Source organism: Notamacropus eugenii, chromosome 4, assembly GCF_028372415.1.
Source record: "Notamacropus eugenii isolate mMacEug1 chromosome 4, mMacEug1.pri_v2, whole genome shotgun sequence".
Lineage (NCBI taxonomy): Eukaryota > Metazoa > Chordata > Mammalia > Diprotodontia > Macropodidae > Notamacropus > Notamacropus eugenii.
In genome coordinates, this window is record NC_092875.1 from 224,054,981 (window position 1) to 224,127,069 (window position 72,089).

The following is a 72,089-nucleotide window of genomic DNA, read 5'->3' on the forward strand; positions in this document are numbered from 1 at the left end:
TGAGCATCGCAAGTTCATACTTCTCTCTCAACAGAGTCTCCTACCATCTTGATTCTTTGTTCTTTGTCACTCCTTTTACTACTAACACATTAAATCTGGCAGACAATCTACCAGTGACCAATAGACAACTTTCTCTAACCTATATACTAATTTCAAACACTCCTTCTCTCTTTTTTTTCACATAATCAATGAAAAAACAATTTTAAAGAGCCAGTAATTAAGTGAAAATGACTGTACTAGGTTCTAGACAGAAAAAGAAAAATGGTAAGCAGCTTCTGCTACCAAGACACATGTATAGCTGGAGAGACTCTCCCCACACACATATAAACATTTTATTCATGCACATATAGGTTTGGAGCCACATAATCACTTATTCAAAGATTTATTTGCTACTAAATGAAACAATTGAAAAGGGTTGTTGAAACTGATCAAATCTTACCTTAAATTCCTTGAACAAAGGAGCCTTCATTGTAATTGCTATAATGAGAGGTCATAAATTATCTCCATGGAAATTTGTTTGTATCTCTCTCATGACATGTTCACATTCTTCCTGCTATAGATTTCTCACTGATAGTCCCACTGTATTCTGCTCTAGAGTGTGGCATTATTAAGGCCCCAAATTTGAAGAAAAACACTCAAAGGAGGGTGCCAGCACAATGAATTTCATGGAATTCTTCATGAAGGAACTAGATATGTTTCCTCTTGAAAAAACAAAACTTAAGGGAGACAAGAGAGGTTTCTTCATGGATTTTAAGGATTATTATAAGGATTTAGACTGGATTTGACCTGGGATGGCAGAATTAGCAGTAGTAATTGGAAATGACACAGGGCAAATTTAGACTTTCAGTATAGTAAAACATCTTCCTAACAATCAAAACCATTCAAAAGTGGTATGGAATCCTCAGACCTAGCAGGTTCCCCAGCCCTAGAAAGCATAGCATGGAGTAGTGGAGAGAGCAATAAACTTGAAGTCAGCAAGATTTGACTTTAAAAAAGAACCAGGCATATCAACTGATGCTGTTTTTAGACATCTGAAACTTAATAAAGCTTGATAGTTTTCTGATTTCATATTTCATGATATTTTTTCCATATCTATTATAAATACCACTTTACGTTCCAACAAATTTTCAAATAAAAAAATAAGTAAAACATGCTATTTCATCTATTAGGACCAGATATGTCATGTCAATTGGTCCTTGGAGGAATTCTTAAATTCTTGAATTTTTCTCCATAAAATCTCAGATACCTAATAACTATACGACATGGGACAATTTATTTAGCTTTTCTATGACAAAATTACTTTATATGCAAAATTAGGGGCTATATTCAATATCATCTAAGGTCCCTCCCTATTCTAAATCTGTGATCCTATGTAGTTTTATAAGTTTTTAAGCACAGACTGGGCACCCACTTATATGGATATTTTAGGAAGGATTCTTACTCAGTTATAATTCTGCTAGATGACTGCTGAAGTTCTTTCCAATTCTGAGATTTAATAAATCTATAATTTGCATATATCTTTCCTTGATATTATATATTGAATTCTGTGAGTTCAGGAATTTTTTTTTTTTTTACTTCTCCCATAGCACCTGGCATAATACCTCATGTGTATCTAGTTAGTTCTCAATAAATATTTGTCAAATGATTTAACAAGCATACACAAAGCAGCAGATAAAAACTCCTCCATAACATAAAGAAGGAATAGGAGAAATGAATGGAAAACATTACTCTCAAGACTGAATAATTACTTCTGCTCCTGTAGTGGCATTTTCCTCTCTTCACTTCCTTCAAATTGCATTGTTTTTTTTTCAGTAAAGAAAAAAAAAAGATAGCTTTTATTCTGACCATGATCCACCCACTCTACACCCTGTAACAGAAAAAAAAAAAATTCTTCCATTGTTCCATGGGGAGCACTTAGTATTCATCATAGTAGACAATAATTCATCATATTACAATGAACTATAATTATACATTCTGTCTTTTTTCATTATCATTTTGTCTATTTCTCCATTCAATTTTTTCACTATAGCACTGATAGTTCTTGCAGAGCTTCGCTTTTCTATTTTTATTCCCATTAACATATGTGTATAGTTAGTTGACTTGCAATGATGCTATATTCAATGAGAGTGGTATGAAGGTATAAAAATGTGGCAATGTAAAGTAACTGCAAAAGTTAGGGCTGACTGCTTCAGACTGCACCTCAGGTTCAAGACTGGAAGAAAATGAGGAACTTACATGCCCAGCCAGTGGTTAATCAATGGATGGCTTAGTTTTGTCAGGAGAATGGCATTCAGAGCAGAGAAAAGATACAAAATCTTGGATGTGGCAGTTATTTCATTGAATTCAGTTTCATGGACTTTGTTTTGCATTTGTCTGATGGTCAAACTAGAGAAACTGGATGGAACTTCTAATGTTGAGTTTTTTCTGCCAAAGTAACAAGGAAACTTTCCCAATGGCCTAAGTCTTAGTCAGCTGCTGAATCAATCAAGGCTCAAGGATAATTTTCTTACCTTTTAAAGAAACTATGTAGGAGGAGCCAAGATGGCAGAGTAGAAAGATACACAGATGATTAACTCCTACCCCACAGCCCATAAAATACCTGTAAAGAAGAACTCCCAACAAATTCTGGAGCAGCAGAAGCCACAGAACAACAGAGTGGAGGAGATTTCTGTTCCAGAGAGACCTGAAAAACTGATGTGAAAGGTCTGTCATGCACCAGACCCAGAGCAGAGCCCAGCCCTGTCTTGGCCACACAGCAGCAAAAGGAGCAGATCCCAGCAGGCTTCAGGGACAGAATCTCCAGCAGCAGCACAGGTCCCTCAACGTACAGGCACCAAAGGTCAGTGAGAGGGTCTTTTTGGCTGGTGGAGAGGGAAGTGGGGTGTCCCCATAACTCAGGCCCCCTTGGGAGGCAGCAGCAGAGGCAGCAGTGGACAAGGGCTCCCCAAGCAGGCAGGAGCCCAGATCCACTGTTGAAGGTCTCTGCATAAACCCCCTGAGGGAACTGAGCCCACGTGGCGGCCCTGCCCCTACCTGAGCACCTGAACTTAATTTCACACTGAATAGCAGCCCCACCCCCTCGGAAAGCCCTGAGGCTGGGAAGCAGCATTTGAATTTCAGCCCCTAAGTGCTAGCTGGGCAGAACTGGAGGCAAGATGGATGTGGAGAGGAAACTCAGAAGTCAAGTAACTGGCTGGGAAAATGCCCAGAAAAGGAAGAAAAAAACATAAGACCATAAAAGGCTACTTCCTTGGGGAACAGGTGTCTTCCCCCATCCCTTCAGATGAGGAAGAAAAAGGCATACTGCCAGAGGAAGTCAAGGGTCCCCCCTCCAAAGAGGACTTAAACTTGGCTCAGGAAATAGAAGACCTTAAAAAACAAGTTAGCAACTTACTAAAAGAGAACCAAAAAACGCTGAGGAAAATAGCAGCTTTAAAAAGAGGCTAACTCAATTGGAAAAAGAGGTCCAAAAAGCCAACGAGGAGAAGGAGGTTTTAAAAAGCAGAATTAGCCAAATGGAGGAGAAGGTTCAAAAGCTCACTGAACAAAAAAAATTTGTGAAAGAGAGAATTGAGTCCAGGGAAAAGAATGACTATGAGTTAAACCAAGTGCCAGGCCTAGAGGCCTGTGTGGGCTACCCGAGTCTTCTTACCTCACCTCTGAGGTCTTCGGTTGGCCAAAACCGGATGCTCATATGAGAGAAAGGATGTTCCAGAGTTGAACAAGGGTTGAGCTTTATTTCAGGGTCTCGGTTACAAGTGCAGGGGGGTCTTCCTTAGGAGGAAGAGGGGGAGATTTCCTAAGGAGGCTAAGATCTTAAGGGATTGGAAGTAGAAGTACAAGCGGGGAGAGAGGGGGAGGGGAGAGAGGAAAGAAGAGAAGCGGAGCCTACTGTCCTCTTGGCTCCTCACGTGCTAAGAGAGCTTTCAGGCTTCCTCAATCCTACTTAACCTTCAGCCACACAGTTTGCATCTGAATACCGTGCTGTTAGATAACAATAGTGTGCCCAGATCCGGGACGACCTCGAGGGCAGGGAGACTCCACCCATCACGTATCTCCTAGGGAGAGGCGGAAATACCCGAGCTACCCGAGCTAGCTCAGTCTGACCTTCTCGAATCCCCGCTGTTCATGGAGGGCCTCGTAAGACTCTAAGATTTAGAAGTCCCACTTTTACCCACCCAAGACCGTCCACACGGATTTGAACTTACAATCCCAACAACCAAGAAGTTAATAAACAAAACCAAAAATTTAAAAAAATAAGATGATGTGAAAGAACTCATTGGAAAAACAGCTGACCTGGAAAATAGATCCAGGAGAAATAATTTAAAAATTATTGGGCTACCTGAAAGCCATGATCAAAAAAAGAGCCTAGACACTATCTTCCATGAAATTATCAAGAAAAACTGCCCTGATGATAGAATCAGAGGGCAAAAGAGATATTAAAAAAAATTCATCAATCTCCCCCGGAAAGAAACCCGATCAGAGAAACTCCTAGGAATATTGTGGCCAAATTCCAGAGTTCCCAGATGGAGAAAATACTGCAAGCAGCTAGAAAGAAACAATTTGAGTACTGTAGAAATACAATCAGGATAACACAGGATCTGGCAGCTTCAACATTAAGGGATTGAAGGGCTTGGAGTAAGATATTTCAGAAGTCAAAGGAACTGGGATTGAAGCCAAGAATCACCTACCCAGCATATGTGAATATAACACTTCAAGGGAAAAATTGGACATTCAGTGATAGAGAAAAATTTGAAGACTTCATGGCCAGGAAAAGACCAGATCTGTATTTAGAAATTTGACTTCCCAAGACAAGAATCAAGAGAAACATGAAAAGGTAAACAGGAAAAAGAAAAAAGAAAAAAAGAAAAATCATAAAAGACTCTCTAAAGCTGAACTATTTACATTACTACATGGAAAGAAAATATTTTTAACTCTTGAATCTTTTCTCAGTATTTGGGTAGTTGGAGAGATTGTACACACACACTCACACACATACACATAGATAGATAGAGAGTACAGGGTGTGTTACATCAAAAGAGATGATATCCACATACACACACAAAAATAAAATAAAATAAAATAAAAATCAAGGGGTGAGAAAGGGAGTAATGTAACAGGGCAGGTTATAACTCATAAAAGAGATAAGAAAAATCTTATTCAATCGAGGAGATAAGGGAGAAGGGGAGGGGGGGAATAAAGCTATTCTCCCCACATGTGGCTGAAGGAAGGAATAACATGCTCACTAAATTTGACATGAAAATTTATATCACACAACAGGAAAGTAGGAGAGGAGGCAACAAGTGGAATGAAGGGAATGTTAGAAGGGAGGGCAAATGGGAGAAGGGAGTTACTAGAAATAAACAATTTCGAGAAGAGACAAGGTCAATCATGGGGGAGGGGGAAATAAGGGGGATAGGATAGGTCGGAGGGCAATATAATTAGTATTACACAACATGATTATTATGGAAGTCTTTTGCAAAACAATATATGTTTAGTTTGTATTGAATTGCTTTGCTTCTTAGTGGAGCTGGGGAGGGAGAGGGGAGGGAGACAAGTTGGAATTCAAAGTAGTAGAAATGAATGTTAAGAATTTTTACTGCATATAATCAGGAAATAAGAATTACAGGGATAGGGGTATGGAAATTTATCTTGCCCTGCAAGAAAAGAAGGAAGGTGGGGATAGGACAGGGGTGGGGTGTGATGAAGGGGAAGGTACATTGAGGGAAGGAGTAACCAGAATGCAAATTATTAGGAAGTGAGGGGAGGGGGGTAATGGGGAGAAAAATTGGTCACATTACAAAATGAGGTAAAAGCAATTAGTTATTAAAACAATAGACAATTAATTACTGAGAATAAATCAATGACATCTTTAGTTTGTAGAAAAGAATTTCAGTCTAACTTTCCAAGAGGAAGGTAACCTCTGATAAAATTTGGCATTGATGGAAAAGTCAGGGTTTTAATGATAAATTTGATTTTATGATTACCATTTAATCAGGAACTAGAACATGTATAGAAAGACATGTAAGCCACTTAAGACTTGCCTAAAAGATGTTCCTTAGCCAAAGTGAAACTATAATCATATTTTAAACCTGGTTATAGGAACTTGCCATTTTTAGATGATGTGAGACTACTAAATGACTGTTCTTCTGAGTCTAACTCCAGGTATGGGAAGCAAGAAAGGCGATCTGAGCCTCCATTACATGATGCTAGTATGCTCATGAGATGCTAGTATGAACTGCATAGGTGATCTCAAGGGAAGACTGGGAGAGCAGCTGTTCAGCATGGGCTGAGGTGGGACTCTCTGGACTCAATTTCCCCAATGACACCTGGTAGACTTTAAGCCTGACTGAATACAAGTGGGCAATCTGCTCTTACCTGGAATAGACATGAAGTTGGGGAGATATTGTTTCCCTGCAATGTCCCTACTCTTGGTGGCAATTCCCTATAGTCAAAAGGTTTGTAAGCTTAATACCAGATCTATTCCATTATAGATTATGGGTAGAGGAACATCCAAGGCTGCCTATCATTAAGCTATTAGGCATAGGACATTAGACCAACAACATGAAGTTAGGGTCTTTTTATTCTTAGTAATACTGAGGAGACAATTAGATCAAGAGATTGTAAAGTGGGCAACATAAATATTATTTGTGCCTCAGCTGGCTTATGTTTAAAAAAAATTATTTTGTGGTCCATATTGTAAATGCTTTAAAAAGATGTATCACCTGACCAAAAGTTTGAATTGCTTTATCTGTTATAAACTGTGTTAAAAATAAAATAAAATAAAATAAGACAGAAAGAAAATATATAGGTCAAACCCATATGGAAGGGTGTGTCACCAAGGCAATACTCACAGCTCTGGAAGTGTCTTATTCTCAGTCACAAAGTATAATAGACTCTTGTGATGGCAATCAAATTAGGATCTTTTGCTGTTTTCGTTTTACTAAAAGTGCCTCTGATTGAATAACGTGATTAAAGAAGATCTTTCCCGCGCATTGATGGGCCTGCCCATTGCAGGAAGCTTGTTTAGGGGAGTTGTTTTGTAGGAATGTTCCAAGTAATTTTTCTTTTTTCTATTGAGGCACTGGGTCAGAAGGTTATGCCCTGTGGTTCTAAAAAGTGTATAAATAATCTAAGGGTGAGATTTTACTTTGCGGCATCATTTTAGAAGAAACTTTGAGTGCCAGATGAGGATACTGGGAAGCCACTTTAAGGAGCTCCCCAGCTTTGAAAACCTAGATGTCAGTGCTTCCCTCTCTGGTAATTATGGTCAGACAGTTGGGGTGCAAGTGTCTTTTGAATTCAGGCAGACCTTTGATTTTTCTGGATTTTCTTTGAAGTAACTGAATGATACATGTCTTGGTTAAATGAATGATACATGTGCTTGATTAAAGTGATTGCTAACCCCTTGAAAATTGCTTTCCTTTTAGGAATGCAGATCTAAGAACCTGTGACAGCAGACCCCCTGTGTATGTTGGAGTACTTACTGATACAACTCTCCATATAGAAGGAAGAAGAAAAACATTTATTCAGACACCAGAAAGCCAAATCTGTCATAGTCACCAAGAAGTCAATACACATTAGACTTCCCACCTCTGGCCCCTGCTGGGGCCTTCCCACAAACAAACAAAAAGCCACAAGCTTAGGTGTTTGCTTGTCTCTCTCTTTCTGCCCTAACTACTATCACTCACTTCCTTTCAGTTCTGCTCTAGTTCCACTCTTCCTGTTCCACCATTCTTGCTCTATTCCTTCACCAAACTCCTCCCTCCACAGACTCATTTGACTCAAACTTCCCTGTGACCTGGTCAGGTTAAATGGGCCTATTAATGAAAGGGAAACATCTTCTCATTTAAATTACCATTACATATGGCCCCAAGGTCTTTCATATGCATTACATAGGTCGGTGGAGCAACTGCTATCAACAGACTTTTATCAAGGATAACAGAAAATAAACATATAAAACAATATATTAGGCTACTGGTGTCAGCAGAACTTTATAACAATATAACAGGGATCACACAAAATGAGCACATAAAACAATATCTTAGGGTGGGGCTTAAATGCAAGCACTCCATCATCCCCCCTTGAAGAAATGGGGCCCAAAATCTTGGGACAAGGGGCAAAGATTTCTTCTTCCATAGCTACTGCTGAGATTAGACATAGAACTATCCCTATGCCAACAGGTCCTATTTGAGGGATCAGTTTCTCAGCTGGCATCCAGAACTTGGTTGGTGCCAGGTCTAGGGGTGAAACATCACAGTCATGGACAAGGGGTGACATCTGTCTCAAGCAATCAGGCATCTGCAGGTGGAGAGTATTAAGCCTGCAGAAAACAAATTTAACAAACAAGTTTAACAGACAAAAAGAAACAAGGAGACAATGACCAGAGGCAGGGTAGATATGTGGTCAGTCATGCTTCTAGAGTCCATAAACCCACTACCATAGCCTCATTCATGCTATAATATGTGAGTTAAGGGTACAATTTGGTAATTATCTTCCCCTGAATAAACAAGTTATGTAATTATCTTTTCCACATGCTGTAATTTCTGCAGCCCTTGGAACATCATTTGGCTTCAGTTTTACCCATACTTTAGCACCTAATTTCATTCTATCAATAAAACCCAATCCTTCAGTTCCTCTGCCAGTTGTTATGGAAGGAAGGTCAGTTTTCTCAAGGGGCATTGTTTCTCAAAGAATACTAATCACATGAACTATTCTATCATTTTTACAAAACTGTGTGGGTTCTTCACCTACATTTTAGAATGTCACAATAATTTCTCCTTGATAATTAGAATCTATGACTCCAAAACATGTATTTCTCGAGCTGCTAATCCAGATTTGGGTAATATCCATACAAGATGATTTTTGAGGGATTCTCATACATATTCCAGTAGATATTTTTCTTATTTCTTTTCTATCTATCCTAAAGTCCTCTAAACAATGCAAGTCATATCCTGCCAGACCAGGCTTCCCAGGATATAGTGCTGGAACATCTGGTCTCATAGCCCAATACTCAATATTTGTGATCTTATGTGTTTGTTGTTTTCTAATTTGCAGTTTGGGGATCATCATGCTGGCTAGAGGTATTCTTCCTCTCAGTGGTCTATTATTCAAACTACATAATACAATAAACAAATTTTCTCTTTCCAATGTTGATAAGAATTATTAAAACTTAACTTCCTTAACTGTTCTTTCAATAAGCTATTCATTCTTTCAATTAATCCAGATGCTTGCAGATGATATGGAATATGAAATATCCATTCTATGTTGCTTAATACACAATATCTGTCCATTTCATTACTTTTGAAATGTGACCCTTTTGTCATTTTGGATCTGCATTAGGGTTCCATAATATAGACTTATGGTTTCTAGAGTTTCACAGATGTTTTTATGGGTCACATTCTTAGAGAGGCAAGTCACTAGTATACTTGAATGGATGTCAACACAAGTACATATAAATTTTCATCCTTTATCTTGGGGTAGAGGTCCAATATAATTGATTTGCCAGATTTAGGCTGGTATCTTTCCCTTTGCTATTTCTGCAGTTACTACTCAAGGAATAGTTTTTTCCTTTAACAACTGTCATATATAACATTCCTCTGCTACTTGTTTTAACGATGAATGAAAGATACTAATACCTGGATATTGTGTCCACTGGTGTGTGGCCTGGAGCCCTAAATCACTGGTTATTTGATGGACCCACTTTGCTAGTATCAGATCATCAGTTGATTTCAGAGTAAAGACAATATATTGAACAGCAATCTTTGCTAGTCAATCAGCATGTGCATTGTACTCATGTTCTGGCATGGCGAGAGCCACATGAGCACCGACATAATACTAGTGTGGCAAATTAGTAACCAAAGACATGTTCCATATATCTTCCCATAATTCTTTGCCCCAGACTTATTTGCCATGAATTACCCAATTTTGGTTTTTCCACATGGGCATGCATGTAGCTAACCCATTACCTACTACCCATGAATCAGTGAATATATGACACTGTCCTCCTCTTACTGTTTTGATAACTTGATGTGCTGCCATAAGTTCAGCTTATTGACTACTTACACCTATTCCAGTACTTTCCAAAGTCTGCTTAGTACCTGAGTTATAGGCTACTGCTTTCCAAAGCCTTTTGTGAACCAAATATTTAACTGTCCATTCAGTAAACCATGCATGTCTCTTTTGTTCTTCAGTTTATCCATCATATCCCTCATCCCATTTTACCAAGACTATACAAACTGTTGCTTTGATTCAGGTTGGTGTATCATTACCCTCAGTATCTATGTTTGCTATATATTCACGTAAAGCAGAAACTCAACTTTTGCCTATTTTAGATCTATCTTGAATATACCATTTCCATTTAATTATGCTAAAATCTTGAATACATCCAATTCTGTCAGAAACTTAGTTCTTCATTACTCAGGTCATAATCAGGATTCCAGGACATAATATTATCTCATGGCCCAAAGTCAGTTGTTCAGCCTCTTCCAAAGTCCAATATGAAGCTAAAAACTGCTCTTCAAAAAGGGTACATTGAAATCCAGTTGAAGGGGGCTTCCTAGCCCAAAATCCTAAGGGAACATTTCGGCTTTATTGTTTTTGCTAAAAACTTTAGTTTGCATATTCATCCTGTACAGTCTCTTGTAATTCCACTCTGCCACTTTGCATAGGCTATAAATGTAGCACCAGTTGTATAGAGAACTTTGCTTCTTCAAAAGTTTTACTCTGCTTAAGTTCCCAAACAAATTCATAATTTTTCCTGGTAATTTTATATAAGGATTTCAAAATTTCTAATAAATGTACTAGTACTAGTACTAAATGTACTAGGTCACACCTGTGATATCTCTAATATCCAAATAATGCTATAAACTTTTGGGCCTGTTTCTTATTAATGGGGTTGGGAAAATCCTGAATATTTTGTAGGGCTTCCAGGAGAATCTCTCCCAGTCCCTTATCCACTGTATGCCCAAAAATTTTATGGTCTGAGCTGGCCCTTGAATCTTTTCAGGATTAATTTCCCACCATTTGCTTTTCATATGCTCAATTAAAAGTATCAAATTCTTCTCCACTTCTTTTATATTTTTTCTATGTATCATAATATCATCTATGTAGTGGGTAAGCTGTGCACCAGGTAGCTCTAATTCTTCTAAATGTTAAGCAACAATCCTATGACAAATAGTGTAGATATCCTTGTAGTAAGTGTGTAAAAGTACAGCCCTGCTAAGTGGAAGGATATTAGTTCCATTATTTTCAGTCTTTAGGGATAGTAAAGAAAGCATTGACTAAATCAATAACTGTGTACAAAGTCCCATCATATTTCTGGATTCTTTCTATTAAGGTAATAGTTTCTGAAACTGGAGCATACAAGGAGGAGTGACCTTATTCAATTGTTGATAATCTACTGTCATCTTCCATGTCCCACCTGACTTTCACAGTGACCAGACAGGAATATTCCATTCAGTGGTTGTAGGGAATATAACCTCAACTCCTGCCTCAACATATTCCTTTATAGTATTGGTAACTTCATCTTGCCCACCTGGTGCATGATACTGCTTTAAAGTAATTACTTAAGAAGATTCAGGTAAAGTGATTGGGTACATTTTTATTTTACCCACTAAAACTGTATTAATTTCTAACTTCCTTACTGCAAATTGGCATTTCCCTTGAGGTAAATTTAGAGTCATACCTCTCAATACATCTATTCCAATTTGTTATACAGGAATGGGCACAATTAGCACAGTATATTCTTTCTTCGGCAATTGTCCAAATTTCATCTTTAGTTTGACTTGTCTGGCAAATATGTCATCCCTTCCCAGTCCTTTGATAGTGATAGTAGTTCCAAGTTTAAACTTACAAGGGTTTCCACATATAAAGGAGGCCTCTGCCTCGGTATCTATTAATGTCCTAGTTACATTATTTGATCCATTTCTTCCAATATATTGTTAAGTTGATACGGGGTCTGTAGTCTGTGGTTTTCTTTCTTTTTTTTTTCCCTTAAATTTATTTATTTATTTTTGGTTTTCAACATTCATTTCCATAAGATTATGAGTTTCGAATTTTTTCCTCATCTCTCCCCTCTCCCTACCCAAAACACCTTGCATTCTGATTACTTCTTCCACCATTTACCCTCCCTTCTATCACACCCTCCCTTCCCTTATCCTCCTCTTCTCTCTTTTCTTGTAGGGCAAGATAGATTTCTATACATCATTACCTGTATTTCTTATTTCCCAGTTACATGCAAAAACAGTTCTCAACATTCATTCCTAAAGCTTTGAGTTCCAACCTCTCTCCCATCCTCCCTCCCACTCATCCCCACTGAGAAGGAAAGCAATTCAATATAGGCTAAATATGGATAGTTTTGGTAAAGACTTCCATAATAGTCATGTTGTGAAAGACTGACTATATTTCACTCCATCCTATCCTGCCCCCCATTTATTCTAAATTTTCTTTTGACCTTATCCTTCCCCAAAAATAATTACTTATAATTGCCCCCTGCTTTCATTTGCCTTCACTTCTATCATCCCCCCAATACTCCACTTGTCCCCTTCTCCCCTACTTTCTTGCAGTATAGAATAGATTTTTCATATTAAATTGAGTGTGTACGTTATTGCCTCCTTAAGCCAAATGTGATGGAAGTAAGGTTCACTTTTTGCCTATCACCTCTCCCTTTTTCCCTCCATTGAGAAAAGCTTTTTCTTGCCTTTTTTATGAGAGGTAATTTGCCCCATTCTCTTTCTCTTCCCAATACATTCCTCTCTCACCACTTAATTTAACTTTTTTAGATATCATCCCGTCCTATTCAACTCACCCTGTGCCCTCTGTCTATACACATATGTGTGTGTGTGTGTGCGTGTAAACAGATCAACTTCAGTAAGACCCTCATGATTTCTCTTTCCTGTTTACCTTTTCATGCTTCTCTTGATTCTTGTATTTGAAAGTCAAATTTTCTATTCAGCTCTTGTCTTTTCATTAAGAATGCTTTCAAGTCTATTATTTCACTGAATGATAATTTTTTTCTGAAAAAGTATACTCAGTTTTTCTGGGTAGGTAATTCTTGGTTTTAATCCTAGTTCCTGTGACTTCTGGAATATCCTACATCCTTTGATGTAGAAGCAGCCATATCCTGTGTCACCCTGATTGTATTTCTACAATACTCTAATTGTTTTTTTCTGACTGCTTGCAATATTTTCTACTTGACCTGAGAACTCTGGAATTTGGCTCCAATATTCCTAGTAGTGTTATCTTTTTGGATCTTTTTAAAGAGGTAATCAGTGAATTATTTCAATATGTATTTTACATATTCTTGTTCCAGAACATCAGGGTGGTTTTCCTTGATAATTTAATGAAAGTTCACATCTAGGCCCTTTTCTGGATCATGGCTTTCAGGTAGCCCCATAGTTTTTTAATTGTCTCTCCTGGATTTATTTTCCAGGTCAGTTGCTTTTTCAATAAGATATTTCACATTGTCTTCTATTTTTTCATTCTTTTGGTTTTGTTTTGTAATTTCTTGGCTTCTCATAAAGTCGTTAGCTTCTATCTGCTCCATTCTAATGTCTAAAGAACTATTTTCTTCAGTGAGCTTTTGAAACTAGTTTTCCATTTGGCTAATTCTGCTTTTTAAAGCATTCTTCTTATTGTTTTTTTGGGACTCTTTTGCATTTGCATTAGTCTACTTTCAAAGGAGCTTTTTTTCTTCGACATTTTTTGGGTCTCCTTTAGCAAACTGTTGATTCACTTTTCATGATTTTCTTGCATTGCTCTCATTGCTCTTCCCAATTTTTTCTCCACCTGTCTTACTTGATTTCAAAATCCTTTTTGAGCTTTTCCATGGCCTGAGACCATTGCATATTAATTTTTCAGGTTTTGGATGCAGAAGTCTTAACTTTTATATCTTCTTCTGATGGTATGCATTGCTTCTCTTCATCTGAAAGGATGGAAGAAAATACCTGCTCACCAAGAAAGTAACCTTTTTGTCATATTCTTTTTCCCTTTTGGGGGCATTTTCCAAGCCATTTACTTGACTTTTGAGTTCTTTGTCAAGAGGAGGGTATACTCTTGGGACTTGTAAGTTCTCAGCTCCTCCAAGGTGACAAAATCAAGGGAGAGGAGTTATTACTCTCCTGACTTGCACTCTGGTCTGGGAGCAACTACAAGCACACTATTCTGTGAGTAAAATTCCTTCTCCAAAGCCTCAGCTAGCTTCACCAGCCAGCACTCCTCCTCTTCCCAGGGCTACCAATCAGTGCCAAGATCCCGATGATAGGCTCAATTCCCTCAGGGTCTTCAGGCCAGGGCTCCAGCAATGGAAGCAGCTGCTGCCTGGAACTGGGGCTAGACTGCTGGTTCCCTTCTCACCCAAGTGAAAGAAATTTCTCATTGATCTTTGAAGTTGTCTTGGCATTTGTGAGCTCAAGAATCTGGGACCTACAGCTGCTGGTGGTGGCGCCTTGAAGCCCTCTCCAGTTCTGTCCTTGCCGCAGCATGGCCAATGCTGGACTGAACTCTGCTCCGCACCTGGTGCAACAGACTTTCCTGTCAGCCTTCCTGGATACCTTGGGCTGGTAATCTCACTCTGTCATTTTGTGCTTTCTGTTGCTCTAGAATTTGTTTAGAGTCATTTTTTACAGGTATTTTGTGGGCTGTGGGAAAAGAACTTCTAGAGGTGCATCTTTCTACTCTATCATCTTGATTCTGCCCCCCTCCTATGTTTTTCTTTGAGCTGGAGTTTGGTCAATTTTCTATTCTCCTTGAAGCTATGACAAACTTGGGTACAAGTGTTCAGGAGGATCTGTAAGGGTAGTTCATACTTCTCTATTTTGTCTAGTTTCAAGCCCCTTTTCTTGGTATATTTTGTACAGTTCATCATTTGGAATACCATCTATGCTTCCAAATTCTACCCCTGATCTCAGTAGAATAGTAATAAATTCTTTTCTGGTCAATCTGTTCTGACTTTGAATATGCTGGCTATTACTCTTCTCCCTTGAGAAAGTTTGTCTTTTCCCTAGTTCCCTAACTCACTTAATTGCAAAATCTTTGCCAGAACCTCTGAAAGAGGATGTCCTATTTCCCCAATTATTAGAGTCAAAACTAAATTTTTGTAAGCAGGAGGAGTCATCTTCACTATTATATTCCTATGGTAAACTGCTTAGGGGGTATCACAGTATGCATTTGCATTTCCAATCATTATGGCAGTCTTCATTACTTCCTCCTTTAACTTTTTTATATAGTCTATCAATGAATATCCAGGTCTATCTCCACTAACTGACAGAGAATCAGTAGAATACTGCTTACTGCAGCTTTCTTCAGCCAAAGCTAAATGATTAGTAGTATTGTTACCTCCTTGCATATTGTAATCTCTAAAGGTTTGCTGTGCAAAAGGATTCTGATTGATACATATAAATTTCAAGCAATCCATGCCATCTATCAATACTCCTCCAGCTCCTTCATCACTGATTCTCACCATCCAAGATATTAATGATTCTCCCATCGTTTGGATGAATCAACTCAAAGTGTCTGTGATTTTCTGCTGAGTAAAATCCTCAATTTTCTCCCTAAACCCTGGGCTCCCTGCTTGGTTCTTTTGTTTTCACCTTAGTATGGGGCAATCTTTGACCTTAGAAGTCTTTCCCTACAATATTGTTTCATTTACCAACTCTGACTTAGTTACATTTTCTCCCCTTGCATTCTCCTGGCAGTCATCATCATGGCATCTAGGCTGGGTCTGTACAAAGATTGTATGTACATTTCTTTTGCCAGCCTACTGCTTCTTATTAGCTAAATTAACAGCCTTTTCTTACACCTGACCCCCCCCCCCCAATTTGCTCTTTTAAAGGAGAGCCCAAGCACTGAGAATTTCCATGCAAACTAACTCTTTTCTTTTTCCTTCAGAAGTTCATCTCTGTTTTCAAACATAATAAGATTATCTGTTAATAAAATTCAGACTCTCTTACATATCCCTGCCAGCTCCTTCCCTGGTTTTATTGGTATTCCTTGAAAATACCTTTCCAAGTCTCTAGGTTCCCCTTTCTGTAACCTTACTTCCCAGTTTTTACAGGTTCTAGTGTTTTTAGCCCATTCCCTTGCTAAGGAGGAATATAGTAAATCCTCCCATCCTGAGATATTTGTTTCTTCCTCTAAATCCTTTCTGCTCCAAATAGAGTTTTTATACCCTACAGTCCTATTTGTGATGCCAAATGTATCACCAGGACAATATTCACAGCACTGGTGGTGACTATGAATATGCTAGCATAGTTCTCAACCACAACAGAAGGCAGAAGAATATCATTTGTTTGGACACCAGAAAACCAAATCCCCAAACCAGAAAGACAGATTCATCATAATAGCCAAGAGGTCTTTACACATTAGTACTGCAGAAGACAAAGCTATTTCCAAGCCTCCCTCCCCTTCCTACCCCTGCTGGGGACTTCCCACAAACAAACACTCTTGAGCCTAGTTGTCTGCTTGCCTGTGTCCTCTCTCTGGCTATCCTAACTGCTCTCACTCACTTCCTCTCAGTTCTGCTCTAGCTCCACTCTTCCTGTGCCATCTTTCCTGTTTCACCCCTTCAGCAAGCTCCTCCCTCTACCAGCTCATGTGACTCAGGCTTCCATGTGACCTGAGCAGGTCCCATGGGCCTATTAATGAATGGGAAGGATCTTCTCATTTAAATTACCATTAAAGAGCAGACCTTGGTTGATATTTCCACTACTTCAATAACAACAAAATGAACATACAGGGAAGTTTCCTTGGGCCAATGCACAAAAGCTATCATAAGTGTTATTGAATGTCTTTATTCAAGGAATAGAGGAGCAATCTAGCCCTTTAGCCTCATCACCTCCTTCTACGTAATATTTATTTTGCATAGATTGTTAGTATGTTACATTGACCAGCATTATCCAAAATACAAAGGTAACTGATAAAGTCTTTTCCCTTGGATCCTGAGTCTGTCACCTTCAGTCACATGGCTGGATATATAATTACCAGGAGCCAAATCTTTTCTCGCACAGTTGTCATTGTTTTGTTGTTATTGTTGTTGATCCTTCCTTTTCAAGAGGACCAATGATATCACAAGGGTAATGTCTTAACTTGGCCATGAATTAAATTTCAGTGAGGTAGAGTTGCACAAAGTCATCATAGTCTTAGGTTCAAAGTGCAATAGAAAAGTTCCTTAAAAGAGAAAAAATAGTTAATCTGTGAGAACACATATTAAAAGGGGAGAATGGGCTCCATCATATTGAAACATATAAATTCATATTTCTTGGGCATTTTGTGGAAAAAAGAGGTTTAAGACTGTTTAAGACTTAGAGAAATTTCATGTCTTTTCCAATGAATAAAGAAAGTGAGATTTAAGAAAGAATTTATTTGAATGGTTGGAAGAATCAGACACCAAATTGATAAACTACAAAATAGGTCATATATAACTTCATCTTTTCCCAGTATGTTAATGGCCATAGGTCTGTCTGTCTGCTCCTTTTAAACTCTGTTACACCAGTAGCACTGTGGAGCCAGCCAGCTAAAAATAATTTAAAGAGATCTGGAAGGCAAGGCTTAATTCATATAGTTACATGCAAAAGCATCCTCCAGTTTTCAAGATTTTGAGTGTGAAAAATTGTCTCATTATCTTTAAGAAATTCAAGGTTTTCTTATTCTCATAGTATCTGGATACATTAATTCACTCTTGGGCAATGTCTCTTAGCCTTTGAAAACTCTGGTTCTCTGGTCCCAACTCATGATTTTTTATTAACTGAGATAATTCACGTAAAACACTTTGATTTGGTACTTCCTTTTCCTTCTTCAGCAACATCACTATCATCATCATCATCTACATTTCCTCTGGGTCCATTGCTAAATGACCTGAATTCTGAGTACTCAGGAAACTGCTAAACTATAGGATTAACTAGGTTCTTCTGTGTCCTCCCTAGAAGAACTTTTCATCTGGATTTTTTCCCTGATGCATAGCTGGAGAAATTTTAGTGTGTATCTGAAAGCTCCCATCCTGTATCCTACTCAATGGCAGGGCAGAGAAATCAAGACAGGTCCTTTTTAAATCCACACAACTTTTTGTTGTCCTATGTCTCTTAAAACTATTGTATCACATGGAAAGGCAGGGGTAACAAACACTTTCATTACTTCACTCATTGAAAGTTAGCATGGCAGTCTCGTTTGTTAGATGAAGACATAGTTCAGAATATCAAATGGCCATATTAAAACTGAGCATTCATGAGAATGTCTGGATAGACTGAGGAGGGTATAGAAAAGTAAACAGAAATATTTAGAATTAGTAATAAGTCCTTGAGTTCAGCACCTAAAAGCAAATGGACTTTAGGAATGTAAATGAGTATCCTTATCTAGAGTCTTCATGATAGATTTATTCAGAGGTGTTTGGCATCTATATGGCCTAGACTGGTGCATTTGAAAAGCACTCCAACTCTCATTCTCCTCCTCAAATGAAAACAGTGCTTCCCCTAACTATAGAGGTCATTTGAACATATAGATGTCCCTAGATGAGGCTACTTGTACTGGAATTGTCATTTGTGGTATTTCAGTTGTTAGAGACTAGGACAGAAAAATTGGGTTGAAAGTCACATATATACACTGTATCATTGTCTCCTTGGTATATCAGGGGGTAATTTATATTGTATGTTGTCAATATACCCTATAAGTAGATTTTGGGCACGTGGAGCTAGGTTTCTGTTCCTTTGGATCGTGAACTGGGCTAAGTAAATTCATTAAAGCAGTTACCTTCTAAAAACAAAGAAACAGTGAAGGAATTACTCTTAGGGAAACTTCTTAGGGAAGTCCCTTAAAGCTAGAGTTCTGAAACTGGAGTGCCTAAAATTTTGTGATAGATAGATAAAATAGATAACTAAATTGATGATAGATAAATTTTTGATATAATTATTTTCCTTTGAAAAATATTATTTATATTATGTATTTTAAAACATTATTCTGAGAAAGGGTTCATAAGCTTCACCAGAGTGCCAAAGGGGTCCATCACACACATACACATACATACACACTCACACAGACAAAGAACCCTTTTGTTAAATATATATTAACAACTTCAGCTACTATCTTTAGGCACTTAGACTGCTACTGATGTGGGTACATTTCAGCAGTAATGGCAAACATTACATTCAGTCAGCAACATAATGCCAGCATAATCAATTAATGTCATTTCAAATAAGCAAATATAAATTTTTATTCAGTGCTCTTTCTTAAGTAGCAATTATTGGATTTGTTGACTTATATATCAGAGAAAGCTTTGTAAAGACACTTTAAGCAATCTCTTCATAATCTTTTTTCCCAGTCTTTGGTAGATAATCAATATTATCTAATAAGAATTTGCCAAATCACACTCATAAGGTAAAACTTTAAGCTGTCTCTCCTCCCTCCTTTCAGTATTGAATAACATTGAGGGAAAGGTCAGCCTTTTAAATCAGCATGTTCCAGCCTTACAATTGACAATACTGACAAGTTGTTTGTTGCTGATTCAAAAGAATGTGGGTCACTTAGCTCCCAATCCTTTACAGAAATATCAACATCCAAGAGTGTGTGTTGACCTTCAGTCTAATATATTGTCTTATTAGGTCTGCTCTAGATTTTCACACACAGATGGGAGAAAGGAAAAAACAACTCCCATTGCTCATTATCTTGGGAAACAAGGTAAAAAGAAAGCTATTTTATTCATCACCTTTGCCCATGTGTCAAAAATGAGATCTTTTCTCTTAATTCCCAGTGAGAACAATACCACAAGGGTAACCTTTTTCTGATGGTTTCATCATTTTCTTTTTTGCTCCTAATGCCATTGCTATTTAAGAGCAATAAGCTGCTGTTTCCACACCTTTTATTGCTCCTTATAATGACCCAAAAGACTTACTCAGCTACAGCTCCTTCTATCTTAACTGCAAACAGAAGTAAGCTATCAACTTACAGTAATTGGATTTGGTGCCATAGAAAATAATCAATATTTCTAGAAATGTGGCTACAGGAAAAGGTATGATGAACTAAAGACAGATTTTAAAGATGAGGAGGAGTGATGTGGAACTTACATGACTTTTAAAAATTATGCAAGACCTGATTAGCCTCTCATTGGGAAGAAATGAGCTGTTACCTTAACAGGTATACCTATTACCTTAAACGATGCTTTAGGCATCCTTTTGAGTCCTCACATATGTCTGGATCTGAGTTCAAGCAGGAAAGAGTCAATAAAAGCAAACATCAATATACCTATTATAAAACTCTGATGTGACAACCTGGAGTGCTCTCACTCCTCACCTCTACCAAGCAGAATTCCAGTAAAGCTCAATTGTTAATGCTGCCTACAAAACTGCTCAAAAAATGTTTCTATATACTATTAATGCTTCCTGTTTTAGTTCATGTTTTAAGCTTATTTTTTCAATTCACAAACATTGATCTTCTCTCCCTTTCACCTCATATATAACCTTTTGGAGAGGAGGAAAAAGAAACAAAAGCAAAACATAATAATAAATATACCTGATCAAGAAAAACAAATTCCATCACTGGCAATGTCCAAATACATATGTCTCATTCTTCATTTTAAGTTCATCACTTCTCTGTGAGGAGGTGGACAGGATATCAGTCCTCTGGAAACATATTTGATCATTTTGTCTTGATAAGATTTCTTATCTTCCAAAGTATTTTTCTTTACAATAATGTTTTTATGATAGAGATTGTCCTTTTTCTGCATTAGTTCATGAAAGTCTTCCCAGGTTCCTCTGAAACCATTCTTTTCATCAGTTCTAATGACACATTAAGTTTCCCTTATATTTACACATCATAATTTGCTCAACCCTTTTCCAACTGATTGCCACCCCCTTACTTTACTGTTATAAAAAATAATTGCTATAAATATACTTTGAAAATATTTTGTATTAGTGTAACTACATGTATACACACTGTTTTCCCAAGTAGAACATAAATTTCTAGAGGAAAGAAGTATTGAATTCTGTATCTTATATTTCAAGTACATTTCACTTACTTCTTTAACTTGGTACTGTTGGGTATTCTTCCAAGTAGTAAAAATCTATTTTAAATTCAGTTGTTGCTTCTGAAAATATTGAGAGTCTTTACAAATGGTGATGATGCTTTCTTCTACCAGAAAGTGAAGAAAAAAGAGGCGTCACAGACACAGAAGGAGTATACAGATTTCAATACTTTGTATTTTTGCCATATGTTTTTTTCCCCAGAACTATTTGCTACCTCCTACAATTTCTCTTATTTTAACATAAGAAACATATAAACTTGATGTAGGGGATACTTCCCAACTATTACTAGAATCATTGCTATTTCCTCCCACAGTAAGAAAAAAACTTTAGATATATGAAGACCAAAAGCAGAGAGATTCCCTTATTCCAATCAGATTCAAGGTGAGTACCTGTACTATCCCCATCTCATTATTTTCTACAGTAAATAAATTGATATCTATAATCGACCTTATTAGATTCCCACCAATTAGATATAGGAAGAGTCAACCTTGTACATAAGCAGTGATGGTAGTTGTCTAAGGGATAGTTAGCTTGTCTGGTTATTTGTGATTTGATTACTTTATTCATTTAAATTACAAATATTCAAGTGATAGGTAAAGAAAAGTTAATGGGCTTTTCTTCTCTCATTATCACTTTAATAATAAACTAATAGTAGATAATTTATCTTAGAGATGATATGGTTACAAAAGTTTTTCTTCACATTTCCACATCTGTTTTTCCTGGTAAACCAATAATTCTTAAATTTTCTCTCCTGGATCTATTTTCCAGGTCAGCTGATGTGGAAAAAATGTGTGGGACCTGTGTGAAAGAGTAAAGTGATTGGGCCCCAGGCCCAGGGCAGCAGAGGGGGTGGAGGATTTCACCAAGAAGGAGCCTGTGGCAGCAGCTGTGACTGTCTCTGGAGCTCCAGGCCCACAAATTGTGGGAGATTGAGCAAGTGAGACTACACCCTACATCCACTGGAAACAGAGAACTACCTTGACAAAGAGATCAAAAGTCAAGTAAATAGCTGGAAAAATGAGTAAAAACTGAAAAAAGAATCAGACTAGAATCTTACTTTGGTGACAAATAAGATGAAAGTACACAGGCAGAAGACAAAAAAGTCAAAGCTCCTACATCCAAAGCCTCCATGAAAAGTATTAATTGGTCTCAGATCATGAAAGAGCTCAAAAAGTATTTTGAAAATCAAGTAAAATTAGAGCAACAATTGGGAATAGAAATGAGAGTGATTCAAGAAAAACATGAAAAACAAGTCAACTACTTGTTAAAGGACACCCCCAAAAATGCTGAAGAAAATAACACTTTAAAAAAAAGAGGAACCCAAATGGCAAAAGAGTTCCAAAAATCAATGAAGTGAAGAATTCCCTAAAAAACAGAATTGGCCAGAGAGGAAAGGAGGTTCAAAAGCTCACTGAAGAAAATAACTCCTCAAATATTAGAATGGAGCAGATGGAAGCTAATGACTTTATGAAAAATCATGAAATTATAAAACAAAGTAATGGAATGAAAAAATAGCAGATAATTTGAAATATCTCACTGGAAAAACAACTGACCTGGAAAATACATCCAGGAGAGACAATTTAAAAATTATTGGACTATCTGAAAGCCATGATCAAAAAAAGAGCCTAGACATCATCTTTCAAGAATTTTTCAAAGAAAACTGCTCTGATATTGTAGAACCAGAATGTAAAATAGATATTGAAAGAATCCACCAATCACCTCCTGAAAGAGATCCCAAAAGGAAAACCACTAGAATCATTGTAGCCAAATTCCACAACTCCTTGGGCAAGAAGAAAATATTTCAAGGAGCCAGAAAAATCAATTTGAGTATTGACATACAATCAGGATAACACAAGATCTTGTAGCTTCTACACTGAGGGATCACAGGGCTTGGAATATGATATTCCAGAGGTAAAAGTAGCTATGATTAAAATCAAGAATCACCTAACCAGCAAAACTGAATATAATCCTTCAAGGGAAGAAATAATCATTCAATGAAATAGAGGACTTTCAAGAATTCTTGAAGAAAAGTCCCAAGCTGAATAGAAAATTTGACTTTCAAACACAAGAATCAAGAGAAGCATAAAAAGGTAAACAGAAAGATGAAATTATAAAGGACTTACTAAAGTAGAATTAGTTACATTCCTACATGGAAAGATGGTATTTGTCATTCTTGTGACTTTTCTAGGCATTAGGACTGTTGTAGGGATTACATGCATATAGACAGAGGACACAGAGTGAGTTGAATAAGAAGGGATGATATCTAGAAAAAACAAAGTTGAGTGTTGAGAGAGGAGTATATTGGGAGGAGATAGGGAGAAATAGATTGGGGAAATTATCTCACATAAAAGAGACAAGAAAAACCTTTTTCAATGGAAGGGAAGAAGGGGAGGTGAGAGGGAAAGAGTGAAATCTACTCTCATTGCATTTGGCTTAAGGAAGGAATAACATACACACTCAATTTGGTATGAAAATCTATCTTACACTACAAGAAAGTAGGGGGGAAGGAAATAAGTGGAGGGTGGGGAGTGATAGAAGGGAGAACCAATAGGAGGGGGTAACTAGAAGTAAACTTTTTGAGGAAGGATAGGGTCAAAAAGAGAATAGAATAGATGGGGAGCAGGATAGGATGGAGGGAAATATAATCAGTCTTTCACAATATGACAGTCATGGAAGTGTTCACACATGCATAACCTATATTGTATTGCTTGGATTCTCAGTGGGGATGGGTGGGGAGGGAGGAAGGGAGATTAGTTGGAACTCAAAGTTTTAAAAATGAATGTTAAAAATTGTTTATTTTACATGCAACTGGGAAATAAGATATACAGGCAATGGGGTTTAGAAACCTATTTTGCCCTATAAGAAAATCGAAGGGATGGGGATAAGAGAAAGGAAGGGTTTGATAGAAGGGACAGCAGATTGGGGGAAGTGGCAATCAGAAGGTATTCTATCTTGGGGTGGGTGGAGGAGAGAGATGGGGAGAAAATTTGGAACTCAAAATTTTGTGGAAGTATCTGTTGAAAACTAAAAATGAAAAGAATATAAGTTCTTATACCTATGAGACTGGTAGATGTGACAGAAAGGGAAAATGATAAATATTGGAGAAGATTTGGGAAATTGGGGCACTAGTTGTATTGATAATGCATTTTTGCTTATTGTTACTGTAATTTTGCTTCTTTTGCCCTTTAAGGGAAGAGTGAGAAGGAAATATTTGTAAGAAGGACCACACCTTTTGTTAATTTTGTAATGAGGTACTGGTTCTCAAGTGTTGTCATGCCCTCTGGCTCTGAAAAGTGTATAAAGACTCTGAGGTGAGATTTCTTAATAGTCTGACCAATACGGTAGATCTTTCATTAACTTTGTTTTTCTCTTAGGCTGAAAGAAGTCTTGAGTCAAATTCATTCAGCCAGGACCTGGGATATTGGTATTTTGGGGTCCCAAACCTCAACATTTATATTTATATTTCTAGCACTTAGAAACTTCCTTAGCTTAATAAATTTTCCATTTATTCTTTCGTTCATTGTTTTTATTTTGTTTGCTTTATATTTTTCAGATACTTATTACTGAATAATTATTATTTTAGTTACTCATACAAATTGCTTCTCCAGTTTATAGATGCTAATTCTTTCAAGATAGAGACTGTGTATTATTTCATTTTTATATCTTCTGATTTTAAAGGCCTTCCAAGTCCTCTAGACCTCTTTTAACTTCTCCTCCTTTGCCTTTCTGCAGCCTTTAAAATGTTTCCTTGACATTTTCTCTAGTTTGTTGGGACAACTCTCCCTTCTGGTTTTCTTCCTACCTGCCTGATCTCTCTTGCTCTGTCTCCTTTCCTGGATATTCCTTCTGATCAAACTCTCTAACTATTCCTCAGGTCCTGGGCTCTCTTTTTTTCCCTGTCTATAGTACTTCACTTGGTGACCTCAACATCTGCCATGAATTTAAATACCATTTCTATGCAGACAATTCTCAAATGTACCTTTACTGCCTCTATCTTTCTGCTTCCCAAGGTTGGAGAGAGCTGCTGAGAATGAACAATCAGGGGATAGAATGCCTTGTACAAGGAACAATAAAAATGCCACTTATACTGAGGCTCCAAAAATGTGGGAGAATGTAAGGTTTAAGAAATTTGGAAATATAGTGTTGGAAGTCAGGTTGCCAACAAATTTGAAAATCAAAGAGGAATTTGTGTTTAATCATAGAAGTCTTAGGGGGTCACTAGAGTTTATTGAAAAGGTGAGTGACATTTTCAGACCTGATTTTTAGGAAGATAAATTTAACAGTTGAATAAAGAATAGACTCAAGTGGGTAAAGAGAGATTTGAGGTATAGAGACCTGCCAGTAGACTACTAAAATAGTATCAGTTTGAGGTAATAAAGGAGTACAGTAGGGCATTGGCACTGCTGCAGGAGAGAAAGGGGGATATTCAATAGATGTTTAAAAAGGTTAGATCAGTAGGATATAGCAATAAATTGGATATGGAGGTAAAGAATGGGTGAGAAAATGGGGAATTAGGGTTGACAACTAGATCATGAGCCTGGATGACTGGGAAAATAATAGTGCCCTCAATAGCAGCATGGAATTTCAATAACAGGGAGGGTTTAGGGGAGAAATAACAAGTTTAGTTTTGGGCATGTTGATCATAAGATATCTATGAAACATCCAGTTTGAGATATCCAACATTCCAGAAAGAAGTTACAGACAGACAAACAGTTCTGACAATCATCTGCATAGCTATGATAATTAATTCCAGTACCTGATGAATTACTAAGGGAAGTAGTATAGAGGAAGGAAAAGAAAGGTCCCTGGATGTAACCTTAGGGATATAACAGCAAGCAAAGTAGTATCTTTGCTGTCTTTTTGGATTGAGTTTTAACCAATCAGATATGTGCATGTAGGTTCTAGCCAATCAAATACTGAGCAGAACTTTATGTAAAGAGAGAGCTGATTTTTAGAAAGCAGACATGAAGAGAGCCAACATTGAAGGGATTAGCCAGCACTGAGAAGAGAGCTGAGAGTGAGGAGACCTCTGAGCCAGGAGAAGACCTCTGAGCTGGGAGAGGAGAACTCTGATCTGAGGGAGGAGACCTCAGATGGCAGAGACTTGCTGAAGGAGCCTCTGAACTTTGAAAGCAAAAAGAGCTGTAGGGTAGAAAGATGTCCATGAGGCTTAGCCTGTTTTGAGAGCTGTTAAAGTGAACTAAGCTGTTAACACAGAGTCTGGACTTTGGAGGTGAATTGAGATGACAGTGTTGGTGATGTATGTTAGTACTGTTGTTTTCCTGTTGAGCTTTGTTTTACCAGAGGCAGAAGCTGCAGAGTAGAGCAGTCCCCCTGAGCTAAAACATGAAGCAGGAGTGGAGAACTGCTTACGTGTAAATCCAGGCAAGAGTCAGTAGTGGTTAGCCCACAGAGGAAGAGCCATGGGATTTGGAAGTTAACCTGTTGTTAAGAGAAAGGGGGATTTTACTTGGACACTTGGTATTGATTAAGAAGTTTGTTTTTACTGTGACCTAGGGTGGATGATGTGGACTTTACTTGGACACTTGGCAATGATTAAGGATGTTGCTATAAATATTATGCTTTACTTTATTGAATGTTTAATTTATTGCTGAATAAATAGAGATTGCATTATACTATACGATTAGACCCTTGAAATTATTCACAGCACCAGTCCTCAGGTGTGCTGCTATGAGTGATTGACTTTACAAGGGGGCATTCTTCTTCCAAAATAAATGTGACTAGGATGAAGACCCAGCACAGGAGATCGAGAAGGACCAAAGAAGTAAGGAGGAGGAACCAGAATACAAAAGTGTTATGGAAAGTATTATAGAAGCTTCAAAAGCATTTAAAACTTTTCATAGCACTTTAAAATTATCTCATTTGAGCCTCACAAGGATTGTATTTGGTAGGATCTGTTGTTATGCTCCTTATCTATACTAGAAAACTGAGCCTGAGAATTTGTGGTTTGCCCGAGGGTACAGATCTATTTAGTGACTAATGTAGATTGAGGTAGGATTTGAATTAAGGTCCTCCAATCTTCAAGTCTAGCATTCTATCCACTATGCCACCTAGAAGAATTTCTAGCTCCAAATCCAGTGTTTATTTAATATTGCTTTTATCTAGTTATATAGGGCAAGTTGTGAACATAACAAAACAATAGTGTAATAAGGGAGAAGAAAAATTGGTGTATCACAATGGAGTCATGTGGGAATGCTGTTTTTATGGGGAGAGGAAACAGAATGATAAGAGATTCCAAAAGGTAAAGAAAATGGGAAAATACTAAAGATTAACTAACATTCTTTATTTCATAATTGTACCTGGGACTGATTCTAAGCAAATTCCTTCTGAAAAGGAACCTTAAAAATAAAAATAATGTTGGTAAACTCTTAAATTCAATCTGTTTCATAGTTTTGTGTTGTTTTTTATACAAAAGGAAATTTTAATCAAAGAATTGAGGTCATACAGCCCAACTTATATCTGAGTATGGATCATTTCTACAAAACCCAGACCTCATTCAGGGAGCTAAAGAATAGGAGCAAATGACATAAGAATAGTCCTTTCAAATGTTCTGTCCCAGGCTACCCAGATGTCCTTTGGGGCATGAAAGAATAGGACTTGGGGGAGACTCCCACAACTTTCCTGCCAATGTAACTTCCAATTTTCCTTATCCTAGCTATAAAGAAGTAGGTTGGTGGCACAGTAGATAGAGTGGTATCTGGAGTCGAGAACTGATTTCAAATTGGGCCTCAGATATTTGCTAGCTTTCCCTCCCACTACCCTCTAAGATTCTCTAGGTTTTACCATCTTCAAGTAAATTTTTGTTCCTTATATCTGGCCTGCCCATGTACCCTAAGGATTCTGGACCATCTACCTCATGTCAGCATCCTTAAGATTTAAGGGTATTTACATCTTCCCTGAAGCTGAACCCTTGTATCTGTGTCCTTCAGTTAGAGTGAGAAATTCTTGAGAATGACCTTTTCACTTTTCTCTTAACAACTATAGGTTACATAGTTGTTGAACACAGTAATAAAAAAGGGAAATCTGCTATCTCCTGAAATATTCCACTTTGGATAGTGTTGTTAGGAATCCCCCTTTTCCCTCTGCCCACTTTACCATAAGAAGCCTGAATTTTCCTTTCCACAACTAAATGGAGGATTATCTGGTTTTCAATATGAAATCCCTCCAATACTTAAAGACAATTAATTCCAGGCTAAATATCCTCATTCCTTAAAGCTGAATTCCATATGGTTCTATCTTCTCATTATTCTGGTCACAGTCTTGCGGAAATACTATAGTTTGTCTGTTTTTTTCTTATATTGCAATGGCCAGAATGAACATAGTAATTCACATGTGATCTAACCAACGATGTTTATTGCAACTCAATCAATAATTAAATCAATAAAAATCGTCTTAATTTATATATTAGCTGCTATGCTAGATGCTGGGCATACTAAGACAAAAATGGAAAAACCTTTGTTTTCTAAGAGTTTACATTCTATCTGAGGAAATGTATATACACACAAGTATATTCCAAATAAATTCAAAACAAGTGAAAGGTAGCTAAGGAGGAATGAAACTTGCAGTTGAGAAGTGGGTAATGGTGAGAAAAGGCTCTGTATGGAAAAGATATTTTCCCTGACTCAGAAAGTGAGAGATTCTATTAAGCAAGGATGAGAAGGGATTGCATTATTCTAGGCATGGGGAATTGCCAAAGATAGAAAACTGTGTGCAATGTGTGAGGACTGCAAGGAGTTAAGTTTGGCTGTACCACAGGTTATGTAAAAAGTAGTACTATATAATTATTCTGGAAAGACAGGCTGTGGTCAGGATTTGAAAAACTTTAAAGGATTATTTTCTTAATAATAACAGTAACAAGAATTTCTATTGTGTGTTGATAAGTTTTAGAAAGAACTTCACAAATACTATCTCATTATATCCTCATCCTCACAGGAGTGTACCCTGTGTTATTACTATTTATGCTTTATAGATGAGGGAAACTAAGGAAGGCAGAGGTTTTAAACAGTTTGTTCACGGTCTAACAGCTAGCAAGTATCTGAGGCAGGATTTAAACCCAGGTATTCCTGACTCCTGACCCAGTGCTATATCCACTGCTTCACCCAGATATATTTACATAAAATATAAAATATAAAATAAGCTTTATATCTTATCCTAGCAGCAACAAAGAAACATCAGAGTTTCTTAAGTAGACACGCTCAGATTTGGGGCTTAAAGAAAATCACTTTGAAAGCTATGTGTCCCTTTCTTCTTTCTAGACATTATACCTCTCTTTATGCAGCCTAATATAGCATGAGCTTTTTTGACTATCACAGGATAAAGGTGACTCACATGGAGCTTGTGGTACATTTAACTCCCCAGATCTTTTGTCAAATGAGTAATTATCAACTGATCTCCAGTACAAAGAGATGGCATTGAAGTATCATGCTCCATATTACAGTTTGCTTTCCTTCATACATGTCATTTCCTGAATTTCAAAAGAACATTAGCTCCCTGAGGGCAGAGAGTGGTATTTTCCTGATTCTTATGTTTCCTGTGACTTACAAATAGGAGATGCTTAATGAATGTTTATTGCCATAAATTGAATTGAATTTCAATAGAAGAGCAAGTGGAGAAAATGTAATATGTTTAACTATTCTCTAGTCAAATGCCCACACATAATAGGAAGAACAGTTGGGAATCACATCATGAAATGAAGAATATTCCTTCTCTGAAAATAAATGATCCCACTATTCTATGGCTCAAACTGAGTGGAATGGTGATTTGAATTGTGAATTCCTGATTCCCAGTGCTTTGTTGGAAGCAGTGGGAATGTTCCTCTGATTCCAAGATTTCAGTTAGCTTTGTAAAATGAGAATTTTCCATATTGTCATGGCTTTGCACTTCTGACTACCAGCTCATACCAGAAGTGGAAATGCTAATATTCCAGAACAGCTGTTGTTATGATATTTCTGGACTAACTGTAAACAGGAAAATTAAATCTTGCTCTAAAGCATATATTTTCTCCTAGAGTTCACAACTCAAGTTCACAAACTGGAAGGGCTTGAATAGGTAGGTGAGATACAATCAAGATAAGCAACACCATGCAGACGATCTCCTTGAATTGAAACAAACCTCAGAGATTTTGCAGCTAAGATCTATTTCCTTTAGTAGAGGGTGTTGGAGTCATCAGTTATGAAAAAGGTCCAGGAGTTACATTTTGCAGAAATAACATTTAGGATTCATGGAAAGTAAGAAATTCCAAATTTGGGGGAAAAAAGAAAATCAGGATGTGAAAGAGTAACTGACCATTGATGTTTATAAATTTTCCACTGAAGTCCTACACTGTAACCTTATTTTGATTATCTGAGCATTTCTTCAGTCTTTCTATTTATAAAAGTTGAATTAGTGTCTTCCTTCACTGTGAAGACTGAGGAAATATATTATGAAGTTCCTGAGCTGCCCAACTCAATACTTCTCAAACTTATTGCCCATTTTCTCCTATTAAACTCTGAAGAAAGAGGAAATATTCTATTAATTATTAATGTAATCCCTGTAGATGAGACCTTTATTCCATTGCTTTTATTCATTTATTTGTTGACCAGATACACTGGGTTGTATAGCTAAGAGAAAGAAAAACCTTTAATTTTTCCGTTTCATCAAAATCCACTTATCCCTCAACATCTTGAAACCTGGTTTCATCCAGATTTTCTTCTAAAATTCCTTCCTCAGAGAAGAACAATCATCAAATCCATTGTACCTTTTTCAGTCCTCATCTTCCTTGACTTCTTTTATGAACTCAATGCTATTGGTCACAACATCTTTCTGGAAATTCCCCTTCCTTGACATTTGAAGCCATGAACTCCCTCACCTTCCTAACAACTCCTTTTGCCTCTTATTTTCTTCCTGACAAGTAGTTGAGAGGGGACTTCTTTACAATTCTGTGCCTGATCATCTTTAATCTCTGTAGTTTCACTCAAGACAAATTGATTCATTCCCATGGCTTCAGCTATTGTGTATATTAAAATGACTTTTACATCTTTAACTCTAGCCCTTAAGATCTCCTTTGAACTCCCGATCCCCACTTATTCTGCCAGAAAGGAGAGCATTCAAAGGCAATCAGTTATATAGGAAGATTTTGATTTGGAAAAATTAGAAATAGAAATCACAGATTCTACATTTGATTTTGGGCTCCATAGCTTACTACAAATTAGGTCTTGGGCAAGTTATTTAAATTTATTTCAAAGAAACACCTCAGTTTCTTTATCTGCAAAAATAAGGGATTTTATTTCTTATCATTTTCTTCACTTAAACATTGTAATACTGTGATCTCTTCCTTGATGTCCCCAAAGTACTATATACTTAACCTAAACTACATGAAGATTGCTGCATTTTCCTCTAGAGTGGGTCAGTTGTCACACAGCTCAGTTTATAGTGCCCTTTGCCCTGGGATGAATGATTGCAGATACATGGGTAGATTATTTGGAAGATAAAATACTCAGTGCAGAGAGAGAGCATTGATTTAGAATTGAAGCCAACCTTCTTCCCTTAGTCTGTCATTTACCTTTGAAAAAACTTAAAAGGAGAGTGTTATCTCCTTTCTGGGGAAATTTGTCAGTCATTGATCCAATATTAGAGGGTCAGAGGCATATATTGATATATGTACCTAATATCAAATGAGAAAGATGACCAATGAAATCACAGGAGAAGGTGAAACTAAAGACAAATGTTGTGGTATCTTATGGTTCATTCATTATATTAATACTCTGAGTTCCTGAGTGAATGGTTATTTACTTATTTCCAGGTGGGAGGGACTGAGAATTAAACTTCGGGGGTTTCTGCTCCAGAGTCAACAAGCTTGATTTCATCTTAAACCTTTTTTTTTTCTCTTTCCCTCCTTGTTTATTGAAACCTGGCTCCCTCATAGTTTTCCTTGTCAACCTTTTCCAGTACCAGTTGTACTTTCACTCATCCCACACTACTCCCTGTTTATAATGGTGGAGTTATAATACTTTTTGATCCACCATGCCACTCTAGATTCTCCCTCCATCACTATAACCTCTCCTTTGAGATTCATTGAATTCATATTTGTCATACAAAGATTCTGATAATTATCATCTATCATCCCCTGAGACCTTCTCCTTCATTCTTCAATGAATTATATGCCTGGTAGCTTTTCTCTTCACCCCAACTCCTTTACTCCTAAATGTATATTATATATTATATATTATATTATATTATTATATATATGTATATATATATACATATATATATTATATATATGTATATTATATATTATATACCCTAAAACTCTGATTTCCCAGGTTCCTAAATGTTCTCATTTACTATGAACAACTCTTTAGTTACATGCATCAATGGTCATGACCCTGATGGTGCTATTCCTCACAAGTATTCCATTTCCATGTTCATGAATTCTGAAATTCCTTTATCTGATCATAATCTGTTACTATTATTACTCTTTGCCCTATGACACCTCCCCACTCTGTTATTTTTCTTCACACTGACTACTAGTTTGTCCAGTTTTCAGCACTGCCTACACTCTTCTTCTTTACCCATATTGAGCTGTTGGGGAACCAGTTCAACTCTACACTGTGCTCTACACTGGAGTCCCTTGCCCCTTTATCCTATTGTAGGTCATGCGTCCCAAGCCTCCACCTCAGATTACTTCCACAATTCATAGTCTTTATTATCTGTTGCTTAATGGACCTAGAGAAAATTATTAAACTATGCTGAGTGGGCCCACTACAGATTTATGTTACTTTATCTCAACTGGGCGCTCACCATATAAGACATCCATTTAAACTTCCTTAATCAATTCTTTCTCATTTCCTTTTATTTGTCTCAATGCTTCTTCACAGTTTCCTTTGCAAGATCTTTATCCAAATCATGCTCATTAACTGCAGTTATGCTTCAAGGCTTTGTTATAGGCCATCTTCTGTTCTCTTTCTATGCCTTTCACTTGGTGATTCAATCACTTATGAAATCGATTACTATCTTTATGTATTGGATTATCATGTCTATTTATTCCTCCCTAACTACTTTCCTGACATCCAAGTTATATCTGTTTTTCTTTCTCTAGCCTCTTTCCTTATTTCCAGGCTTGCATCTTCAATTGTCTATTGAATATCTCAAACTATATGTCCTATACACATCATAAACTCAACATTCTAAAGCACATATATTTTCCTCCACAAACCACTCTCTGTTAGGAACTTCCTTACTATTTTCAAGGACATCGTCATCTTTCCAATCACCCAGACTCACAACCTAAGTGTCATCCTGAATGGTTCATTTATTCCACATATCTAATCTTTTGCCATGTTCTTCCATTTCTACTCTAACAACATCTCTCACATGTTTCTTCTCTCATGTGACGTAGCTGCCACTATGGTGCAGGCAATCCTCATGTCACACTTGAATTATTGAATTGACTTCTAGTTGGTACCACTGCCTCAATATTCCCCCCAGTCCAGTTCATCCTCCATTCAACTGCCAAAATGATCTTTCCAAATCTTAGATCTGATTCTGTTACTTTATATTCAGTAAACTATAGTATCCCCATTACCTCTAAGATAAAATATATACTCATGTATTTGGCCTTTAAAACATTTTATAAATTTGTAACTACATTTTCAGTCTCCTTATATTTTGCTCCTTGACAAATACTGTACTTTCAAGCAGTTCTGAAGTTCTTGCTGCTCCTCATAGGCTTTTTTCAATCTCACAAGTACAATGTTTTTTCAATGGCTGCTCTCCCCTTGCCCGCCATGCCTGGAATATTCTGCCTTCTCATCTCCTTCTCCTGGTTTCTCTGGTTTCATTCAAGACTTTGCTTAAAACTTACCTTCTTTTAAAGAGCTTTCCAAGTTTACTTTTTCCCACTCAATGCTATTTCCTTCCTTCTGATAAAATTCCATTTTATTCTGTACATATCTTTCATGTACACAGATTTTTTTTTGCATATTTTCTCCACTTCTAAACTGTGAGTTGTTAAGGACAGGGATTGTCTATACCTTATGTTTGTTGACTTGTTGACTTGACTTTGTTCACTATTACTTAGAGGTAGAAGAGGAGACTAGTGTTAATGGCAGTCAAGCATTTCTATGGTGGTCATTTTGATATTAATGTATTATTTTTCATTAAAGTTGGTTAAACATTTTTATAAAGTAATGACAGTACTAAAAGTGATTTTGAAGCACAGTGCAAATTGCAGGGATGTATAACACCTAGGTTGAGACTATAGCTCAGTGATTTAATTGGTGAATATGTATATAATCCACAACAGAGAAGATAGAACCTATGGACCAGAGCTAATCAGTCACTAATAACCTAATGCTCTTGTGCCTGAGAGAGAATAAAATATAGTTTGACTGATATATTGATTGTTGAGTCATTATACCCTTAATCCTGCTCCACCTACCTTCACTATTTCTATCACTAACACCACTGTTTACCTTACCTAGTATGTGAAATCTTGATCTTCATTTTTCCCTCATCTTTCATAGACAATCATTTATGAAATCCTGCCAGTTCTCCTTATTTAATAGTTCTTTTCTGCAACCCCTCCTCTCTGTTCCAATTGAAGGTTTTTATTACCTTTCATTAGCACTCCTGAAAGGAAAAAGCATCCTAATATGCTTTCTTGAGTCCACTCCTACCTCCTCCTTCTGATCCATCTTCAGTGGGAGAAATCAATTTGGACATTACTTTGCTCAAAGATCTTTATTGAAGGCCAAATAAAATTCAGACTCCTTTTATGGCATTCAAGATCTCCATCAATATAGCAACAGCCTGCTTTTCCAGGCTCATCTTGTGTTATTCCCATCCACTTAATAAGTAAGCATTTAGTTGAATTGAATTAAAGAATTAGGTCATAGTCAGTGGAGCCAAATACCAAAGAAGGATTAGGGAATGTAAGGCCGCATCAAGGAAAAAGACAGCAAAATTTGTTTTTTGTTTTTTTAATTCTGCTGCATCTAAAATTGCACTTGGAGAAAGTAAAGGAATATGCATACAAATAGGTGAACCAGATTGATAAAGAGATTATTATATTTATTGACCTCTATTACAAAAAAAGTGAAAGGCTACTCATTATCACTGGGGATAAAAATGAGCTATTCAAGGAGATGCCATTTAGCATACTGCAGCAATAATATGCCAAATGTGCTGAAAGCAAAAATATAACTTTTTCGCTTTTCAATTTATTTCTACAGGGAAATGTAGGTACTGAGAAAAATCATATTAGTTAAGGACTTTTGGGGGAGCAAGACTTATTGAGCCTGTGTCCTGTGGACTGTCTTATCTAAACTAGGAAAAGAAGGCCAATATCAAAAACAATAGATCTACCAAGTGACATAAAAGTTAATCTTTCTCTGCTTTTAGAAAGAAACATGACATTTCTCTTTTCTGCTCATTTTACATCTTTCATAATCACCCAGTATCCTTGTTTATAAATTTCTCTGTGAGGCCATTTCATTCCTGTTCTGTTAAAGCCTCTCCCAGTTCATAACTGCAGAAGTAGCCTCTCATGCAAAGATACTAACAACTTCTATTTCTTCTAAATACTGAGTGATGTAAAAGTTCATATATACTAAAGAGAAAAACAAATACATTGACTCTTACTTAGATCCTGAATCAGCATACTGGATTTCCATAATTTATAGTGTATACATAGCCAAAATAAGTTGGTGTAGTCTATATTATTTCCAGTTCAAAATAGATGAGTCTTTAATATGCAAATTGTTCAAGAAGTCTGTAAATATTATAAATAGACTAATATCCAAGTAAGAAAAAAAAGGATTATTTATTCATTTAACAAATATTGAGTTTTGCAAATATTCAAAGAAATAAACCAAGTTACTGTTTTTTCTTCTATTTTAACGTTAGCATCAAAAAACTTTCAAAATGGCAAACTATATATTGTGATTGATACAAAAGGATTTACTTAAAAAATTGTTGAATAAGGTATTTTCATAAAAAGGTTATTATACTTCTTAATTTTATTTTATTTTTCATTTTTAACACAGTTCACATTACATAAAACAATTCCAAATTTTGGTCAGGTGATACTTCTTTTAAAGCATTTGCAATATAGACTACAAATGAATTTTTTTTAACATTAACCAACTGAGACACAAATAATAATTATGTGTTCTAACTTCACAGCCCTTGACCTAATTGTCTACACAGTATTGGTAAGAATTAAAGGACTCTAACTTCTTATTGTTGGTCTAAAGTCCTAAACCTAATAGCTTAATTTTAGACTTAACCTCAGATGTTCCCCTACCAACAATCTATAATTTGGTATTAAGGCTACAAACCTTTTGACTATAGCAAAATGCCACGAAGAGAAGAGACATTGCAGGGAACCAATATCTCCCCAACTTCATGTCAGTTCCAGGTAGGAGCAGATTGTCAAATTACATTCAGTCAGGCTTAAAGTCTACCAGGTGTCAATGGGGAAATTGAGTCAGGAGAATCCTACCTCAGCCCAGGCTGAACAGTTGCTCTCCCACCCTTTCCATGAGATCATCTTTTTTCACTTCATACCAGCATCTCACAGGCTTACTGGAATCTTGAACTGGAGGCTCAGACCGCCTTTCTTGCTATCCATACCTAGAGTTAGACTCAGAAGAACAGTCAGTTAATAGTCCTGTAGAACCTTAAAATAGCAAGTTCCAATAACCAAGTTTCAAATATGACTATAATTTCACTTTGGCTAAGGAACATCTTTTGAGGCAAGTCTTAAGTGGCTTACATGCCTTTCTAGACATGTTCTAGTTCCTGATTAAATAGCAATCATAAAATCAAATTTACCACTAAAACCTTATCTTTTCCATCAATGCTAAATTTTACCCGAGGTTACCTATCTCTAGGAAGTTTAGACTAAAATTATTTTCCCCAGACTAAAGATGTCTTTGATTTATTCTCAGTAATTAATTCAGTCAATTGTTTTAATACTAATTGCTTTTAATTCACTTTGTAACATGTCCAATTTTTCTTCCCATCACTCCCCTCCCCCTGCTTCCTAATACCTTACATTCTGATTACTCCTTCCCTCAATGTACTCCCCCTTCTATCACACACCCCCTTCCCTTATCCCTATCTTCTCTCTTTTCTTGTAGGGCAAGATAAATTTCTATGTCCCATTCCCTGTATTTCTTATTTCCAGGTTATATGCCATAAAAATTCTCAACATTTGTTACTAATACTTTGAATTCCAATTTCTCTCTCTCCTTCCCTCCCTACCCTTCCCCATTGAGAAGGCAAGCAATTTAATACAGACTAAATAAGTGTCATTTTGCAAAGGACTTCCATAATAATCATGTTGTAAAATGCTAACTATATTGCTCTCTATCCTCCTCTATCCCCCCTTGATTTTTTATTCCCTCATTTGACCTTTTCCCTTCCCAAAAGTGTTTATTTCTAGTTACTCCCTTCACCTATTTGCCCTCCCTTCTATCATTCCCCTCATGCCACTTGTCGCCTCCTCCCCTACTTTCCTGTGGTATAAGATAGATTTTCATATCAGATTTAGTGAGCATGTTATTCTCTCCTTCAGCCACATGTGGAGAGAGTAGCTCATTTTTCCCCTCTCCCCTTCTTCCTTTTCTCCTCCATTGAACAAGATTTTTCTTATCTCTTTTATGAATTATAGCCTGCCCTATTCCATTTCTCCCTTTCTTCTCCCAGTTTTTTCCTCCCTCATCTCTTAATTTCTATTTTATTTTATTTTTTGTGTGTGGATATCATCTCTTCTAATTCAATGCAACCTGTACTCTCTGTCTATATATGTATATGTGTGTGTGTCTGTGTATGTACAATCCCTCCACCTACCAAAATACTGAGAAAAGATTCATTATAAATATTTTCTTTCCATGTAGGAATGTAAACAGTTCAGCTTTAGAAAGTTTTTTCTTATGAGTTCTCTTTCTTCTTTACATTTTTATGCTTCTCTTGATTCTTGTGTTGGAAAGTCAAATTTTCTATGTAGTTCTGTGCTCGGGGTCAAGGCCCGAGCCCCCTGGATCCCCCTGACCCGCGGGCTTCTAATCTGTGGGCCCTGAAGGAAGGAGACCAGAGACAGGATGATCCAGGCAACAACAACTCATTATTCAGCTGAGGGTTAGGGTTTATAAAGGTTGATCCACCAATCACATACATGCTGAGCTCATCCCATTACTTCACCATTTCATGACTATTCCACATCCTTACACCCGCAGTAAGGAAGGAAGCTTATCTTGTACCTGCAGCTAGTTCCTGGGTTCCCAGGCTCACTTGAAACTTTACTGTATAGGACTTGGTATCTGCAGGAACATCAGGTTCCAGGGTCACACAGAGCTTCTTCCAGGGTGTGCATCAGCACCGTTCCCATGGGAACAGGCTTTGCCTCTGACTTGCACCCCCTGGGACCCTCTGAGCCCCTTACAACTCCCCCTTTTTGTTTTTGCAGCTCTGAGGTACCATACAAGCAATTCCAGGGGAGCCACAGTTTTGATCCAAGTCCGTAGTTCTATACAGGTGATGTCTGGTATCTGTCCCATCACAATCACTACTATTATACTGCTCTGCACATTCGTATATCGGAGCTCAAATCCTCTGCCCACATTCTTGCTAACCCTCCTACATATAGTACATATAGCTAGTTAGCAGGCCTAAGGCCATAGCAGATGTAAAGAAACAAGCAATCACAACACAGCTAATACATAGTTTTTGTCACATGTAACAGCCAGACGTTGCACCATCTCTTTCTACAGAGAATGTATACTCTTGAGTTTGATACCAAGTATGATTTACCTTAGCAGGGAACATAGCATATGTGGGTTGCTGTATAATCATAGCAAAGGGGTCTGATTGAGAATTGATACATCGAGATACAGTACAATACATATCATCAGGTAAAGCATATTCCCTTCCTTAATACCTCATGGTGGTGTGTCTGGTCTTGAAGGAGTGGTGGCCTAATAAGTGGGGATCCTGATCAAATAAAAATAATAATATATACATCTGAGGAACAATATAAATACATCTGACATCTGAGTGACAATATAAATACATCTGAGTCTAGGATACACATGAGTGGTCAGTGAACAGTAATACATAACTGGCATGCAAATTTTATAGTTCAGCTGACTACTACAGGAGGTAGGGAGATAACGGTTGCTGCCGGGGCAGACTGTGTCCTTGAGGGAGAAACTGCCTGAGATAGTATTTAGGGGCCAGAGAGAAAAGTGATATCAGTATGAGGGTCCAAGGACATATGTCCAACTGTGTACAATGCGAATTCAGTCTTAGGGCCCAAGTACATACAGCCAAACTGAGGGCCCACTACGGCCAAACTGAGGGCCCACGTCATTCCCCCTTTTGGTTTTTGATAAAGAGAAGAACCCAGATCTACGGCATAAGGGACGAAGGTCTCGGCGTCTGCAGCTGGCATCCTGCTGAGAGGGGACGGAGAGCCGTCCCAGGCACACAAGGACCCGACAGTGGAGAGGTCGCAGCAGTCCAGAGGGTAACGAGCCACGGACAGTAGGTCACATAGAGCCAGAACAGTCATCTCTAAAGTGGAAGACACAAAACCTGGACGAGACAAAGCTGGCAAGGAGGTGAAACAAGCAAAGGCCAAAATCGACCAGAAGGGGTTAAAAATGGTAGTTACATCATTCTGCTGTCTGCTGAACATATGTCCCCACACTTTCCCTACATACTTAAACCCCCTGAAACTGGCACAAAAGTACCTGAAGCAATGATCGGGGGATATGAAGGGCCTTGATGACCCCATACACCCCACTTTCCCATCTGCCTGCCATAGTGTCAATCAAACCTGTTATGCATCCAAAGCTGTTGAACCCACAATCCAGACTGCTTCACCTTCCACAATCTCCCTACCACAGACAGGATAGCGCACAAGGCATAGCGTCACTAGCAGAGCTATAGGGCCATAAACAAAAGAGGCCCCGAACTCGAACTGCACAACTGAAGAGACGTCCAGCAATATTGCACAGGCTTGTTTATGTCCATGCTGGAAGAAAACTCATAGAAACGAAGTGGAGAATATATTCACACATGAATTTCAACTGTTGCGTATCAAAATAGCAAGATCTTTTCTGCTTCAGCACGTCTTCCAGAAATGTGTCCGCTGCCTTTACAACAGTGTCACTTTAAGAAAAAGGAGTCAAAACCGTTTACAATGATAGTGAAAGCTAAAGTAACATTCCTCAAACAAACCAAAGCCGTAATTATCACAGAATGCTCAGGGAAAATGCGCAGGGGAATTTCATGTTGGTAACAGTACAAGACTGATTACAGAAAAATGGTACTTCTTTTAACATGCTTCTACACAATGAGGACATCTTAGGGTGAAAGGAATGTACATAAATGTTTGACCAAGTTCAGATAAAATAATATTAGTGTCCCGATAAAAAATAATAGTGGTGTTCCCAGTACAAAAGGGCTCACATATGTTGCTGGTCACTTGCTATGATCAGAGCAATTTGCTATAGAAGGAAAAGCAGGGACGTGTGGCATACCAAATACGACAGGATAAAACATCCTTGACTCTGTTTGAATTGGATAACAGTGACATTCTCCAAATCATGCAGTATCTCTTTCATAGCCAGACTCAGGAATAGTCAGGTGAGAAGCATTCCTTTGTCCAGGACACAAGGGGGAAACTGACCAGGAGGATCCCATCCTAGAGTGAGTCTAGAATTGTCCCCTCGGTGTTTCCTATCCAGATACAAACTTCACCTGTTAACAGTGCAGGATCACATTCCTTCTGAGTAACTTGTGGCAATTCTCTCAGATACTGATTTAATGCAAGCAACAATACCCAAATTCAAACTTAAACTTAAAATGAAACTAGCTATAGTCCCAAATGCCTCTACCTTAAACAGCAAGTTTCACTGCTCACAGCTCAGAACCAGATACAGTTATTTCTATACTTATGGAGTTGCAATAAGCAATGAAGGTTAACAGGACTCACATACATATGAGATTTCATTTAACATCCTTCCTTCTCAAATTTAAAACTTGTCCTGATATAAAAGTCAATTATTAAAAATCTTTTCTATCTATTACAACTATTGAGCAAGTCACATTCATTGTTTATGAATTATATAAGCCAAACAAATTTCTTTCTTGGGACTGATGACCTTGTCCACATGAAAGAGGCCTTGGCAGTTTTATAAAATAAAAGGAATTGGCATGAATCCCATGCTTGCCAAACCCCAAACATACAGGAGGACTGTCCTGAATGGGCAAAATCAGTCTAAATAAAATTTTTACTCTATTCTTTTCTTTCTATACACAGTAATCAATTACCAATTTTAGGTTTAGCATTAAAACAGCAACTGCAAAACATAGGTAACACTCTTACAACTTTCAAAAATGATAAACAAATTATTGTAGCTGTAACTTCTGTAACAGACAAGGGGGAAAATACCTGGTTTCTCTAAATGGCAATCACACAACACTATAAGACAAGGGTATAGGATGGGTAAAGTTTATAATAACATAACTTGTTTTACACGAGTTTCCCAACATCTCTAGTGCCAACAAAATTCAGAGTTAAATTGCCTTTTGTAACACAATTTCTGGAATACCATGATCACTTAATGTACAATACAGGACAGTGTTATTACAATGTAGAAACACAATAGCAACCCAAACAGTGAACTGTAGGTACCATTATTTACACTTCCACTATACACTTGTTCAAAGATGACTGGGGAATTCTTCCAGATATGCTCAACAAAATCTCGACACTGGCTTAAGTGGGGCTTAATTTCTTCCTTATCAGGCTTGATCAGTGGGATAGTATACCCCTGACCCATGGTTCCCATCTGCAAGGCGCTGCTTACCAGCGACTTCTTCCCAACGGGGCTCTCTGCGCTGGTGAACAGCGGCTTCTTCCCGCTCCCAGTGGGGCTCACCTTCTTATTCTCGCTAACAGGTGGTTGGTCCTTCCCCCCGACTCTGGGGGGCCTACGGTCCCTGTTCTTACCCCAGTCCGCAAAACTTTGTGAATCTGCCCTGTCTGGACTATCCAATGAGAAGTGACAGCATACACTTAAAACAATTACAGCAAAGAAACTTTTTCTCTTTTTGGTGAGGCATGAGATGATTAAAAGGCTAGTTAGGTTGCCTCCATGAGATGAGGGGAAAAAGTTCCCCAATTTCTGGTCTGTCTCCCCACCTTCACAACCTGGCCAGGGTTAAAAGGTAGAAAGAGAGAGAGAATTTTACCAACAACTTTTCAAGGTACTACCCATGTTATGCTAGTGAGCTTAGATAGCAGCCCCTACTAAAACTGCACATATATTGTTTCTTGGTACATGTTTCTGACCTGACCTGAACTGACTTCAGCAGTCACATAAACTAAACAAGAGGAGTTCCTCTCTTTCTCTCTCCCATTCTCTTCCCTGATGCTGCAGCCATCAGAGAGAGAGAAACAGGGGGGGAGGAAAAGAGATAACTGCATTCCAACCAGCACAAGGGCACCGGCAGTATTAACACACAAACACACACACACAAATTACAGAAAGACCGAACACAGATACAGACACTATGTACAACCTAGGTATGTGGCTTTCTTTCTTTCACTATGGCCACTTGGTACCATTGTCTGAGGCGCTGAGTCTCCTTGTTGGGCTTGCCTCTCCATGCTTTCATAGCTTTGGGTTGGAAGGTTTGTCCCTCCTTCAGGTCCTGGGCTAGAGTATTGTTGTGGCAGAGCTCCTTGGCATCCTGAGGGCCAATGACCCTTTCTTCTACACTTTGGGCATGGTGTTTTAGGCCTTACTCCTGGCCTGCTCCCACAGTCTTTTTTAAAATGACCTGTTTTTCCACAGCTATAACATTTCTGTCCTTGTCTCGTGCTGGCAGCTTCGATTCTATACTGTCTCTTTACTTGTTCCTTCACGTGAGCTGCAAATGTTACCAAACCTACATCTCCACACCTTTGCAACGTCTCTTCCACTCCTGCGGTTCTCTGCAATCCTGTCATAGCCATTCTGCAATCTGTTTGTTTTTTCTGTAGCTTTGGATATAATCTCTCTGGACTAAGCTCTCTACCTGTTTTATCTATAAGCAGGGTTACTCACAGTCTGTAACTTTCTTCTTCTTGTCCCAGTCAGCCAAGTGCACGTCTCTCCCAAGCTCCGCAGAACCACTGGGGCACTGACTGGAGCATGCAGGTGGCATCACTCTCGTGCGACTCTGAGCCCACGCCTTGCAGGGGGACCTCGGTTTCCCTTCCGGTCCCTGTTCGGGCACCAATTGCTCGGGGTCAAGGCCTGAGCCCCCTGGATCTCCCTGACCCATGGGCCTCTAATCTGTGGGCCCTGAAGGAAGGAGACCAGAGACAGGATGATCCAGGCAACAACAACTCATTATTCAGCTGAGGGTTAGAGTTTATAAAGGCTGATCCACCAATCACATACATGCTGAGCTCATCCCATTACTTCACCATCTCATGACTATTCCACATCCTTACACCCGCAGTAAGGAAAGAAGCTTATCTTGTACCTGCAGCTAGTTCCTGGGTTCCCAGGCTCACTTGTAACTTTACTGTACAGGACATTGGTATCTGCAGGAACATCAGGTTCCAGGGTCACACAGAGCTTCTTCCAGGGTGTGCATCAGCACCGTTCCCACGGGAACAGGCTTTGCCTCTGACTTGAACCCCCTGGGACCCTCTGAGCCCCTTACAGTTCTGGTCTTTTCCTCAGTATGAATGCTTCATAGTTCTCTATATGATTGAATGACCGTTTATTCCCTTGAAGTATTATACTCAGTTTTGGTGGGTAAGTGATTCTTGTTTTAATCCCAGTTCCTTTGACTTCTGGAATATCCTATTCCAAGTACTTCAGTCACTTAATGTTGAAGCTGCCAGATCCTGTGTTATCCTGATTATATTTCCACAATACTAAAATTGTTTCCTTCTAGCTGCTTGTAGTATTTTCTCCTTGATCTGGGAACTCTGAAATTTGGCCATAATATTCTTAGGAGTTTCTCTCTTCTGGGTGTCTTTCAGGAGGTGATCGGTGGATTCTTTCAATACTTATTTTGCCCTGAGGTTCTAGACTATCAGGGCAGTTTTCCTTGATAATTTCATGGAAGATAATGTCTAAGCTCTTTTTTTGATCGTGGCTTTCAGGTAGTCCCATAATTTTTAACTTGTTTCTCCTCTATTTTCCAGGTCAGTTATTTTTCCAATGAGACATTTCGTATTATCTTCTATTTTTTTCAAACTTTTGGTTTTGTTTTTTAACTGTTCAGTTTATCTCATAGTCATTCATTTCCCTGAACTCAATTCTCTCTTTCAACCAATTGTTTTGTTCAGTGAGCTTTTGAACCTTCTCCTCCATTTGGTTAATTCTGCTTTTTAAAGGGTTTTTGGACTTCTTTTTTCCAATTGAGTTAGCCTCTTATTAAAGGTGTTATTTCCCTCAGAATTTTTTTTTGGTTCTTTTGTAAGTTGCTAACTCTCTTTTCAAGCTCTTCTACTGCCTGAGCCCAGTTAAAGATCCCTTTGGAAGCCTTGGAAGCAGGGACCTGGACTTCCTCTGACAGTATGCTTTGTTCTCTTGAGACACCTGTTCACCAAGAAAGTAACCTTCTATGGTCTTATTTTTTTCCCCTTTTTTGGGCATTTTCCCAGTCACTTACTTGACTTCTGAGTTTCTTCTCCACAACAACCTCGTTTCCAGTTCAGCCAAGCCAGCACTAGGAGCTGAGATTCAGATGAGCTGCTCCAATCCCCCAGGGGCTTTAGGTAGGGACAGGGCCAGTATTCTGTGTGAGATTAAGATCAGGTGCTCAGGTGGGGGCAAGGTTGCCACATAGGGGTCAGTAACGTGAAGGACTTTACAATGAAGCCTTCAACAATGGATGTGGGCTGCTGCCTGCCTTGGGAGCCCCTGTCCTCTTCTGGCCTGAGTTATGGGGACACCCTGCTCCCTACTTGGCCAGCCAAAAAACCCCTCTCACTGACTTTTAGCACCTCTGGGTTGAGGGATCTGTGCTGCCTCTGGAGATTCTGTCCCTGAAGCCTACTCGGTCCTGCTCCTCCTGGTGCCTGGTGGCCAAGGCTGGGCTGGCTTCTGGTCTGCATCTGGTGCAACAGACCTTTCCTGTCAGTCTTTCAGATCACTCTGGGCTAGAAATCTCCTCCACTCCATTGTTCTGTGGCTTCTGCTGCTCTAGAATTTGTTGAGAGTCCTTCTTTACAGGTATTTTGTGGGCTATAGGGGAAAAGCTAGTGTATGTGCATCTTTCTACTCTGCCATCTTGACTCTATCCCCTATTATATTTTTGAACTGAAGAAAAGCACAAATGGGAAAGAAAGTCACCTTTCCTTTCCCTCTTTCTCCATCTCCTAGGAATTAGTTTTAAATTTATTTTTATTTTCCCAATGAGTAGTTAGACTGGGCTACAGTAAAAGAGTTAGCTGAACAAAGAAATTCAAATCTATTCTGGTACTAACCAAGAGGTTTCTCATCTGTGCTGATGATTATTTCTATGACGTTTTTTTCTAAAACCAAAAAAAGAAGGCATTTGATTTTATACTTGAACATTTTTAAGTGACACTATTCTCAGGGAGAATAAGTTCAACATTAGGTTAAATTCAAGCATGATCCTAGTGTGTTTATCTAAGATAAATCATTTTGCACAAATTGTGTTTCATCTATTGTCACATTAGGTTCATTAGCTTACTAATATAAACTTTTAGGCAAGTGACCCATTGGTGCTATGAAAAATACAAAAATTATACACAATAAATTATCAGAAAAAATGTGAACATGAGAAAAAGTATTAATAAGAAAATTCATTTAAATAAGCAATAAACTAACTTCTGAAGCATTTCTGAAAGGGAATTTGTATTACTGTATTATACCTCTGTACTCAGAATGCACAGCTGTCTGTGGCCCAAATTAGCATTTTTTTCAGAAGCATAGAGATTTGTCAATGGGTTGAACAGAAGTGGAGGTTGCAGTTGTTCCTTCTAAGGGGAAAAATATTTTCATTATCTTGGGATAATTAATATTGGTAGAAGCAAGAAGCAATATATAACATGTTGGGAATAAATTTAAAACAGGTTTAAAAACAGAGGCAAGAAGTGGTTAGAAGAAAAGATGCTAGAGAAGCTGTCTAACAGCTCAGAGTGAGAAAGAACTGCAGTAGAACCCAGAGAATTAACTAATAAACCCATTGAAAGATTGCGAATTGTATGTAACTAAAACATGTGTAACCTCATTTTCTCATATAGTATTGTAAATATGGGACATTAATCCACAATGGATAAGACTAAGAATTCAAAGTAAATAAGAGTTGTTCCCTTTATCACTAATAGCCAAAAATTTTTATACTGATGGTTGGTTAAATAGTTCTATAAATAATTTCTCTTTGAAGGATAATGATAATGAGTTCTCTTTTCATTCTGACAGTGGAGAAGAGCAATGACTAATTTTTTTAAAAATGATGCTGAAAATGGTTTGTTCTTTACATTATTACTATATATTTTTTTTAATGTTCCCGTTCTACAAACAGCAACAACTATGCTATCCACTGTATTGGAAGCATTTGGAGAATTTGACCAAAAAGTCTCTGTGGTTTCTGTGATATCAAAATCTTGAAGTTTCTGTTTTATGTAAAAATCAAACAAACAAACAAACTAAACGATAAACGAACCAGAACCAGCAAAAATATCAATATTTACTGCGGCAGCACCCTGTTTTAGCAGTCTCCTTTTTTTTCCTTTTCTCTAACCCCCAATCTTGCAATTTTACTATTATTTTCTAATTCTCTGATTGTGAAGCTATTTCCCTTTCATATTGTTATTGTTCAATTAGCAATGATCATTCCACATGATCATGTTTCTAAGGAAGGAAGAGACCATACGATATACAATATGACTCATCCCTTTAGAGAATGACTGAAGCAAGTGAATGATTAGGGATGCCAACATCTAACATGAAGGAATCAGTCCTTTAAAACCTTGGTATCACCACAAACTGTATTGTTGACTTCATATCTGCTCCTAGCACTTAAGACCTTAATGTAGACTGCTGTTTGCTTTATTCCTCCTCATAGAATCTATTTATCCTCTTATTGCCAGATCTCAAATTATAGTCCCTGTCCATAATTATTACTCCAACTGTATATTTTCCCATAGGCATTCTTGCTATAAGTCAGTATTCCTTATGTGAACATGGCTGCCTCATTTTTCTATATTGCTCCCATCTATAACTGAGGGTGTCCATACTTGTGTTTCCATTTCTACAATATAAGAATGTAGCTATATTGATTCTATATCTGCCCTGTCTTGCATAAAAGCTTGCCTATCCTAGGCTTTGTTCCCTCAAGTGCATATTCTTCTCTTTTCAATTAGCCATTACTTATTGCTAAAAGACAGTGGGTGAATATGTTGCATTTTTTAGAAAAAATGCATGATAAACTAGAATGGTTTGACTCAAGCTTAGGATTATTGATTATCATTATCTATTGACAGCTGGTGTATATATATATATATATATATATATATATATATATATATATATATATATATTTATATACATATATGTGTGTATGTGTGTTTGTGTGTGTTTATATGTATACATATATGTTCCTTTTTCAATTTTCTCTTCAGTTAAAAAGATTTTACTGACTCTCCTAAATTCCTCCTCTCTCCACTATAGAAACAAAGCAAAACAAAATGCTTCTAGCAAATATGCACAGTCAAATAAACACTGGTCATGTCCACGAAATGTGTCTTCTTTTGTAAATCATGTCCATCACTTCTAAGGAAGGGGAGATTATTTATTACTCATTATCAGTCCACTGGAATCATATGTGGTGGGCCATTAAGGTGATTTATGTTCTTAAGTCTTTCAAAGTTGTATTTTTTAGACTTTTATTGATATTGCATAAATTTCTCTCTTCTGCTCACTTTAAAATACATTAGTTCTCTGGGGTCTTGGCAAGATTCTATGAAATATTCCTCTTTGCCATTTCTTATGGTATAATAGTATCCTATGTATTCATATATCTTTATTTGTCCAGATATTCCGAAATTGATGGACACCTCCTTAGTTTCCAATTCTTTGCCACCACCAAAAGAGATAATACAAATTTTTTTTTTTATACATCCAACTTTTTTCTGCTATCACTCTCCCTGCCCTTCCCTTCCAATTTTAAAAAATTTCTTTGGCCTAATACTGTTGTTACTTTGTCAAAGGGTAGGCAGAGTTAGTTTCAAAACAATTTCCACACTAGTTGTAACAATTCCATTGATAGGCTAATAAGCCTTCTCTGACTACTTGTAACTGAGTCAAGTCAACCTCAATAACCCTAATATCTACTTGCTATTAGATATTAGTTAAAGGTAAAGCAGGGGTACTATGTATGGTTCTTTTTAATCCCCTCCAGTATTTCTGATTGTGATTTATCTTTGCCTCCTCATGTTTTGGAACTCTTTATTCATGTACTCCCTATTAATCCCTTGTAATGGAAAGTAAAATAGGATCTTTTGCTGTTTTTGTTTTAGTATAATCAAAAATATAATGCCTCTATTTGAATGTGTCTAGGGAGGATCTTTCCCACCCATTGTCAAGCCTGGAAAGATTTGTAAGAAGGTCTGCACCTTTTGTTAATGAGACACTGGTTGTCAAGGGATGTGATGCTCTCTGGCTCTAAAAAGTATGTAAAGACTCTGAGGTGCAGGTTTTATTTTGGGTCTTAGTTTTTGTAATAAGGTTTGACTGCCAAACAAGGACTCTGGGAAACCACTAAGGAGCCTCCTGGCTTTGAGAACCCAGATGGGTCATGCTTCCTTCTGTGGTAACTATAGTCAGGCAGCTGTACCTGTCTGTTGAATTATGGTCAGGCAGAGAAAGCCATGTCTATTGATTGCTTTGGAGCTTACTGACTAGAAGTGTTTGTTTGGCCAGATGAGAACTCTAGGAAGTCACTAAGGAATGCCTCAGCTTTGACAAGCCAGATTTAGTGCTTCCCTCTCTGGGTGCTGAGTCCTCTGAAGTAAGTGAATGATATATATGCTTGGTTAAAGGATTGATACATGTGCTTAATTAAAGTGATTGTTAACCCCTCAAAAGTTGCTTTCCTTTTATGAATGCATATCTAAGAATCTGTGATGGCAGACCTTCCCCCCATGTATGTTGGGGTGCTAACTGTTGCATTCCTCAAAGGTGATCCTCTCAAAATGTTGGGACTTTCTCCTGTATCCATTGAAAATACATTGATACCAATAGAGCATGTTATCCATTAGATCATCCCTTATTCTCATTATGTGTCCCGGGCTTTCTACACTAATTTAAATATCCCGGGCTCCCTATGTTAACTTTCCCTCCCTGGGCTTCACTTGGAATCTTACCTCAAGATCTAGATCTAGATCTGTGTTGGTCTTCAGACGTCTCTGACCCCTCCTGTGGGGGAGGGGAATAACTAGACAGAACACCCGAGTTGGCAGCTGCACACACTTTAATGGCTACATCACTCCCCCTGGGATCCCCCCAATGCCCCAGTATATCTTTAGGCACCCGAGCTCCTCCCATGTTCCTCCCCGTAGGCGTAGCCTATCCTGTTACTGATGCGTTCCCAGTACCACTTAGCCTACTAGACCAGCTAACATGCCACATAAGCAGGTTAGCACCTCCAGGTGTCTCAACTTTCCATAGAGGAGGCCACAGTCCAGAGCTGGGCCCCAACAATTATGGAACTGGATCACCTCCTCTTCTGTTCATACACTTCTCTCATTAGTCTTCTATATCACTTTCGCACAAATCTTTATTGGTAGTCTTTTTTCACTTTTTCAATTGTAATTTTATTTTTATTTTTAGTTCAGAATTCTCTCCCACTCCAACCCTTCATCAACTAAGAAGACAAGTAGTATATACACACTGTAGACATGAAGCCATGCAAACATTTTTATGAATTAGCCTTGCAGCCTACTCTACCAACTATACACTTGGCCTGACTCACAGACTTAATTTTTCAGATATTCTGGATATGTGATGATTTGTAACCATTTAGTATTACTATAAGAATGCTGCTTTATAAAAAAAAAAAAATGGGCTTTTCTTTTCTGAGAGAATCTTGGGGAATCATAAATCACAGCATGATTTGTTAAATGCAATCTAGTCTTCTCTCCATTGTGTATTCAACAACCTGTCAAGTTCATTGTACATCTCCAGTATTTGTTGGACTTTCTGGACTATCCATACAACTTCATGACATATTTGACCAGTAGAAATTCTTCATACACTTGATTTGTCCTGTTTGCGTAGTTAGGCAAAATTATTTTGAGTATCATAGAGGGTCTATAACATTGTGAAGCTTGAAAAAAGTCTAGTGAATCTTGCTATTTATAGAAGATACCTATACTTAATTCCAGGTGATAATTTGAAAGTCTGGTAATGTGACCCATCTCCTTTGCTATTTTTTTTAACACTAAGAGGAAATGCTCACTTCTTAGATAATTATTTTGTTATTATACCCCATTAAAACGTGGAAATAAAAACAATACATGATGTACACATTTAGCTAGAGTTCATTGACAGGTATAGCACAACCAGATGTTCCCAAGGTGAAAGAGAAATGTGCTGGAATACAGTTACCTCCTTGCCTCCTGGTACTGTGTTGAAGTGTTATGTTCCCACGCTGGCAAGAACTCCCAAGTCCATGGAGATTAGGCAGCAGGGAATCTTCACTGGCAGTGTTTTTTGGTAGCACTGTCATTTAAGGTGGGATTGTTCCACCTTACAGAGAGAAAAACAAAGATATAACTTTGTTTCCAATATAGCTATCAGAAAAGTCTTGCTTTCCATCTGGCTGTGAGGATATCAGGCATGCTGATTGTACAGGACATGCTTGCCTGAACTGAAAGACTGTCTTGTTAAACTTATGATTGATCTTTTGGACACATTGGTTTTGGCACACAATTCTTTACCCTCAGTAACCACAGGCAAAAAGTAGCTAAGATCTGGATGAGAACCCTATAACGGGAATATTCTCATAATTAGCCTAAGGGTGATAGATATTCAGTAACCTTGGGAAGTGTATGTTATCTCAAAATTGGCAGCCTGCTCAAAGAATGACTTTGAGATAGCTGCTGTTATTTTAAGAGGCAGGAGAGGACAACTCAAGTACAGTAGGACTTCTTATAGAAGTTACAAATAAAATAAAACTAATTCCTCAATGAAATTTTTATCATAAATTTCAAATAAGACATAAAATGTTGAGACAAATTTTCACCCAAGTTGCAACCCTATGAAGAATGATACCCAGAGTAGAATTTAAGTAGAAAGAGGCTTTTCTTATAAGTAACCTTTTTTTTTTTTTTTTTTAGTTAGTGCTTTCAGTGATAGCTGCAATGCAGGTCATGATTTGAAAGGTATTAGTGCTTTGAACTTCTGCCTATAGAAGCAAGGTTAAGTGATGCATCTAGTGTGGGATTGGATCATTATATTACTTTCTATATTAGATAATGGGCCAATCATCATTTTAAGTAATAGTTTTCTTAAATAGAAAGGGATGGAAATAGATATTCATATTAAGTGTAGTGTATCGCAATCCTTTCTCCTTTCTAGAATCATATTAGAATGCTTTCCCAGGATGGCAGTCTCCCACAGTTTCTTTTTTCTGGACGTAGCCTTTAAGAATCCAAGGTCACTTTCATAGTTCTGTGAACTGTTGTAATGGAATTCTGTGGGGATAAAGCATTGACAGAAGAAATTCATAGACATAATAGATAAAATTTTTGAAAGTGCCCAAAAGTTTGGAAGATCTTTCAAAGAAGGAAACACACACACACACACACACACAGACACACACGCACATGCACACCATGATGGACAAAATAGCCTGCACCATTATCAAAGACACTGAACAATAAATACAAAAGCTGCTATAACTACCTATCAGGAGCATTACTTTGTCATATCTTGAAAATATTTATGAAATTATTTTTGCATATATCGCTATTTTAAATGATTCAATATTAGGAAGGAATAGTTGTTTTCAGTGAGTACAAGATGATGCATCATTTTTTTCTCATAAAAATACCTTAAGAATTTAAATACATTTTTCATTGTGACATAAACTCATCCAGATCAGAGGAAGGTATAGGATTTAAACAATTTTATTTTATACTGCTCCAGGTGAGTTAATGTTCTCTAGTAAATGAAGCTTACACTAGATAGCATGCTTATATATAAATATCTTGAGAAAAAGATCATCAATTTTGCACCATATGTACTACTTTGAAACTACCATTCCAAAACTGCTTGGAATGTAGCAAATTAGTAACATTTGCCACATAGAAATGAATTGATTGTCCACTCCATGTTGAGATTGTTGGGTTTTTTTACCTATTTGGGACATATGCATGCAATTCTGATTATTTTTTTCGGATGGTGATGATCCCAAACATTATTAAAACAAATGATCTCACCTCCAGACATGAATAATTAGGAGACAATATTAATGCATTTTAGAATATATGGATTTAACCCAACTAATACCTTTCATATTAATTAAATGCTAGTTCCACGAAATTACATGTTAATTGAAAAAGAAATATTATTGAAAATCAGATTTAAATAAACATGAAACCCAGTCTCAAACTGAATCTTCCTCATTTTTTCAACTTGTGTTGTTTAGTTAAATCTATGACCTCTGCCAGGTCTTGCCAAAATATTACTCTACTTCTCATTCCTCACAACCCTGCAGTAACATCCCCATTTGATACAGTGGCTTAAAACAGTTATTGTAAACTATATTGTAATCAAAGAGAAAAGTTAAAATTTTTTCATCACCTTACAGAAAGAAAAACAAAGATATAACTTTGTTTCCAGTATAGCTATCATAGAAGTCTTGCTTTCAGTCTGGCTGTGAGGATATCTGGCATGCTGATTGTATAGGACATGCTAGCCTGAACTGAAAGACTGTCTTGTTAAACTTATGATTGATCTTTTGGGCATGTTGGTTTTGGCAATTTTCAAAAATTATAATTTTCCTCAAGAGCATTTGCCCTTGGTTTTTTCCCAGATATAGACAAATGCCCCTTATTCCTATCATCTCCCTCTCATTCTAATTATTGAATTATGAGAGCCAACTAAACAGCTATGGAATTTTCCTAAAGTCCCTGATAATATTCTCCTATAACAAAAGAATGTAGTGCATATGTACTAGACTTTTCTTTTTTTTTTCTGAAGTAATGTGCAGCATTCTTTTTCTAATATGTGTGTGTGTGTGTTATTTATTTTTCAGCTCTCCACATTCACTTCCACAAGAATTTGAATTCAAAATTTTCTCCCCACCCCTCACCCCAGGACAGCATGCACCCAATCCACCACTTCCTCCACTCTGTCCTCCCTTCTATTACCCACCCTTCTTCCATCCCCCTTCCCCTTGATTTTCCTGTGGGGCAAACTAGATTTCTATACTTCATTGACTGTATAGCTTAATTTCCAGTTACATGCTAAAGCAATTTTTAAGATTCATTCTTGAAGCTTTGAGTTCTATATTCTTTCCTTCCCTCTCCACCCACCCTCATTGAGAAAATAAGCAGATCAATATAGGTAACACATGTGTAAAAATGCAAAGAACTTTCATAATAATTATGTTGTAAAAGATTAATCACATCTCCCTGTCCTATGCTGCCCTTCATTTATTCCATTCTCTCCTTTGACCTGTCCCCACACAACAGTGTTTGCTTCTGATAATCCCTTTCCTCAATTTGGTGTCCCTTTTATTATCTTCCCTCTCCTATCTCCTTCCCGCTTGACTTCCTGCAGGGTAAAATAGATATCTGAATCCAATTCAGTGTGTGGTATTCCCTCCTTAAGCCAAATCCCATGAAAGTAAGGCTCAATTAATTCCTTTCATCTCCCCCCTCTTCCCATTCATTGTAAAAGCTCTTTCCTCTCTCTTTTATATGAGATGATTTGCTGCATTATACCTATTCATTTCTCTTACTCCTAGTACATTCTATTCCAAAGTAAATTTTATATTTTTAGATATTCTCCCTTCATATTCAGCTCATCCTCTGCCCTCTGTCTCTCTCTGTCTCCCTCTGTCTCTCTCTGTCTCTCTGTCTCTGTACATATATGTATATATATATATACATATATATATATATACATATATATGTTTTATATACACATACATAGATACCCATATACATCTACATATATATATATATATTCCCTCTAACTACTTTAATACTGAAAAAGGTCTCATGACTTATACATAACATCTTTCCATGTACGGATGTAAACAGTTGAACTTTGATGAATTCCTTAAGGCTTCTCTTTCCTATTTACCTTTTCATGTTTCTCTTGATTCTTGTATTTGAAAATCAAATTTTCTGTTCAGCTCTGGTCTTTTCAACAAGAATGCTTGAAAGATCTCTATTTCACTGAAATTCCATTTTTTGCCTGAAATATTGTAGCCAGTTTGGCTGGGTAGGTGATTCTTGGTTTTAATCCCATCTCCTTTGATGTCTGGAATATCATATTCCAAGCCCTTCTATCACTTAGTGTAGAAGCTTCTAAATCCTGGGTTATCCTGATTGTATTTCCACAATACTTGATTTTTTTTTTTCTTTCTGGCTGCTTGTAATATTTTCTCCTTGACCTGGGAAATCTGGAATTTGGCTACAATACTTCTAGGAGTTTTCCTTTTGGGATCTCTTTCAGGAGGTGATCACTTTAATTCATTCCATTTCTATTTTGCTCTCTGGTTCTAGAATATCAGGTCAGTTTTTCTTGATGATTTCTTGGAAGATGATATCTAAGATCTTATTTTGAATCATGGATTTCAGGTGGACCAATAATTTTTAAATAATCTCTATGCATTCCAAATACCCCTTCCCATCCCTCCCTTTTATCAAATCAATCATTTCCCTTATCCCCATCTTCTCCCTTTTCTTGTAGATCAAGACAGATTTCTATATCCCAATTACCTCTATTTCTTTTTTCCCACTTTCATGCAAAAACAATTCTCAACACTTGTTCCTACAACTTTGAGTTCCAACTTCTCTCCTTTCCTCCCTCCCCACTCATCCCCCTTAAGAAGGCAAGCAATTCAATATAGACTATATATGTGTAGTTTTGCAAAAGACTTCCATAATAGTCATGTGAAAGACTATGTTTCCCTCCATCCTATCCTGCCCCATTTTATTCTATACTCTCTTTTGACTTTGTCCCTCTCCTAAAGTGTTTACTTCCAATTGTTGCCTCCTCCAATTTGTCCTCCCTTCTATCCCCCCCCACACCACTTATCCCCTTCTCCCCTACTTTCCTGTAGCGTAAGATAGATTTTCATACCAAATTGATTGTGCATGCTTTTCTTTCCTTAAGACAAATCTGATGAGAGTAAGCTTCACTTTTTCCCCTCTCACCAATCCCCTTTTCCCCACATTAGAAAATTTTTCTTGCTCCTTTTATGAGAGATAATTTGCTCCATTTCATTCTTCCCTGTCTTCTCTCAATATATTCCTCTTTCACTTCTTGATTTTACTTTGGTAGTCATCATCCCTTCCTATTCAACTCACCCTGTGCCCTGTGTGTGTGTGTGTGTGTGTGTGTGTGTGTGTGTGTGTGTGTATGTGTGTATATATATATGTATATATATATATATATACATATATATATACACATATACATATATATATGTATATATGTATGTATGTGTGTGCACATGTGTGTGTGCACATGTGTATGTGTGTATATGTGTGTATAATCCTTCCACTACCCAAATACTGAGGAAAATTTCAAGAATTACAATTTTATTATCATTCCATATAGGAATATAAACAGTTTCACTTTAGTAAGTCCGTCATGATTTTTCTTTCCTGTTTACCTTTTCATTCTTCTCTTCACACTTGTATTTGAAAGTCATATTTTCTATTCAACTTTGGTCTTTCCATCAAGAAGGTTTGAAAGTCCTCTGTTTCATTAAGTGACCATTTTTCCCCCTGAAGTATTATACGCAGTTTTGCTTGGTAGGTGATTCTTTGTTTTAACCTAATTATTTTAACTTCTGTAATATCATATTCCAAGCCCTTTGATCCCTTAATGTAGAAGCTGTTAGATTTTGTGTTATATTGATTGTATTTCCACAGTACTCAAATTGTTTCTTTCTACCTACATGCAATATTTTGTCCTTGACCTGGGAACTCTGAAACTTGTCTACAATATTGCTAGGAGTTTTTCTTTTTGGATGTCTTTCAGGAGGTGATTGGCAGCTAGGTGGTACAGTGGATAGAGCACCAGTGCAGGAGCCAAGAGGACCTGAGTTCAAGTCTCACCTCAGACACTTGACCCTCACTAGCTGTGTGACTTTGGGCAAGTCACTTAACTTCAATTGCCTAATCTTGGGTCATCTCCAGTCATCCTGATGAATATCTGGTCACTGGATTCATATGGCTCTGGAGGAGAAGTGAGACTGATGACCTGCACAGCCCTCCCTCACTCAGAAAACAAAGTCAAGTGTAAGTCATGTCATCATTTCTCTGATGGCCTGGTCTTCTTTGGCAACGAAGGATGAACACAAGAGATGATCAGTGGATTCTTTCAATATTTATTTTGCCCCCTGGTTCTAGAATCTCAGGGCAGTTTTCCTTGATAATTTCATGAAAGATGATGTCTAGGCTCTTTTTTTGATCACGGCTTTCAGGTAGTCCCATAATTTTTAAATTGTCTCTCCTGGATCTATTTTCCAGGTCAGTTGTTTATCCAATGAGATATTTCACATTATCTTCCATTTTTTTTCATTCTTTTGGTTTTGTTTTGTTATTTCTTGGTTTCTCATAAAGTCATTAGGCTCCATCTGTTCTATTCTAATTTTGAAAGAACTGTTTTCTTCAGTGAGCTTTTGAATCTCCTTTTCCATTTGGCTAATTCTGCTTTTGAAAGCATTCTTCTCCTCATTGGCTTTTTGAACCTCTTTTGCCAATTGAGTTAGCCTATTTTTCAAGGTGTTATTTTCTTCAGCATTTTTTTGGGTCTCCTTTAGCAGGGTGCTGACCTGCTGTTCATGCTTTGACTGAATGTCTCTCATTTCTCTTCCCAGCTTTTCCTCCAGTTCTCTAACTCGATTTTCAAAATCCTTTTTGAGCTCTTCCATGGCCTGAGCCCATTGAGTGGGCTGGGATACAGAAGCCTTGACTTCTGTGTCTTTCCCTGATGGTAAGCATTGTTTTTCCTCATCAGAAAGGAAGGGAGGAAATGCCTGTTCACCAAGAAAGTAACCTTCTATAGTCTTATTTATTTTCCCTTTTCTGGGCATTTTCCCAGCCAGTGACTTGACTTCTGAATATTCTCTTCACACCCACTTGGCCTCCAGATCCTCACAGCCAGCACTTGGGGTCTGAGATTCAAATGCTGCTTCCCAGACTCAGGACTTTGGGTGGGGACAGGCCTGCTATTCAGTGTGAGATTAAGTTCAAGGGCTCAGGTGGGGGCAGGGCCACCACACTGCCTCAGTTCCCTCAGGGGGTTTATGCAGAGACCTTCAACAGTGGATCCAGGCTCCTGCCTGCTTGGGGAGCCCTGGTCTGCTGCCGCCTCCGCTGCTGTCTCCTGAGGGGACCTGAGTTATGGGGGCACCCCAGTCCCCTCTTGACCCGCCAAAGAGACCCTCTCACCGACCCCCGTCACCTGTGGGTGGAGGGACCCGCGCGGCCACTGGAGATTCCATCCCCAAAGCCTGCTCGTATCAGCTCCTTTTGGTGCCACAGCTGAGGCAGGGCTGGGCTGGACTCCATGTCCGCAGTGCGATGGACCTTTTGCGAGAGGTTTGCAGGGCTCTCTGGAACAGAAATCTCCTCCGCTCCACCATTCTGTGGTCTCTGCTGCTCCAGAATTCGCCGGGAGTTCTTTTTTACAGATGTTCTATGGGCTGTGGGTTCGGAGCTATGTGTATGTGTGTCTTTCTACTCCGCCATCTTGGCTCCACCCCCGGTAAGTCTATTTTTAAAGGTGTTTTCTTCACCACCTTTGGAGTCTCCTTCAGCAAGCTGTTGACTCCCTTTTCACAGTTTTCTTGCATTGCTCCCATTTCTCTTCCCAATTTTTCCTCCACCTCTCAAACTTGATTTTCAGAATCCTTTGTGAGCTCTTCTATGGCCTGAGAACACTGCATATTTGTTTGGAATTTTTGGATATAGAAGCCTTGACTTTGATTTCTGCCTCTGATGATATGTTTTGTCCTTCCTCATCTCAAAGGAAGAAAACATCTTATCACCAAGAAAGTAACCTTCTATAGTCTTACTTTTCCCCCTTTTTTAGGCATTTCCCCAGACAGATACTTGACTTTTAGATCCTTTGTCAAGTGAAGGGTTTGCTCTAGGAACCTGTAAGTTCTCAGTTCCTTCAAGGTGACACAATCAATGGAGAGGAGCTTACTTGTCTCCTGGCCTGTGCTCTGGTCTTTGAGTAACCACAAGAACTCTTTTCTGTCCTAGAACTGTGAGTAGGGTCCCCTCTCTATAACCACCACCAGCTCCATAAAACCAACTCTCCTCTTCACTGCAGGACACCACTCAGGATTGAGACCTAGATCACCAGCTCTCTTCCCCCGGGGTTTTTAGGTAGACAGCTCCAAAGGTTGTGGCTGCTGCCACAGTGGCTGCCATTGCCCTGGGTCCAGTGCTGAGGTTAGACCACATGTCCCTTTCATTTAGGTGGAAGAACTTTCAGCTGTCTTTGGCATTTGTGGGTTGAGAAATCTGGGAACTACAGCTGCTACCCATGATTCCACTCCCTGAAGCCCACTCCAATCTTCTCAGTGCCATGCAACAAAAGCTAGGCCATGCTCCACTCTAGACCTTTCCAGTTGGCCTTCCAGGCTGTGTTGGGTTGTAAATCTCTCACTGTTGTTTTGTGGCTTCTCCTGCTCTAGAATTTGGTTAGAGTCATTTTTACAGATATTTTATGGGTTATACGGGAAGAGCTAGAGCAGGTCTTTCTTTCTACTCTTGTGCTGCTCTTTTCTGATGTGATGTTGTTCCTATTTACCAATTACTCCAAATTTAGAATGAATAAGGTATAGTTGTTTTGCTTTCAAATGCAGGTCCCTGTTTTGATCTGGGTGTGTCAGTCTAGTTACTAAGGAATTTTATTCACTAGATTACAATTTTTTTTTTCTTTTATGACTATCCCAAGGATCACAGAGCCATCAGAAAACAGATTATTTGGAAGTGCATTGAACAGTGGTTTTTCCCGTAGTGTAGTTGTTGTTTAGTCACTCAATCTATATCTGATTCTTCATGATCCTATATGCGGGTTTTCTTGTCAAAGATAGTGCTTTACTATTTCCTCCTCCAGCTCACTTTTACAGATGGGAATCTGAAACAAACAGGGTTATATGATTTGCCCAGGGTCACACAGTTGGTAAGTATTTAAGGCCAGATTTTAAGTCAGCAAGATGAGTCTTCTTCACTTCAGGCCCAGCACTCTCTCCAGTTTGCCACCTAGTTTTCCCATAGAGCGAAATACATAAATACATGTTGATGGAATCTTTTATTGATTGGAAAATTACTAGTGGGCTTGTATCAACCTTGTTAGCAGTCAGATTCTCACACACTTTTTTTCTTTTCTTTTTTTTTTTTTTGAAAAAAGTATCAGGAATATATAGATGGAGAAATTAAATAAGAAGTAAGTTCCTATTCACTGGTGTTGCAATAAGTTGTGTTCATTTTTTAGTCTTATTCTTGCTTCTATGACTCCATGATGATATCTGACATTTATGTAAATGCTTTAAGGTTTACAAAATGTTTAACATAATTATCTCATTTTATCCTCTCAACAACTCAAGGAAAATATTTTGAATATCATTACCTTTATTTTATTGATGAGGAAATTGAATCTTAGAGAGGTAAAGTGACCTACTCAAGTTCATACAACCACTATGTGCCTGAATTGGGATTCAAACCAGGATCTTCTTGACATCAAATCTGTGCCACCTCTTCACATGGAAGAATGTTCTACAGTCTACCATGATTTTTTCCACACTCTCAATCTGCTTTTTAAACACAGTCATTTATAATTCTCTCTGTCACTCTGTCTCTCTGTCTCTGTCTCTGTCTCTGTCTCTGTCTCTGTCTCTCTCTCTCTCTCTCTCTCTCTCTCTCTCTCTCTCTCTCTCTCACACACACACACACACGCACACACACACACACACACACACACACACACACACACACACACTTTCTCTTCCTCTATTCCATATGTCTTCTACCTTTAGTGGAATACTTTAGTGGAATGTAGTCAATGTTTAACAACCAGCTTGCAGAGGGAACAAAATATATGCAAGAAGCTTTTAAGTTAAATATCTGAGTTGTTATTTTCTTAAGTCTGGACAATCACCAGACCAATAAATCAAGTCTCAATTTGTACTGTTGGCCATTTTTCAAAGTGCAAACGCTCACACTATTAATGTAGCAGACTCTGGAGTCAATTCAGCTGACTCCAACACAGTCCTGTTCACTATCTTGAAACCAATTGCTCTTGATCTTGTATCAATTTTATTTTCATCTTTATTTTTCAGAAAGTTATATTGTTCATATTTTTCTAAATATACAAATTGTCTTATTGAAATTCTAGTGTATGATCCAATATACTAATGCAAAAAGTAACCTTTGCTGTTTTCCATTTGAATACTGCAAATGGCATTAATAGATGTAATGAAAAGAGATAGTTTTCATTAACTAACAGCCACATACTTAAGTTATGAGTATTAATTCTAGAGATCACAGTATCTGAGTCATAGATTAAATATAGTGGCACATAAAAGTTTCCTGAGTTTAATGAAAGTTTGGCCCATACATTTTTCTTAAAACTGGAACAGAAAATCATTGAACGTAACAAAAATAGATGACATAATGCTAAGCCTGTAATATTGAAATGCATTCGTGTTATTACAGAATGATGATAAAAACCTATTAAAACATCATATTTACCTTATTTATTACATTGGGGTGCCACATTAACTACTAACCAAAAGATCGCTAGATGTAGCTATAAGGATCCTGCAAGAAAAGAACAGGATTTTAATCATAGGACATGTAATAAAATATAAGGATGAGAACTATGAGTTTATACAATGCTTCAGAGTGAACCAGAAGCATTTTGATACTTAATAAATGTTTTGATAAAGATAACGCAAGCAAGTAAATTTATTCCATATTTGGAAAATATACATATGCATATGTATTATTTATAAAGCATCTTAAATAATGATATCTTTTTTTAGAAATTCAAGCTGTCTACATTAACAAATTAATTTAATCAATGTAGGAAGTGAATCTGGTTAATTTACTTTTGAAACCTTTTGTCTCATGGCCTTACTTTGAGAAATGTTAAATTTCATTCTGCAAAAGCATTATAGTATATAATTACAAAAACTCAAAAGAAGAAAATGATAACAAAAACATTATTTATTTATAATAAATTATTATTTATGAGAACAAACAAAATAATTTATGAGAATAAGATTTGTGAGAATAAATATTAATGAGATGTAAAACACTAACATTCAACCATGGTCCCCTCTCTTGTGGCAGTCATATAAAAAATCAACCAGATCAGTTTTAAGATGATGAGCTGTCATGATTCTTTAAATACTAAATTTCATTGTGATTATGAACAAGGTTATATTACTCTCTCCTAATGAAAGAATAGCTACAAATAAAAAGATAATCAGCATTGTAAACAATTCAGAAGATGTGTTTTGAAGCAGTAACAAAAATATTTATAATGTTTTCCAAATTAGGCATTTCAAACACTTTTTAAAGAAAACAAAATATGTGTACTCCATTATCATTCTGTTCTAGAACATTTAAAATTAAAATTAGAATGATTTTTTTTTAAAAAGAATAGGATATGGGAAAATTTTATCCCCTCTAAAAATATATATCCATTTTAAGAACTTTCTTAGAAAGAGCTACTGAAGCCAAAAATGTAATAGCTATATAAAAATAAAACCTGGATTCCAACCTATATTGTCTTAGAGTTATGATTTGATTCAGTTTGTGTTCTCCTAATTTAAGCCCTTTCAAATAAAAAATTATCGTAGGGATAAATGGGCATAGGTCAAGGATTTGACAGTCTTGTTTGTGTTTTCAGTGCTGATGAGATGATCTTCCGAGAGAAAAGGGAAACTAGACTTGTGAATGCTTGGCAATAACCCTTCACCTCTGCCATTTCCTTCTTTTCTAAAGAACAAAGGATAGCAACTGAAGATCTTTTAAGTGAAAAATAACTTCAAGCAATAGATTTTTTGAAACATTTTCTGTGCATTTGGAATCCTATTTTGAAAGTAGGCTCTTTAATGCCACCAAAGAAGGGAATGAAGAATATAGAGAGAGATTCAGAAACACCTCATTGTTCCTTATTGCAAGAAGTGGAGGGGGGCGAAGCTTGAGAGATTTTTAAGGAGCTTTGGACTTTGAAAAATGAATAAAACATTGCATTTGAAATACCTTTGTGCAATGCAACAAAGAGATAAAAGTTTTATCATAAAATAAAGGCTTGGCAACTTCAGCAAATATGTCCAAGGTATTGAAACTTACAAAGTGCTGTAAATAAATAAATTGATAAAGGAAACTTTGCCATCTGTGTTTGAAGGTTATTAGAATGTTCTTTGTTGAAAGATGAGCTTTTTCAATTAATGATTATGTAGATTTAGATCAGTAATTCCTATAGTAATTATACTCTGTATAAAAAAGGAATTATGTGCTTTGTAAGCATGTTCTGTTCTATCAAGGCAGATTTGTGAAAGGACTGAATTAAAGAGATAGTTTATCAGTAGTAGTTCACATAATAGATATGTCAGTCATTATACTCAAGAAGTCACAGGAAGAATATAGACTTTTTTTTAGCTAATCGACATAGTAGCAAAATTTTTCTAAAATATTTTCAACATTTGTCAACACATTACAAGTTATTTATCTCTTTTTATTATTATTTTAGAGCATGAATTTTGTTGGTAAATGTACTTCGGAGAGGATTTTTGTTGTGTATTTTCAATTTTACTCAACATATTATTTTGCATTCTAAAGACACAATCACCATCATTAGAAATGCTTTTCTCAGTACTAGATTAAAAAAAGAAGTGTTGCTAACAAGAATCAGCCATTGGCTTGAAAGCATAAGCTGCATTTTAGGAATATAAGAATGTGGTTAGAAAAAAAATTCAGAAATTATGCATCTTGCAAAGTCTCCATCTCCTCTCCTAAGTAGACAAAGAGTGGCTAGAGGAAACCTTCAAGTGATTAATTCAGTAGAAAGAGGTTAATTTAGCATATTTATAATGGATAACTGAGTTACAAAATAAAATTTGTTAGGCCCTAATCTCCTGGGATTTACTTCTTACTTTCTTCTACAAGAAGGATTTACACGAAGATTAATTACAAATCTATTGATTTTGGCCATGGCAAAGAGCCCCAGAGAACTAGAAAATGTGAAGAACTTATGAAAATAAGCCTAAATTCCAATTTAGGAAATCTTGAAGTTAAGAAATATAGAAAAATAAAAGGAAACATAGAAATGTCTTCATCTAAGGCTTATATGTAAGGAGTCCCTTGCTCTGTGTGTGCTACGTGTAAGGAACTTTGTTGACCTATGTTGAAGAGTCTAGAAAACACTGTAAAGTATTGATCACTATTTCTAGGAGCATATATGTTTGGCAAGCCTGTTTCTGGAAGTGTCTGAAGACAATACATGAAGGATCCTTACTCTCCATTTCAGAGCATGGATATATATCCTATGATTGCTTCTGTTTCACTAAATATGTGATGAAGAAACAGATTGGATGCTGGGCCAGAAGTGGAAATACATTCAAAAGACACCTAGCAACCAAAGCAAACCTTTCACTCTCTCTTGCTTGCTTACTTAGGTTTATGTGAGGCAACAAGGAGAGCTGTAAGGGAGAGTGGACTAGTGGCTACTACCAATGGAATATTCTCCTCTCCTGGGCTGACATGTGGCATATAGAAAGCATGTTTTAATTTTCTTTCTGTCTCTGTTGTGTCTTTTCTTTCTTACCCTACATGAAGAAGTCTAAGTCTAAGATCTTATATTTTTCCTAAAAAATTGGGGGGAAAATGAATCAATCAATTTCTATTTATTAAGCAGCTACTATGAACCAGCTAAGTATAGAGAAACTAGAAAAGGGAAAAGATAGTTCCTGCCCCCAAAAACCTTACAATTTAATGGAGAAGAGCACATGCAAACAAATGTACACAAATTAAACCATATATAGGTTAAATAGGAAATTTTATATATATATATATATATGCATACATACACACATAATTTATTTATTTTTCAGTTCTCAACATTCACTTAAACAAGAACTTTGAATTCCAAATTTTCTCCCCATCTCTCCCCACAACTCACCCTAGGACATGCACCCCACCCACCCCTTCCTCCACTCTGCCCTCGCTTCTATTACCCCCTCCCTTCCTCCATTCCTCTCCCTTCTAATTTCTCATGGGGCAAAATACATATATATATCCCATTGTCTGTGCATCTTATTTGCCATTTGCATGCTAAAACAATTTTTAACATTCATTCTTAAAGTTTTGAGTTCCATATTCTCTCCCATCCTCCCTCCACACCCACCCTCATTGAGAAAGCAAGCAATTCAATATAGGTCATACATATGTAACAATGCAAAACACTTTCATAAGAGTTATGCTGCTAAAGACTAACCACATTTACCTCTGTCATATCCTGACCTCCATTTATTTCATTCCCTCCCTTGTCCTGTCCTCCCATAATAATATTTGCTTCTGATTATCCCATTCCTCAATTTGCTGTCCCTTCTATTTTCTTCCCTTTCCTATCCCCTTCCCCCTGCCTTCCTGCAGGGCAAAATAGATTTCCATATCCAATTGACTGTGTGGTATTCCTTCTTTATGCCACATCCCATGACAACAAGGCTCACTTCTTTCCTATCACCTCCCCCCCCTTTTCCCCTCCATTGTAAAAGCTCTTTCTTGCACCTTTTATGTGAAATGATTTACTACATTATACCTCTCCCTTTCTTTTACTCCTAGTACATTGCACTCAACAATAAATTATATTTTTTAAGTATTCTGCCTTCATACTCAGTTCACCCGATACCCTTTGTCTCTATATGTATATATCTATATCTATAGATAGATATAGATATATTTATATACACAGACATGCACATACACACATACACACATGTACATATACATACCTACACATATATAATATATACATGAATATATACTTATATACATCCTAATAATTAGAATGTTCTAATATACATATATACATATACATAGATACATGTGTGTATATACATATTTGTATATATGCGTGTGTGCATGTGTGTATATTCCCTCAGACTACCCTAATACTGAAAAAGGATTCATGAGTAACAAACATCATCTTTCCATGTAGGAATGTAAACAGTTCAACTTTAATGAGTTCCTTAAGATTTTACTTTCCTGTTTACCTTTCTATGTTTCTCTTGATTCTTGTATTTGAAAGTGAAGTTTTCTTTTCAGCTCTGATCTTTTCAACAAAAATCCTTGGAAGTCCTCTATTTCATTGAAATTCCATTTTTTCCCCTGAAGTATTATACTCAGTTTTGCTGGGTAGGTGATTCTTGGTTTTAATCTTATCTCCTTTGACCTCTGGAATATTGTATTACAAGTCCTTTGGTCCCTTAGTGTAGAAGCTGCTAAATCCTGTGTTATCATGATTGTATTTCCACAGTATTTGAATTGCTTCTTTTTGGCTCCATGAAATATTTTTTCCTTGAATTGGGAACTCTGGAATTTGACTACAACATTTCTAGGAGTTTTCCTTTTGGGATGTCTTTCAGGAGGTGATCAGTGAATACTCTCCTTTCTATTTTACCCTCTGCTTCCAGAATATCAGGGCAGTTTTCCTTGATAATTTCTTGGAAGATGATGTGTAGGCTCTTTTTTTGCTCATGGTTTGCAAGTAGACCAAATTTTTTAAAATTGTCTCTCCTGTATGTATTTGCCAGGTCAGTTGTTTTTCTAATGAGATATTACACATTATCTTCTATTTTTTCATTCTTTTGGTTTTGTTTTATAATTTCTTGGTTTCTTCCAAAGTCATTAGCTTCTACTTGTTCTGTTCTAACTTTTAAAGAACTATTTTCTTCAGTCACCTTTTGGAATTCCTTTTCCATTTGGCCAATTCTGCTTCTTAAAGCATTCTTTTCCTTGACTGTTTGGACCTTTTTGCCATTTGGGTTAGTCTATTTTTAAAGGTGTTATTTTCCTCAACATTTTGCTGGGGGAGGGGGGTCTCCTTTAGTAAGCTGTTGACTTGGTTTTCATGATTTTTCTTCCATCACTCTCATTTCTCTTCCCAATTTTTCTTCCACCTGTCTTACTTGATTTTCAAAATCCTTTGTGAGTTCTTCCATGGCCTGAGACTATTTCATTTTTTTTTGGAGGCTTTGGATGTAGGAGCCTTGATCTTGCTCTCTTCCTCTGATTGTATGCTTTGCTCTTTCTCATCTGAAAGGATGGAAGAAAATACTTTTTCACCAAGAAAGTAACCTTCTTTAGTCTTATTTTTCCCCTTCTGGGGCATTTTCCCAGCCAATTACTTGACATTTGAATCCTTTGAAAAGTGTAGGCAATACTACCCTAGGCTACAGAGATTTTGTGCAGGTGTTCTCTGAGATATCTCTAGGGACTTATAAGTTTTCAGTTCCTCTAAAGTGGTGTAGTCAAAGAAGAGCTGTTTGCTCCTTTCCTGGCCTCCACTCTGGTCTGTGAGCAACCAAAAGCACTAATTTCTACCCTGGAACTGCAAGTAGGATTCCTTCTTCCCAGCAGCTACCAACTCCACCATACCAGCACTCCTTCTCACCGCAGGACTGCCATTCAGGACTGAGACCCAGATAAGCTGATAGATGATTGATTCCCCCATCATTGGAAGGCATAGAACTCCAGACGTTGATGCTGCTGCCTGGTGGGCCTGGGGTTGCGGCCTGACCATTTCCCCCTCTCATCCAAGTGAAAGAGCTTTTTCACTGACATTTCCATACTGGGCTGCACTCCACTTCAAGCCTGGTATAATATATACTTTTCCTTCTGGCCTTCCAGGCTGTCTGGGCTGGAATTCTATTCCATTCTCTCATTTTGTGGCTTTGGCTGCTCTAGAATTTGTTTAGAGTCATTTTTTACAGGTATTTTAAGGGCTATGGGGGGAGAGCTAGAGCAAGCCCAGTATGGGCACAGACAAGACTGGAACAGGGTTCAGGGTACTGAATCATGGGCAGTTACTGTGGTTTCCAGATTTCTCAACCCTCAAATGCCAAAGATAGCTGGAAACATCAGTGAAAAAGCTCTTACTTTCAGATACATAGACAATGTGCTATAGAAATCTATCTTGTCCTACAGGAAAGTAGAAGGGAAGGGGATAAATGTGGTGGTGGGGTGATAGAAGGGAGAGAATATTAGAGGAAAGATCATCAAAATACATGCTTTCCTGGGATGGGGTGTGGGGGAAGATGGGGAAAATATTTAAAATTCAAAATTTTATGGGGGTGAATGTAGAAAACTGAAAATAAATTTAAAAAATTAATAATGGAAATGCTCATGAAGTGAGGTAATCACTGAAAAACCAACATATGCACATAAAGTATTAAGGGTTACGTATTTATAGCTGTAATATCCCTCAGAGGTCATTTATTCCAATCCCCTCACGTTATAGATAATGGAACTGAGGCCCCATGAAGTTAAATAATCTGCCCAAGATCACAGAGGTAGTAAGCATCACAGCACAGAATCAAACGTGGGTCCCATTTATTTTAGCACCCATTACAATTTGAGCTATTGTATGTTGTCTAAAATAATTATTGAAAGTAGTCATATCTATTTCATTAACTTGCATGAAATTGAATTATGAATAAATTTTGTCTATAGCATTATAAATAATAATAAAATAATAGACTTCAGAAAATCGGGAAACTGTTGATTCAATCTATTATAGACTTATTCTAGTTAATCTCAATTGCGTCCTCAGTTTATCAAGGAAATGATTCTACTCCTCTGTAAGCAAGCATCCACCCTGGTCATCATAGCAAATATTCTAATCCTTTTTTTTTATGAAGTCTTTCATGGCAACCTCTTCCCTCACCCTCTTATCTAAGGACACCTCATACTTCATTAACAATTTTGAGACCATTTTTCAACATATCTCTCTTCTCCTTTTCTCCTGTCTCATCACTCTACCCTCATCCTTCACTATCTCCTTCCTCACTCTCTTTCAGATGAAGAAGCATACTTTCTCCTTGACAAGACCAAACTTCTACCCTTCTGTCTTCTCCAAAATATTGTTCTCACAATCATCTCTTCTTCTAATCTACCATCTCTTCTTATCTGCTGGTTCTTTCTTTGCTGCCTACAAACTGCCAACCCCATTGTCCCCATTGTTAACACAACCAGAAAAAAAATCTATCTCTAGATTTTATTATCTTTTCTAGATATCATCCAATGTTTCCTCCTTTTACCAGCTAAACTCCTTGCAAAAGTCATCTATACTAGTTGCCCCTACTTCCTTTCTCATTCACTTATAAACCTTCTGTAATCTTGCTTCCAACATTATCATCCAACTAAAACTCTTCTCTCCAAAGTTGTCAATGATTTAATTGTCAAATATGTCTTTTCTCATCTTCACCTTCTGTTGACCAACTCTTTCCTGGGCCTTCTCTTTTCTTCCCATATTTTCCTACTTGGTAATCTCTTCAGATCCCATTAGTTTCTTTATATCTGTTCAGATGATTCTCAGATCAATGAGGACAACCAAAAGTCTTAGTTCAGTTTAAAGTTTTAATAGCTTAAAACTATGTTAAGACTTTTGAGATACCCTCTATACACTGAGCCCTCCTCTCTCCAGAGCTCCAATATCCTCATACCAATTCTCATTTGAACACCTCAAACTAAATATTAAACAGGCATTTCGAACTCATCATGTAAAAAACATAACATCTTTATTCACAATCTGTTCCCCATTCTACTTTCCCTGTTACTGTCAAAGTCACACCCATCCTAATAGTCACCCACATTTATAACCTGTCATCCCCAGCTCTCACTCTTGCTCACTAACATATCCAAACACTTGTCATACCTTATACTTATTTTATCCATTACATTTCTCCCTTTCTTTCTCACCACACTAGTCCAGGCTCTTATCAGTTTTCATTTGGATTGCTATAGTAACCTTTGCTTTGGCCCCCTGCCCCAAGTCTCCCTCTATTTCAATTAATTCTCCACATGGTTTCCAAAATATTTTGCAGCTAGGTCTGATTATATCAGCCCCTACTCTTTCATCTCCAGTATCTCTCTATTGCCATTAAGGTCATATAGAAACTACTCTGTTTAGCATTGAAAGCTTTTCACAATCTGGACCTTTCCTATCTTTCGAGTCCTCTTTCATATAACTTTACTCCATATGCTCTACAGCTCAGCCATATTGACCTATTTAACATTCCTCAGCATGATGCTCTTTGTCCTAATTAAATGCTATTATAATTGCTATACTCTATGCCTGGAGTATTTTAACTCCTTACCAGGACTTGCTAAGTTCCCTGGCTTCATTCAAGAGTTCAGCTCAAGTATCACCTTCTGCAGGAGGTCTTCCTTGCTAAGGCTATCTTCCATGGATGATGTCTAAGGTAGCACAGTAAACAACATGCTGAACGTGAAATCAGGAATACATGATTTTGAATTTTGTGTCAGATGCTTATTTAACTGTGTGATCTTGGGCAAGTCAGTAACCTCTCAGTTCCAATGTCTGATAAAGAAATGTAGACAAAATAGCAAATAACTCTATGGTTGTTTTGAGGAACAAATGAGTAGTATAGGTAAAGTGCACTGCAAACCATAAAGTGGTACATAAATCTTAATTACTGTAATTATTGTTGCATGCACTCATTTATGCACACATTGTTTCTTCCTTTAGAATGTGGGTTACTTCAATCATGAAACTTATTTTGTTTTTTTGCTTTTTCTTTGTGTATTCAGCACATAACACAAAGACTGGCACCTAGTAAACACTTTATAAATGCTTGTTGAAGGACTCATCAGTATAATCATCATTAAAAATCATTTTTAAATTTTACTTTAATGATTTCGTGAAAGTTTTGCTTAAAGCATATCATTTTGTCGTTAAAAAAACTCATTTGTTTAGAATTCTAACTTCCTGGATAATAAAGGTAATGGAGGTTAATACTTTTTAATTGAGAATTTTTAACTTAAGAACAAAGGGCCTTAAAGTTAGAAAACACATCAGAGATAGTTTTTTTTTTTTTCCTAGCAAACACATCCCTCCCTCATTTTCACATGAGGAAAATGAGTAACAGACAGCAGCTTAGGTATTTCCACTTAGTTTGCACAGGTGACTAAGTTAGAATTGGAACTCAGACATATTTACTCCAAATTCAATAATCTTTCTATTATATAAGTATAGTGAGCTTTTTTTCCCTCCATTCTTAGACTAATAAAGTTCTAAAATAATTGTATGAAATATAAAATCAAGTTTGGTAGACATGAAAGACATATGGGTACTCACGAAAATGTTAAACATTAACTAAAATTTTGCTACGTGGAACAACCTAAATAGCCAAACATAAGACCATGTAATATCTATTATGTAATTCTTCCATCCAGTTGCTTCATCTTAAAAGTTTTGCATAGCCAATGAAGAGAAAAATGAAAAGAATAGTGATTTGCTTCTGCTTTTTAGCATTCTTTAATTCAATTAAGTTAATTTATTTTATTAAATTCTCACATTCTATTAGGTGCTGGATATATGCAGGTGTAAAATAATGCCATCACTACCTTTAAGTAGCTTACTATCCAATGAGAGGAATACAACTTGTAAATAAGTATGTAGGAATGAATGAATGTAAGACATTTATTAGATGTGCCAACCCTGTGCTAAGACCACACTTGAACGGGCCAGTTGATTCCCCAGAGGGCAGCTACTCAGAGACTTTTGTTTGTCCTTCATTTTAGAAGACGACCAATGACATCACAAGAGTGATGTCTTGATTTGCCTGTGATTCAGATTTAAGTGAAGTAGAGCTGCACAAAATTATCAACCTTACTCTCTCCTCCAGAGTCTTTGAAGTCCAGTGACAAGGTAAGTGTTAAAATAACTGGGTAGGCCTCAAGCGCAAATCTAGTCCACATTTGCTTTTGTATAGTCTATGAGATAAGAATGGTTTTTATATTTTAAATATAATGAAGCTCTTATTGAAAACTGTAAGAAACATTCTTAATTCCTGAGTATATTAAAGCAGGTGATGGGTCACAATTTGCTGTCAGCTGTAAGATTGGCTTTCTCATCTCTACTGTGGGTACTTATCTCTCATCTGACTGGTACTTGGCACTCTCCTTTTTTTTTTTTAATTTTTGGAGAAGTCTCTATGCTAGAAATATCAGTTTCCCAAACAATCTCTTTAATTGGTATCTGTCCACCTATTACATTAGAAGCATGAATGAAGTTCAGGAAACAGACTGCCTTAAGCTATCCTAGTTGGGAGGAAGATGGCAGTCCTTATATGAAGAGTGCCACCGCCACCTATAGCATAGACAGAGAAGGACTAAGCTTGTAGCCTTTAGCTTTATTGGCCTGCCTAATTCTTTTATAGAGTTTTAAGTCCAAGCAATGGAACATCACAGATGGAGAACCTTCAAGGTAGGAATGTCTTAACAGGATAAGGAATCATGCATGCTGCTAGAAGTACTAGCAAAATATCTGTTCGTCTGATTGAAGTCACAAATTATGTGTGTGTTTGTAGACAAAGGAATGTGTTTATGCCTACGTTTTTTAGGGGAATATACTGAAGCTCATTCAACCAACTAATCATACTGAATATTTTCAGGATACTGTACTAGATACAATGAAAGACAAAAGGAATACAACATCATCTCTGATCAAAGCAAATGGATAATCTACATGGAGAAAGTGGGCTGGTGGCTGACTCAGAAAAACTTGGGTTTGAATC

At 37.3% G+C, this 72,089-nt stretch overlaps 1 long non-coding RNA gene across 1 annotated transcript; it reads right to left on the reverse strand.

Annotated features, from left to right (window-relative positions):
- Nucleotides 1-15,949: 15,949 nt before the first annotated feature.
- On the reverse strand, nt 15,950-45,641 carry LOC140500999 (uncharacterized). The gene is made up of 4 exons (XR_011966010.1): nt 36,511-45,641; nt 21,002-21,114; nt 20,497-20,606; nt 15,950-17,166 (listed from the first exon to the last, which is right to left on the reverse strand). It is a non-coding gene; the product is annotated as an uncharacterized lncRNA (long non-coding RNA).
- Nucleotides 45,642-72,089: the final 26,448 nt, after the last annotated feature.